General features: G+C 48.6%; 6 protein-coding genes across 13 annotated transcripts in view; 3 read left to right on the plus strand and 3 right to left on the minus strand.

Annotated features, from left to right (window-relative positions):
* The first annotated feature begins 4522 nt into the window (after positions 1-4522).
* LAMTOR4 (late endosomal/lysosomal adaptor, MAPK and MTOR activator 4) lies at positions 4523-7933 on the plus strand. The gene is made up of 4 exons (XM_060078452.1): positions 4523-4659; positions 5152-5232; positions 7118-7235; positions 7590-7933. Exons 1-4 carry the CDS (start codon positions 4657-4659, stop codon positions 7685-7687), a joined length of 300 nt encoding a protein of 99 aa, XP_059934435.1. The 5' UTR covers positions 4523-4656; the 3' UTR covers positions 7688-7933.
* A 230-nt stretch (positions 7934-8163) lies between these two features.
* TRAPPC14 (trafficking protein particle complex subunit 14) lies at positions 8164-12625 on the minus strand. Of its 2 annotated transcripts, XM_060078446.1 has the most exons (11): positions 11994-12624; positions 11686-11781; positions 11447-11576; positions 11194-11280; positions 10924-11044; positions 10671-10818; positions 10458-10540; positions 10188-10351; positions 9494-9648; positions 9069-9262; positions 8165-8957 (listed from the first exon to the last, which is right to left on the minus strand). In XM_060078446.1, exons 1-11 carry the CDS (start codon positions 12399-12401, stop codon positions 8804-8806), a joined length of 1740 nt encoding a protein of 579 aa, XP_059934429.1. In that variant the 5' UTR covers positions 12402-12624; the 3' UTR covers positions 8165-8803. The 2 variants fall into 2 exon arrangements, with proteins under 2 accessions (XP_059934430.1, XP_059934429.1); XM_060078447.1 differs by lacking the exon at positions 11194-11280 and having other exon boundaries at positions 8164-8957; positions 11994-12625.
* A 230-nt stretch (positions 12626-12855) lies between these two features.
* GAL3ST4 (galactose-3-O-sulfotransferase 4) lies at positions 12856-17217 on the minus strand. The gene is made up of 3 exons (XM_060078450.1): positions 17037-17217; positions 16551-16854; positions 12856-14303 (listed from the first exon to the last, which is right to left on the minus strand). The coding sequence occupies exons 1-3, from the start codon at positions 17132-17134 to the stop codon at positions 13281-13283; spliced, it is 1425 nt and encodes a 474-aa protein (XP_059934433.1). The 5' UTR covers positions 17135-17217; the 3' UTR covers positions 12856-13280.
* A 1934-nt stretch (positions 17218-19151) lies between these two features.
* GPC2 (glypican 2) lies at positions 19152-25609 on the minus strand. 2 transcript variants are annotated; one of them, XM_060078448.1, is made up of 11 exons: positions 25280-25609; positions 24465-24623; positions 23820-24142; positions 22914-22994; positions 22018-22180; positions 21657-21787; positions 21297-21446; positions 21068-21207; positions 20805-20980; positions 19738-20011; positions 19152-19278 (listed from the first exon to the last, which is right to left on the minus strand). In XM_060078448.1, exons 1-10 carry the CDS (start codon positions 25443-25445, stop codon positions 19767-19769), a joined length of 1734 nt encoding a protein of 577 aa, XP_059934431.1. In that variant the 5' UTR covers positions 25446-25609; the 3' UTR covers positions 19152-19278; positions 19738-19766. The 2 variants fall into 2 exon arrangements, with proteins under 2 accessions (XP_059934431.1, XP_059934432.1); XM_060078449.1 differs by lacking the exons at positions 20805-20980; positions 21068-21207.
* Positions 25610-25968: 359 nt separating this feature from the next.
* Positions 25969-51323, plus strand: STAG3 (STAG3 cohesin complex component). Of its 6 annotated transcripts, none has more exons than XM_060119874.1 (34): positions 25980-26066; positions 27181-27363; positions 28490-28592; positions 28981-29091; positions 30593-30689; positions 31415-31491; positions 31776-31980; positions 32410-32561; positions 35822-35895; positions 37093-37216; positions 37705-37803; positions 38011-38090; positions 38420-38527; positions 38795-38909; positions 39072-39177; positions 39355-39458; positions 39700-39792; positions 39902-39991; positions 40250-40450; positions 40568-40638; positions 40746-40833; positions 41311-41391; positions 41479-41571; positions 41733-41901; positions 41996-42132; positions 43115-43216; positions 43734-43882; positions 44141-44269; positions 44369-44526; positions 48618-48792; positions 49039-49140; positions 49441-49519; positions 50599-50658; positions 50939-51323. In XM_060119874.1, exons 2-34 carry the CDS (start codon positions 27191-27193, stop codon positions 50945-50947), a joined length of 3714 nt encoding a protein of 1237 aa, XP_059975857.1. In that variant the 5' UTR covers positions 25980-26066; positions 27181-27190; the 3' UTR covers positions 50948-51323. The 6 variants fall into 6 exon arrangements, with proteins under 6 accessions (XP_059975855.1, XP_059975857.1, XP_059975859.1 ...); XM_060119876.1 differs by having other exon boundaries at positions 50602-50658; XM_060119872.1 differs by having other exon boundaries at positions 25969-26052; positions 39072-39458.
* Positions 51324-65900: 14577 nt separating this feature from the next.
* The window catches only part of PVRIG (PVR related immunoglobulin domain containing), a 1263-nt gene continuing 191 nt past the window's right edge, over positions 65901-66972 (plus strand). The window contains exons 1-5 of the mRNA XM_060079087.1: positions 65901-65961; positions 66050-66400; positions 66492-66615; positions 66702-66762; positions 66867-66972. The exon at positions 66867-66972 is cut by the window's right edge and continues 191 nt beyond it. Coding sequence (XP_059935070.1) covers positions 65901-65961; positions 66050-66400; positions 66492-66615; positions 66702-66762; positions 66867-66972 — 703 coding nt within the window. The remainder of the gene's footprint in view (positions 65962-66049; positions 66401-66491; positions 66616-66701; positions 66763-66866) is intronic.

The raw sequence follows: 66972 nt of genomic DNA on the forward strand, positions 1-66972 counted from the left end.
CAAGTGCCCATCAATGGTTGGGTGGATAAATAAATTGTGTCACATGGGTACAATGAAACACTATAGAGCAATGAGAATGAATGAATGAAACCTCCACATGGCAACATGAATGAATCACACAACCTTGATGCTAAATAGAAGGAGTCAATCACACAAGAGTACATTCTGTGTGATTCCATTTATGTCAAGTACAGAAACAGGCAAAACTACTCGATGCTGTTAGAAGTCCCTTTCTCCATGGGAGAAAGGTTGAGACTGGACAAGAAGGGTGCTTTGGGAGCTGTAATGCTGTTTTTTTGATCTGGATGCTGGTGCATGTGCGTTCAGTTTGTGAAGAGGTACTGTGCTGTACATTTATGATATGTGAACTTTTCCTGTATGTATATTATGCTTGAATAAAGTTTTTTTTTTAACATCTTTATTGGAGTATAATTGCTTTACAATGGTGTGTTAGTTTCTGCTTTTGAATAAAGTTTAATAACAAAGTCGGGTGAGAGGATGTAGAAGGTCAGGGTGGTGGTGGGTGTGCGGTTTTCTATCAAGGGGACAGGATCAGCTTCTCGGATAAGGTGAAAACTGGACGGAGACCCTGAGGGAGTTCGCTGTGCAAGTATCTGTATACCTTGAGGAAGAATATTAAGAATATTCTGATGAAGATAATGGGCTCTAGAGACGATTAGATCAGTTGTGATAACCTGAATCCTGGAATGCTAAGTAGCCTTAGAGACTGGGAAATGTGACACTGACATGGGAGAAAACTGATGACTATGAACAGTACAAACTGGATGACACATAGCATTTGTAATAGCCACAATTTAATTTTTCGAGTATGTAAATACACATAAAATGAAAAGAAAGAAAAAAAAAAAGAATACACTGGTGAGTGTTCACTGAGCTTGTTTTAGACAATGAGTTCCTTGAAGATGAGGACCTGGTCCACCTTGAAATTCCAGTGTCTACCTCAGTACCTAGCACGTTGCTAACCTACAAATTGAATAATTTTTTTCTATATTATTCCAGCTGCTCCCAGGATTTCCTTCTGGTTTTTAGAGACTTTTTGTTTTGGCCTTGTGGTCTCTAACTTTGCTCTTTGCCCTTCCTTCTTTTGAAAAGGAGGGAACAAATCGTGAGGTGTGAAATAACATGTTTTCGTCCATCCCAGTGGCAGAGCTGGCCTCCTCCTTTCTGTCTAAGCTGTTTCCAAATGATCCCAGCACCCCGTCTCTCAGCCTAGCAGAGTCTCCCGACTGGAAACCACACATTTTTAAATTTACCCCCAACTCGACCCCTCCCAATGCACACACCTTGTCCCATGGGACCTAAGGGGCTCATTTCTAGTGTAGCACTTACTACACGTCACTGTGACGCTTTGTTTGCCTGCCTCGCTCACTTACAAGCTGAGCAGTTATGGGGTCAGAGCACATGACTCTGACTCTTACTCTATAGTCTTTTTAAAAATTAATTTTTAAAAATTTAATTGCACTGTAGTCTTTGAAAAGTGCTGGTTGAAGGGGTGGGTCAAGGTTAAGAGAATCAAGAAAGGCAGACTTGGGGTTGGGAAGTTTGTTGATGGCCATTTGATAGGGTAAGAATTGGTACTAGGAAAGTAAGAGGCAAGGACGTCTAGTTTCAAAGCAAACAACCACCACCCCAAAAAAATCAGAATCGAAGAGAAAAAGAATGCTAACCGAGGCAGCAAAGATGCCAGACCCACAGAAACCAGCCATAAGTTAACCACTGTATTAGTCAGGGTTCTCCAGAGAATAAGGCAAAGGGGGGGTGGAGGGAAAGAGAGAATATTTATTTTAAGGAATTAGCTCACAAAATTTGGGGACTGGCATGTCTCGAATCTGTAGGGTAGGTCAGCAGGCTGGAAATGCAGGCAAGAGCTGATATTGCAGTTTTGAGTGTGAAATCCACAGGGCAACAGGCCGGAACGCAGGAGGGTTTCTATGTTGTTAAAGTCTTGATGAGAATTCCTTCTTTTCCAGAGACCTCAGTCTTTTCCCTTAAGATCTTCAACCAGTTGGATGAAGCACATTATGGAGGCTAATGTGCTTTGTTCAAAATTAAATACTCATCCTACCTTAGAAGTACCTTCACAGTGTAGGGGAGGCAAATGTTTTTACCTCTACCCTCTTAGGGTTTTCAGCTGGGTCTGCGAATTGACTTGACATAAGACAGAGTAGCAGGAGAAAAGCATACAGACTTACTTAATACAAGTTTTACATGACGTGGGAGCCCTCACAAGAAAGTGAAGACCCAAAGAAATGGCCAGATCTATGTGCTTTTATACCAGATAGAACAAAAAGAGGTGATTGTAGAAAAGTAACTGAACTGTGGGGAGGCTAAGGAAAGAAAGGAATTATTTTAATAAGGTCTGTTTTACAGAATTCACTAGGTCTGGGTCTTGTGAGTGGAAACTTTGCTTCATTTTTCTTCATAGCACTTCTCACCACTTAATATATTTATTTATTATCTGACTCACCCTCTTCCTCACAACTTGAAAACAATAAAAAATATGTCTTATTTTTATTCACTGCTGTAACTTCAATTCCAAGAAGAGTGTCTGGTACATAGAAGGTGCTTAATAACACCGGTTGAATGAAAGAATGAGAAACTTTGCTCCCTACATGAGTAGTATGATTCAAGCTGTTTGTGAAAATGAAACAATTCTAACGATGGCTGATGAGCAATGTCCTGTAAAAGTTTCCTCTGTGTTAAGTAAAATGAGAACAGGGAATTTCTGAGGTAAAATTAAATGTAGCTTAAAAAAAAAAAAAAGCAGTTGGCCAATGGAGCAATGGAAAAAGCATCAGCCTCAGCATCAGCAGACTTAGACTGGAATCTGGCTCTGCCAGTTGCCAGCTGTGTGCCGTGAGCAAGGCTCAATCTCTCTTGTTTCCACTTCCTCATCTGTATAGTATCTGGGGATACTATTACAGGGTGGTTAATGAGTGGGTTAGGCCAGTGTACAGATGAAAACGCTCAGAACCAGTATGTGCAAAAAAAAAAAAAAAATTTGATACCACAAACTGTCATCAATATCTAAGGCCAGGGAAGGCTTTTCAAATCAAGCATCCCCACAGAACTTTCTCTACATCCTCCTCCAATTTAAATTTTATATTATAATCATACCTCATCTTTAAAAAAGGCGTCCATCTTCTCTAATTAATTTTCTCCTCAAGCAACAACACTTTGTTTTATGTTGTTGAAATATGGTTCACATACTGTAAAATTCACCCTTTTAAGCTTTACAACTCAGTGGTTTTCATTACATTCACAAGGTTGTGCAACCATCATCACTCTATAATTCCAGAACATTTTCATCACCCAAAAGGAATCTTCACACTCATTAGAGTCACTCCCCATTTCCCCCTCCACTCAGCTCCTGGCAACCACTAATCTGCTTTCTGTCTCTTTGGATTTGCCCAGTGTAGACATCTCACATAAATAGAACCAGACAATATGTGGCCTTGTGTGTCTGATTTCTTTCACTTAGCATAATGTTTTCAAGGTTTATCCATGTTGTAGCATAGATCAGTACTTGATTCCTTTTTATGGCTGGATAATATTCCACTGTATGGACATGCCACATTTCATTTATCCAGTCTTCAGTTTATGGATATTTAGATTGTTTCCATTTCGGGGCTATTATCAATAATGCTGTTATAAACATCTGTGTACAAGTTTTGTGTGAATGTATGTTTTCAATCCTCTTAGGTATGTATTTAGGAGTGGAATTTTTAGGTCATATTTAACTTTTCTACATCTAATTTTCATTTATAAATATAGTAACTCTATATTTAACTTTTAGAGGAAACTTGCCAATCTGTTTCCCACAGCAACTGCACCATTTTACATTCTTGCCAGCAATGTATGAGGGCTCCAATTTCTCCACATCCTCATCAAGTATTTACTGTTTTATTACGACTTATCATTTTCCCTCACCCACATTAACATTGCAGCAGGCCTAAAAACTATTTAAATAAAAACAAAAAATTTATATGACACTCATATATTTAAAAATGACTCCAAGGTCATTTTCTAATTATTCCTGACAGAGAATATTCAGTATTGCAGCTGCCTTGTCTAGCGAGGGATCAATGCACCATCACACCGTTTCTTACAGAATCCCGGGACAAAAAACCACTTTGGGAACAAATTCCTGTCTTAGAGAGCTGCCCGGAGTAGGCACAAGAGTAGCATTTGAATAGCTCTTCATCTGCATTTCATGTTTTTTTACCCTATTCTCTCACTGTCCCACTGCGGGCGGTCTAGCCCTAGGTGGAACCCGGGCCGCCTGTGTGCGCAGGCGCAAACCCTTAGCCCTACCTCCTCCCTCCGGCCCCGGCCCCCCAGGCCCGCCCCTCCGCCGACATGCCACCCTATCTCGGCGCTTTGGGACTGAGGGAAGAGGAGATGAATGTTAAAGAGGGTCTGCGGCCAATCCGCGTGCGCCTCCGGGAAGCGGCGCTCCACACTGGCAGAGTAAGTCTGATGACGTAGCCACTCTCCAATCCGCATTCTGGGGGCGGGACTCAAGTCGGGCGGTGCAAAGCAGGAGGAGGAGACCGCCGGGTGGAATCACGTCACCTGGGACTGGAGCCGGAAGCTACGTCTAGCAGTGAGCGCCCCCCAGCACCTAAGGCTGCGATGGTGAGTGAGGACGCATGCGCGGGACTACGCGCCGGGGGTTCGATGTCCCTGCCCCCCCATCTCTTTGGTCGCCCAGTCCTGAGCCTGCACTCCGCCCTCACCTCCTATCCGCCCCGGGACCGAGAGGGAATGGAGATGGAGGGGTGGCGACGTAGAGGGCTGAGCAGGGGTCGGTGGGAGGGTGTATAGAGGCTGGGGAGTAATCTGAGGGGGAGCGGCGGGCCACAGGTGGAATTGGAGACCGGGCTGAGGGGAGTTGTCTGTGGGGTAGCAAAGGTGGGGTGTGGAAGGCCGGTGGAGCCCAGGGGCAGAGAGTGAGGACTGACGGAGGCTCAGGAAGATCAGTGTTGAAGGCCATGTCGAGGGAAGAGGGTCTGGAAGGGCCCTGGCTGGGGAAAGAGGCCTGGGGGGCCATTGTCAAGAGAGAGACTTGGGTTTACCAAGGGCTGCTCTCTTAGCCTGCTGCTCACTGATTGCATCTTTACCCACTAGACTTCTGCACTGACCCAGGGGCTGGAGCGAATCCCAGACCAGCTCGGCTACCTGGTGCTGAGTGAAGGCGCAGTGCTGGCGGTGCGTTCTGGAAAAGGGAGGGGGGGGGGCTCCTGCAATACACATCGCCCGATGATGCCTTCTAACGTTGCCCAGTTTAGCCTGATTTGTCTCTGTTCTTGATCTTTATCTGGTATCATGCCTGGCATATAGGAATTAAATTCAGGAATTAAATCAATTAATCTATCTCTGGAATCTTAGTCCTGTAACTGTTTTGAGGTAAAAGAGGTTTACTGACTTTACCAAAGTCAGACTAGTTACAGGTTTGTTGATAACTGACATTACCTGAGTTATTCTTGAGTATGTCTTTATTTGGTATTTATTGAAGAGGCTTGGTATTTTGTTCTGCAGTACAATATAGTGTCAGTGCTCTAGAAGTTTTCAATCTAGCTAGAGAGACAAGGCTTAAGGTTAAAATTTCAGCTAGAGAGACAAGGCTTAAGGTTAAAATTTCAAAGTATTGCACACGGTAAAGATAACTGAAGAAGTCCAGAGAGTGAAGGATCCAGCCCTTCGTGTTATAACTTGTGTTTTGGCAAGGAAACTTTCTTGGAAGAGGCAAGAATTCAGCTGGCCTTAAAAGATGGATGGTTGTGAACAGGCAGAAAAGAAAGAGCATATTCAGGGCTGGGAGGTGGACATATTTGCAGGAGTGTGAAATCAGCCTGTCTGAATTGCTGGTGGGTTTATGTTGAAAAGATTTGGAAATGTTTGGGGGAAGAAGAGGATATGTTAAGGAAAGATCTGATTGTGGAGGACTTTCAAGGCTGGGTTAACACCTGTGGATTAATCTTGGGGGGTAATAGGAGCTTTGAAGGGTTTTTGAACAGAAACATGAGCTGATGAAGTGATTGAGAGGAATTGTTCTATTAGGTGTAAAGATGAGCCGGAAGGGGCGGGATTCAGAAGCAGGGATGCTGTTGCCAAAATCTAGGTATGCAACAGCTGGTGGCAATGAGAAGGAGCAAGGAGAGAAGAGATTTTTAAAGGAAGAATCGATATGTCTTCGTAATGACTAGAGATAGGTAATAGAGGAGATAACTTTTCCATGCTGTAAGACTTTGAACTCAAGCCTAGAATGATGGTGCCTTAACAAACAGGGACTTAAGAAAGGAAGTTGATTGGCGAGGGGGAGAGGTAAGGGGAATTTTGGTGGCTCAACTTTAAACACTGAGTTTGATATAGAATAATAGCAATTAAATATATAATGCTAGGAGTTATTCTAAGCATCTTGCTAATATGCTCTCGTAACCCTCACAAGCCCATAAGATAGGTATTGTTGTCCCCAATTTACAGATGAGGTAACTGAGGTACAGAATGTCCAAGAGAGCAAAGGGTGCTGAATTTGACTCAGTGGGAGGCCCATATTGAGGAGTTAGGAAGAGGAAGTTGAGATAATCACGAGAAAAGAGGAAGCCCAGGCCACTGTGACATCATTACGCAAGGGCTGGGTAGTAGGAAGGGGTTCAGGGACAAAGGGGATGTTTATGTTTCAGATTCTGCCGATAGGGCAACAAACGGGAAGACTGAGGAAAAGACGGCACCTGGAACAAGTCTGTGGTGGGTGGGCACTGATGTTTGAGAATGTGGTTTTATCAAATAAGTGGGAACAGGGAGAGAAATCAAGATTCAGCGATTAGGAAAACAGCGTCAGTAAAGAAATGGATGAGAGTCACTGCTTCCTGGGAGGAAGCCCGGTATTTTAAGGATGACAAACAGGATGGCATCAAGAGGGGCAACAACGTCACAGGGCAGTTTTTAGGTGGGTCTTTCCAAAACCGGGGGTGACCTTGGGGTATTGGAAAGTGGAGGCAGGTTACAAGTGCTAGAGCCAAAGTGTCCTTGGAGTTCTCTCCCAATTCTGTTCCCTAATTCCTGCCATCCTCCCTCCTCTGTCTGCATGCAGTCATCTGGGGATCTAGAGAATGACGAGCAGGCAGCCAGCGCCATCTCTGAGCTGGTCAGCACGGCCTGCGGTTTCCGGCTGCACCACAGCATGAACGTACCCTTCAAGCGCCTGTCGGGTGAGCCCCTGGCCCTGGTGACGGTGTTGGGGGGTGCTGCTCCCCGAGGCTTCTCTTCTCAGGGAAAAGCACCTGTCTCCTACCAGCCGCCCACCACCTCCCTGGGGTCCCTGGTTCTGGCCACTCTGTTCCCCTTGGTATTCACCCCTGCATCAGAATTATGAGAAAGCAAGAGAAGGAAGGGGATTTAATGGAGACCTCCCATCTTCAAATCTCTGAGCTTGGAAATGTCAAATTTCTTTGGCTTTGGAGCCCAGCCAGTTTGTGTGTGACTCCCAGGGAGGCCTTCGCACCCCACTAACTCTCTGCTCCCTTCCCTCTCCCGGGGCGGGGGAAGGTGTGTCTCCCCTCCAGTGGTCTTTGGAGAACACACGCTGCTGGTGACCGTGTCGGGACAGAGGGTGTTTGTGGTGAAGAGGCAGAACCGAGGCCGGGAGCCCCTTGACGTGTGAGCCTGCCAGAGGGCGAGGGGCAGAGGTGGATGGGGCCGTGAGCCTCTGTGATGAGGAAGACGCAAACCTCCCCCCGCCTCTCTCTTGATTGCCATTAGAACTAAGGCTGTCTGCTCACCCATTTCCCCTCCCCTACCAGGAAGGGCAGAGGCTTGGGGGCTCTGTACTATGTTAAGGAGAGTGAGGGCGAGGGGACCTCCCTCTCCTCACCTTCCCTCCTAATAAACGTGAGTCTGATGTTCCCAAGCCCAGGGATGTGTCGTGTGTATTGGGGGAGGAGGGTCACACCTCATGTGTCTTCCAGCTTCTAGGGCCTCAGCCCAGAGGAGTGGAGCAAGACCACATCTAGACATCTAAAACTGGGACTCAGAAGAAAAAAAATGGGGGGAAGGGAGCTGAGGGGAGCTATTTGGTGTACATGCTGAAGGGAATCTTTCTGAGCCCCCGGGTCTCTGCTCCTGCCACCAACACACACAGAACAGTCATTCTTCTCCTCCTGAACAGGTATTTAATAGTCTTATTTCAGTTGGAAGCAGTAGTTGGAGAATAAGTTACAGGAACAGACAAACCAAAAAAACCCCCCCAAAAAACCAAAAAACCCCACATAAAGTGCTTCAGACTGCAAACGTAAACATGAGGGCGAGGGGAGGCCGCCGAGCTCTCTCCCCTGACCTGAGACAGGAGGGTCATGTCATTGTCGGGTCCCTTTACCATCACCACCCTCTGATCTCAGCCCTGCGGGTGGGAGGGAGGGAGGGAGGGAATGTCAGAGGCAGGGAAGACAACTTAAAGGAACGAGGAAAACACTTTGTAAACTTAGAACCAGGGTGCAAGGCAGGGGGCAAGGGAGCTCCTGGAGCCCTTGCCTTGGCCGAGGGGTGGGGCCAGCCCCCCCCAGGAGGTCCGGGAAATACTGTTGGCTTCACGCCGCAGCCATCCCTGTCTGATTCACAGCTTCTTCCCTCGTCCCTCATCAGCAGACACAGACAGGCGGCCCTGCAGGGCCTCCTCACCCTCGGTGGGAGGCATCCCAGGGGAGGCACAGCCTGGAGGGAGCACCGCTCTGCGGGGGCTGTTGATTTCCAGGAGTGTGAGAGGGAGGAGAGCCGGACAGCGCTACTTGACGGGCTCCACTACCAGGACCTTGCACTCGCGCTTGGCGATCTTGTCCAGAGAGAGCACAGTCTTGTCCGGGGGCAGGTAGAGGGGGCGGCCGACAGGCGAGGCCACGGGGGGCGTGATGGCCCTGCGCTCCATCACGCTGCCCGACCTGGGGGAAGGCAGAGGCTATGAGCTCTGGTTGGACCCAGGGCCCCTCCCTGCTCCCTCTCCAACTCTGGCCTCTACCAAGTCCACTGGCACCCCTCCCGCGGTTCCGTACCTCATGAGGTGGCTGCGGGAGGGCTGTTGGTGGGAGAAGGACTGAGAGCGGCCCAGGCTCGCCTGGTGCCTCTCGACCAAGTCCCGGACGGCAGGGCTGCTGGGGCTGCTCTTGCGGGAGAGAGGCCGGGCCTCGGGCGGAGGGTGGGACACGCTGGCGGTGAACTGCAGCTTCAGTTTCATGTGCTGGCTCAGCTGGGGTAGGGAGACATGGATCAGCCACCCAGCTCGGCTTCCAGGCCCCCGACCTCCTTTCAGGTCATCTTCCCCACTTGACAGGCCGAAGTCGGATTTAAATTCCACCTTCCCTCCGCGCGGCTTTGTAGCACCGCCCATTATGCTTCAGCCACAGAAGCCAGCGGCCCTGACTCCTTCTACCTGACGCTCTGCCTCACCCAGCACACAGCCTGGCCCCCACCGGCCCACCTCGAAGAGCCCCGTCCTCAGAGCCTGGAAGGCGACACTGAAGGTGAGCGCGCTGCCCTTCCGGGAAAAGCCGAGGTTGTTGAGGGGTGTGTGGCAGACGATGGAGTCCAGGGCTGCCTGCATGGCCCGGCGCTCCTCCTCACACAGCTGCTTTCCTGGGGGGCAGAAACAGGGGCTGGAAAACACATCTGTATGGTGTTCCTCAGTTTGCAGAGGGCATTCACGAGCACAGTCTTGATTGATCCTCAGAGCCACTCTGTGGAGTAAACTGAGTATATGCTATTGTTTGCTGAATTTTATAAATGACGGTAGCTAATACTTACTGTGTACTGAGATCTATTCTAACCACTTCGCATAATATTAACTCACTAAGTCGCTGTAACAGCCCCACGAGGTATTATTTTCTCCATTTGAGAGATGTGAAATCTGAGGCTCAGAGAGGTTAAGTAACCTACCAAAGGTCACACAGCTAAGAAGTGGGAGAGGTACAAGTCAAACATACCAGGGAGCCCAGCTCCAGTGTCAAGGCCCTTAAAATCACTCTGCCCCGCAGCCTCTCTAAACTCTCCATTGTGACACCATGGAGACCACCCTGGTTCAGAGCCGAAGCAGCCTGCCACAGTCACCCATCTCTGTGACTGCTTCCCTTCCCCTCCCCTCCTTCGGGACAAGGTTAGGCCTGGCAGCCACCTACCAGCCTGGGCGTGCTCCGGGGTCCACACGAGCCTCACAGCAAGGAAGTCTTGGAGATTGTTGAGCAGCGTATAGGTGACAGTGAAACGCTCGTAGGTCCGAACAGGGGACTCACAAGAAGCAGTCATCACAAAGCATGGGCGGTCCAGGCGGATGCTGGGCAGGCTAGAAGCAGTGAGAGAGAGAGGGAAGCAGGGTGTGTGTGTTTTGAAACAAAGATGAACAGGGTGGTACCCAGGCGGGGCCGGGGTGGGGTGTCCCACAAACTCACCGGTAATGGGTATAGATGCTCTGGGTAAAGGGCAGCTTCGGCGTGGACCACTGAACCACAGCGATCAGGGGAACTTCTAGGCCCTGCCAGAGGGACGAAGGGAAACATCACATGTATCAGAGGTTCCCTCTCCCCTTAGTCAACCCCCTGGCCTCTTCCTCCCACTGCATTTTCTCACCCTTTCTCCTGAACACACCAGTCTCTTACACTCACCTCCTTGGCCCCTGGAGGGGGCTGCTCACCCCCTCTGAGCTGGAATAGGAAGTTGTGTTCCTCCAGAGCACTAAGCAAGCAGGGGAAGCAGCCGGAGGTACCAGGGAGCCGGCAGAAGGAGCCCATGGAGACTTCCCCAGATTGGTGACTAGTTCAGAAGAAAGGGACCAGAGCTGGATCTTTCCACACGAGAGCTCTCGGCCCTGCCCCCATCCCCACCACTGTGCGGCCCTGCCCCTCCCCAGGACCTCACCAGACATTGTCCACCAGCAGCACAGAGCCATCGGGCATGACAGGCAGATAACTGGCATTGAAGTTTGGGAGAATGCGGATATCCCAGATGGAAATTTCCTCCTGGGAGGAGCTGTTCAGCACTGTCGGAGGTAACCAGCTCAGCTCAGAGTATCTGGACCCCTTGGACCCCACCTTTTCCCCCCTAAAATGGATCTATCCCCACCAGAGTAACTGACACCCAGTCAGTGCCCTTGCTGCTGCCCAAGACCTGAGCCGCCAGTCTGCTCACCCTTGAGCACGGTCAAGTGTTTTCCAGCCACAGTGAACTGGCGACATTTCAGAACTGGAGGGGGCAGCAGAGTCAGCAGGGTGCTCACTGCAGGAGAGGGCAGAGGCAAGAGATGATGGGCTGGGTGAGCCTCATTCCAACCCACAGTTCTAATCTTGCTCTTCTCTCCAGCTTGGGCACTTGCCAGTATCACCCCTCCACTGTCCCCCAAACTCCAGACTCCAGCATTTCCTCTCTGCATTCTCCTCCCCACCTTGGGCCTTGAAAGCGCTCTGCTCGCCCCGGAAGGTCTCCCCAGGAGATCGGGTCTGCAGCAAGCGCAGGTAGCCTTGATCTCTGACCTCTGGTGCCTCAACCTCCCGCTTCCACACGGTCACTACAATCTGAGCACAGGGGACACGGGACCACAGTCGAGAGGAGAGACACACAGCCAGCCAGACTCAGAAAGGGCGTCTGAATTAGGACAACAGCTCCACCCCATGCCAGCCTTACCTTGGCCTTAGGTGTCCCTGGGGGCAGTCTATCCAGTGAAACGGTGAGTGGGAAGATAACCTCATCTGTGGACACAATTGGTTCCTCCACAGGCAGCTGGGTTGTGAAAAGGGTGAAGAGGTCAGAAGAGTCGAGGCCGCCCGCAGCGCCAGCGTTCCCTTTAAGATCTGCGGTACGTGGTTCTCGCCCTCCCCTCTCCTCACCCGTCATCGGCCTCCAGCTTCCCTCCAGCGTCCCTCTCCCCTCCCGTCTTTGGAGCCCAGCAGACCGCCCCTCCGCCCTGTGCCGTGTCGCCCCGAGCTCCTCACCGTGGTCGCTCCCCCTGAGGTAGCAGGGCCCGGGCCGTGGGTGAGGAGGGGGCTGCAGCCTCGAAACAACCCCCCACCACCAGGGTCCCCGCCCCCCGGGGGTTCGGAATCCTGGTCGCCGGAGCCACCGCCCACGGGCGCCCCTCCGGCGCTGACTGAGGCCAGGGCGGCCAGGGCGGTCGCCAGTTCTGCCCAGGCCCCTCGGGAGCCCAAGCCCGGGCCGCCTCCGGCGCCGGACCCCACGCCGCCCCGGCAGCGCAGCACCAGCAGGAAGCGGACAGTCTCCCCCAGGTAGAGGTGGTTGCGCCGGGGCAGCGCCCGGTACCGGCCCGGGTCCCCAGCCAGCTCCGCGCGTGGCGGCAGCGGCACGGCCGGGAAGTACATCGAGTAGTCGCACTGGGACTCCATGGGCGGCGAGGGTGGCGCGGGCCGGGGAGCGAAGTGGGCCGTGGCCGGCGGAGGGCGAGGGGGCCGCTGGGGGGGGTCCGGCGAGCCCCGAGCCCCGACCGGTGCTGCGCGCGGCCGGACCGGCCCGACAGACCAGCCGGGGCCGGGAACCGGGGCAACGAGCCCGGAACCGAGACCCCGTGGGCCCGGAACCGGGGTGCTGGGCCGAATGACTGGAGAGACACCGGAAGCGGAAGGGAAGGGGCGTGGCCTCGGAGGCGCCGGAATTTGTGGGCGACCGGATTTTGGACAAGAGGAGCGGTGTGTGCGTGTGGTTAACCTGCTGCACGAAGGGTTTAGGTGAGACTGCAGACAGACCCCTGCTTAGAGGAGTACTATGAAGAGAACCCCCTCCAACCCCGTTTCTCCCAGGAAGATGCTCCATCCCCTTCCCTTCCGCCCTATATAGAGCAGGTCAAAGTTTCAAATTATTTATTCATTCAACAAACATTTCATAGTGAAATGAGTATAGCCCAGTAACAAATATTTCATAGAGAGATGGACGCATTATTCCTATCCCTTGTGTCCCAAACAATCTCTTCCGTACTCCATGGTTTGCTCCTCCAGGGGTCTTTGAGAGTGCTGTTTGGACCTGGGTGGGGGGGGCGCGAGGTGCTGGAAAGGGAAAGGGGCAAGATGGGGGGAGGATGCTTCTAGGACTAGGATTCCTTGGCACAGGCTGGAGGACGTGGGGCCCACATCCGTGCCAAGTTCCACTTTTCCTTTGGGGAGCAGACATGGTCTCTGGGGGAAGCAGAAAGGGCATGTGGCTGCCTCACACTCATCACTGTGCCCCTGTGGCTCAGCTGCTTTTCAGCCTAAGACTTAGTGGTCTGATGCCTAGGGGGAGGGTAGCCTTGAAGTCTTGAGGGGCACAGAGACTGTTGGGGGGAACTGCTTGGCATCTAGTTTGTCCTTGTACTGTAGCTCAGGGGTAGCCAGGCGCTCACACTCCTCCTGGTCTTGGAGGCTCAGGCCACTCCGAAGCACGTAACCCAAAACCTTACCTGACCCAAACTGGAAAGGGCGGAACCGCCGGTCCGTGATGTACTTGGGGTCTAAAGCCTCACCCCCCACCAGACAGTGTTTAGCCAGGGCCTCTCGGCGAGCCCGGAGCTCCGCCACAGCACTGTCCAGCCGGCTCTGGCCGTATTGCTTTATCCGGGCCCACAGGCTGCGGTTGAAGTGAACATAGAGAGCCCAGTCCAGGTTGTTCCAGGCTCGGGCCCGTGCAGACAGCTGCCTGTCCTCAGCAGTCAGTCCACCATCGCCGACAGCACTTCCACCCTGCCCACCTCCAGCCTGAGCGTTGTGCATGAAGCCCACCACATCATCTAGACCCCAGCACAGGGCATCTGCTAGCAGGACCAATGACTCGTCAAAGTACTCGGCCACCAAGACCAGGTCAAAGACAGAGTCCAGCCAGGCCAGATTCCACTGGATGAAGGATGAAGACCCCAAATCTAAAGAGGCAGAGCTGGACGTCTGGCTGTGACCATCAGCAACAGTGGGAATGGGATGGAAGAGAGCATTGGAATCCAAGGTGGGGGCTCGCCGGCCAACACCAGAAGGCAGGTGTGGCAGGTTGGGATCTCTGGGGGGATGAGGATTCCCTCTCTTGGTCCTCATCTCTGGGGGAAAGGGGAGGCCAAAGTCAAACCATAGCAAGTTGCGTGCATAGTGGTCTCCACGGGCCCCGGGGTGGTAGAAGGCTCGGGGGTTGTCCAAGAAGGCAGCCAAGGATGGTGATTTGCGGAAAGCCGATGATGTGGATTTATAGTAGGAGAAGGCAGAGCGGGCCAGAGCTGCTGGGTCTCGGACAATGGAAAAGAAGAAGCTGTCAGAAGGCATGACCTGAAGTACCTGCAGAGAAGAGGAAACAGACATAGGGAGAGAGAACTAGGCCAGGAAGAAACTAAGAGCAAACCCAGTGCCCACTGATCCCCCAGCCTCCTCCAACCTCCTTCTGACAGCTCTGCTGGGAACCCCCAGCTTCCTTCACCAGCTACATAGATCTTGGGTAGGGCACTTAACATCTCTGAGACTCGATTTGCTTATCTGCAAAACGGGGATCCATCATACCTTCCTTCCCAAGTGATTATGGAGGTTACATGAGATAAGGGTAGGAAGGAACCTGGAACATGGGAAGCTCCTGGAGAACATTAACTTCCTTGGTCCTTTCTGTCTGCCTTGGTCAGTAACACTTCTAGCAATCAAGCTTTGTGTTCACTTCTCCAACAAAAACCTAAGTGCCTACTCTGGGACTCTTTGTCACAACTCCAAGAAAGGAGCTGGCCTCAGGCCTTCTCAGGGGGATCACTGGCAGCAAATAGGAAGGAGTCAGAGCAGTCGTAATGCTGTCTCAGGTATAGGCGTAAGGGCAGGCCAAGCCCAGGGTGGCCGGAGGACAGGGCACTCCTGGGGCTCCTTGGCATCTTGCAGAGCAAGAGGCGGTCCTGGAATGGGCACTGGGGAGCCATGGCCACTCGGTGGGGTCCTGCTCAGAGGCCTGGGAAGAAGGAAGGTGGGAATTGAGCTGAGCCACACCCTAGCCTGGTCCTGCAGGCAGATCCATGCCAGAACCCAGCTCGGGGACTCCTTGAAGGGTTTCCGCCTCTGAACGTGACCTCTGTCATTGAACCTGACTCCCTGACAAATCTTCCAGTCTGCCCTGCCGATGTGGGCATGCCTGCAGGGCGAGCCTGTGAGCTGTATGTCTTTTTGAGGGCATAGGGGAACAGTGCAGAGAACAGTCTGTGGCATCAGATGGACCTGGAATAAAATCCCAATTCAGCCATTTACCAACCATGTAACTTTGGGCAGGTTATCGAACTTCTCAGAGCCTTCTCAGAGCCTCCATCAGTAAATCTGGGTTAACACCTACCTTGAAGGATGTGGAAGTGTGGGGAACATGGGAGGTAGTGAGGGGTGGTGATGATCATCCTAAACTCCAGAGGAACCTGCCTCAGTGATTGCTGTCCTCGCCTCACTCCCAGCAGTGCCCCCTCGCTTCCCATTAGATCACATTCATGCTGCTCAGCTGCCTTCTCCAGCTCCAGCTCCAACAGGACTGCCTTTGCAGCCACCACTGAAGTTCTACCACCTACACACGTACACACACCAATGCCACCATATCTTTAAGATGTTTTGCTCTAAGAACACCTGATATTTTCCTCTAAGAACACCTGATATTTTCCTTACTACAAAGTCATGTCCACCCTTTCCTATAAAACCCACCTCTCCAGAAAGCCCCACCTCTTTGGATGAATATTCTCCCCACAGTTCCAAATACAAACACACATACACATGCACACAGCCCACAGAAGGCGCTTTGACTTCGGAGCAGCTGGGCCTGGGTTCAAATGCTAGCTCTGTGGCTTTCCGTTAACAGAGGCCTGTCACTTAGCCTCTCTGAGATTCAACCTCCTCATCTGTGTAGTGGAGACACTTATAATGCCTTCCTGGCAGGATGATGGTAAGATGACTACCCAGCACCCAAGAAGTATTCAGTGAAAGTTTGCTCTTTCCCTGTATGTGTTCATTTGTCCATTGATTTTCTTCCTCCAAGAGGTTTGTGTGTGTGTCTGTACGGATAACCTGTGAATGCGTGCACTCATCTCCCCCTTGAGAACTGAGGCTCCGGGGGTTGGGGTTGGGGCCGGGACTGGGGCTTGGCATGTAGCTGATCCTCAAAATCTGGCAGACGTGGTGAGGGGAGTGAGATGCAGACGGGACAGAAGGCAGTGACTGCGCAGGGCCCTGGTAGTGCCAGTGGAAGGGGCCAGGAAGGGCCAGGTAACTGGAGGGAGGGTTGGCGGGGTGGGGTCAGAGTTGGCGGGACACTGATGCCAGCAGGATAAATTGGTCAAGGAGAGAGACTGCAGTAAACTCTAGATGGGAGAGGGCAGAACTTCAGCTGCCAGAAAATTCTGAGGGAGGGACAGCTGAGGAGGGGGCAGCAGGACTCACCTTTGTGGCCCCCACGCCCAACTCTTGGGTGAAGGGATGCCTGGGGAGCCTCCAGGCCTGGGGTCTCCTCCCCTGGTGGTCTTGGCTACAGGCATGAGCCCATCTCTCGCCAGTCCTGTCCACCCCCTCGACACTCCTCACCTCTTTCAGGTTGAACCTCATGTGATGACAGAGGATGTGGAAGGGGGGCTGGGTGCCTCCACCCTGAGGGCGGTAGCCTTTGACCCGAGAGGCCTGGAAAAGCTTTGGGTAGCCAAACTGGTAGCGGGCGGGGAGGGCGAAGCGCAGCCCGTGTCGGTCCCCGTAGCGGTGAAGTAGACTGAGCACAGAGCTGCTCCCGGATTTATGCGTCTTCAGGAACACGAGTCGCTGCCTTGGCAGGCAGGATGGGACAGCTGGTTGAGGGGTTGAGGCCCAGGACTGTCGGAGTTGCAGCCCAGGTAGCCTGGGGGAGAGACGGGAGGGGAAGTGTCCTGTCCCTCAGCAGCAGGTGGATGAGTGTCTTGTGGAGCAAGGACGAGGGCGTGGAGCGTCCTCTGAGTCCCCAAGAGTCACAGCCCCAGGTGGGACGGGGAGGAGCAAGTGGGGGGGGCATCTGTGGGGCATTGGGACAAGATGGGAACTCACCTCCTCTGGAAGGGACCCCCCCAGAGCTGGAGGGCAAATACGATGGTCATGAAGACTCCCAGAGCCACCCCCAGGCTCCGAGGCCCCCAGAGGCGCATGGTCCCGGTAGGAGACAGAGGGCCTGTGTGGCACGGGGAAGGGTGACGCTAGAGAGGGACAGGGCAAGGGCCAGGCACAGAGGCAGAGACAGCTTGAGATAGCCGTGCAGCCGCGGAAGGCGCCGGTTCGAGTTTGGGGGTTCATTCCCCAGGTCTGCTCGCAGCCCCGGTTGAGTCTGCCCCCTGAGTTAGCAGATTTTTGCCTCTGTCAGCGTCTAGAAGGGAAATAAGGGGGAAGAAGGAGAGTCTAAGGAGCGGGTAGAGCCTTCTCTCCTGCTGCTGCAGCTGAGACCTCATTCCGGGCAGGGGGGCAGCGGAGGGGGGAGCCCTCTCTACACCCAGATCTTCTAGGTGCCCCACGACTGCTTCTCTGCTGCCAGCCTGCAGCTCCCTCCAACCCCCACTGACGGCTCCTCACTGAGCCCCAGGGATTTGGAAGGGAAGGGGCGAAAGATCAGACCGGTCCGCTCATACCAGTGAAACGGACATCACCAGGCCCCTGACCACCTCCTCTGCCCCTCTGTGACAAGCCGGGCTGAAGAGCCCCATTCTGAGGCTGAGAGGAGAAGCCATAAGGAGGGAATGAGGGCCAGACAGGGCACCAGCTTAGGAACCCAGGGAGGTGAAAGCACAGGAGCAACTTTGTAAAGAATAAGGGCCGACCAGCTCATCTAAGCTCAGGTATGCTTTCCCTCTCGGCGCCAGGCAGAGCCCAGTGTGTGAGAGGGCCTGGGGGGTGGTGGGTGTAGGGTTGTTTAGGAAGCCCAGATCCCAGATCCCACACACCCCTATTCCCACTTTCCAACCCCAGCAGTGCACCCAGAGGGGATTGAGAGGGTGGGGCTGGAGAGAGACTCTGCGACACAAAGAGACAAAACCCGAATGCCGAGCTTCAGAATTCCTTCCCAGGCCCCAGCTTCCCAGTCTACTGGGAGTCCACACCTGCCCCTTCAATTCCAACCCGCAGCCCCTCCACCAAGCCCCGACGGCCCCCTTTGAGGACGAGCCCGGAGCGACCCCAGGCAGAGAACCCATACCGGCCACCTAGAGACCCGCCCCCTCTGGCATCATCCCCCAATTTCCTCCCCTAACCCAGCGTCCAGGATCCAGCCCCGCACTGGACTCCTTCCTGTGTCCAGATATCTTCTATTCCTTCCATCCATCCCTGTCTCCTCCTATTACCCCCGATTCCAGCCCGGAGTTCCTTCCAGCTTTGGTGACTGCTCAGTCTGTTGCCAGCCCTGGGTCGGCTCCCTCTGGGGTTCTCTCTATGAAACCCCCCAAGTCTCCTCCCATAAACTCTAGAGTCCCTCCACCGGCCGAGGCCTCGGCTTCACATGCCCACTCACCAGGCCACCTGAGGAGCAGCAGGGAAATCGGGGTCTGGCCCTCCCGCCTGCTCCAGCCACCGCCCGGTTTCTCGCTCGGCTCAACTTTCCCCCTAAACTTTCTCAGCGCCCAGGCTCCTCCCCCTCCCTCCCTTTGTCCCGCCAGTCTCTGCAGCTGATTCGGCTTTGATCGCGTCTCTGGGTCTCTCCCGCCCTGCACCTTTCCCTCTCCTTCAGGGCACCCAGCCTGCCATTGGAAGACACCAGTCCTACCCTCCTTTGGCACTTAGGAATCAATTATATTTTTTCTTTCAGCTTTCTGCAGAACAAAAGACTCATTCAGGCGACCAAAAGAAAGAAGGAAAGAAGAAAGAATAACAGACAAGAGTTGAAAGCAGACATTGTCAAGGACATGACAAGGTAGCCAGAGGCTGACACAGAGAACTGGGGCCCCGACCCTGAAGGCAGGGTCAGTGGTGTGGTAATATTAACGGTGGCTTGGGTCCAAAAGAGTTTTGCAGTCCCCTCCCCGCAACTCTCCCCATTTTGTAGATGAAGGTGCTCAGACCCAGAGGGTGGACAGCTTGCCCAAACTCAATCCCAGGGGACAGGTTCCAAGATAAGCAGGTAGAAATGAACTGCTGGTCACAGAGGCTCTGGGCTAAAGGTACAGAAAGTCACACATAGGGTCCAATAAATTAGCCATTTATTTATAGAATAAACATCGAGTCGAACACTGAAATGTGAAATAGGGAAGCTTGTGAAGGATGTGGCAGATGGCAGAGGCCATGAGATATGTTTTCTTCTTTCTTTTTTCTAGTTTAAGAAAGTGATACTGAAAAAACTCGATAGAACCTAGACCCATAGATCCTGACATCCTAGTCCCCTGCCCTGCACCCCACAAGCACCAGCTTTGTCTGTTTCTGAGACTGGGTGCCCCCACCCATCCCCACCTTCAACTTCCTTCAAACCCCTCCCCCGGCAACTCTAAAACTCCTCCCTTTTTCTCTGTTGGGGCTCACCACCAGCCCAACCGTAGAGGCTGGGTTAGGGAGACCACACCTCCTTCCTAAATAAATACCCCCAGCCCCTCCTCCCCAGATACCAAATGAAAAAATAAATATTGTGAACACCCACCCCCAACCCACCAATGGAAATCTCCTGGATTTGGGGCCCCAGCCATTCACCCAAAAAGTCCCTTCTCTACCCTCTCTGCAGCCCCCTTCGACTCCTCCCCAGACCCAGCAGAGGGGGAGGAGCGGACGGGCCACTAACCCTTCTGATGCCAGGGCACCCCTCCCCAGTTATCGAGGTCCAAGCAGGGCCAGGGCTGAGAGGAAGAGGATGAGGAGGGGTTGGGTGTGAAAACTGACAGACGTCCCTCCAGTCCTGCTCCTGTCTTGGCTGTGGCGGATAATGACACCTCCTTTGCCCCCAGCACCATCCCTTCGAGGAGGGCGAGGAGGCCGGGCCGGGGGGGCCACAGCTGCTGCCCCAGCCATCCAGTCATCTGCATAGTGCTGTCCCTCTCCAGAGCCGCTAGCGTCCTCTGCAGGGATGGGGAGGATCGGAAACAGACAGGGATGGGAAAGAGAGGTAGCGGGAGACAGGGAGAGAGAAAGAGCCACAGGCAGCGAGGAAGAGAACTCGAGATAAAAACAGTGAAAGGTGGAGGGGTGGAGGAGCAGGCAGGGCGAGAAGAGGGAGAAAGCGAATGACAGGAAGGTGAGGAGAGAGATCAGACACATGAGAATGAGAGAAGGCAACGAGAGACAGGAAGAGACAACGAGACAGACAAAAAGGAGAGACAGATGGAGAGAGAGGATAAACAGGAAAAGAGAAGACAGACGTACACAGAAGCAGCGAGCAGACGGGAAGGGGGGGAGGAGAGACAAAGAGAGACAGAGACAGACAGTGGGAGAGAGAAAAAAAATGGATGTCAGTGCCTTGCTTCCCTGGCAAATTCTACTTTGGGGAGCCAGCCCCATGGCGCCCGCACCCCACTTCCCCACCTCCCGGGATTGCCCGCCCTCCCCAGTCTCCCCCAATACATTGCCCACTCTTAGGAGCTTCCCACCGTTCTGTAAGAGTGTTTTGGTGTCTCCCCCAGGGAACCATGAACTCATGGATAGAGACCCTGTCATTGGTGCTCTACCCCCTACCTTTGAGTAAAGCGCTCGCTCAATACGTGCGTGTAATACGTGTGAGTCAATGAATTGATGGTAACGGAGAGACGCCAGGGGAGGGACTACAGAAAGCAGGGGGCGGGGCTGCGGGTTGGCCCGGGGCCAATCGCGGAAAGCCGGGCGGAGCGAGGCCCCCGCTGCGGCCCGGGGCCTCACCCCAGTCCTCCAGCTCCAGGTCGCGTCCTAGGGCGGCCGCCTTCATCCTGGTCGTGGCCGCCCGGAGCTGCAGCCGCCGCCTCCGCGTCTGGAGGTCGGGGCTCGAGGCTTCCGCATCCAGCTCTGGGTTGTCGATCTGCCCGGCCTGGGGACCCCCGACCACGGGCGACAAGTACCTGCGAGCAGAGCAGCCCCGGAGGCTCCCGCCCCGCCCTGCCCACGGAGTCCGCCTCGCCCGCCCGCCGCCGCCGCCCGGCTCTCACCGGCCCCGCCCAGCTCCGGTCCAGCAGGGCGCCGCCTCCTGGGAGAGGTCCGCAGCCACGCGGGGGTCCCCGCACACTGTCAGGGGCAGCCCGGCCCAGAAGCCCCTCACCCGGCCCAGCCGCTCGCGGAGCTCCCACACCTGGACGCAAAGAGAGCCCGGGAGGAGCTGGTGCGCGCGCCCCCCGACCCCCGCCGAGCCTGCGCCCCATCCTGCCGCCCGCCACTCACCAGCCGGGGCAGGCTGGCGCCCGCAGCCGTCGTGGGCCGCTCCTCCTCCGCCGCCACCGCCGACCAGAGCCGGCCCACCTCCTCCCGGGGGGCTGGGGCACGGCGGGCGCGGGCCGGCGCCGGTTGGGGGCTTCCGCATTCCTGGAACACCTGCAGCACCGGGGAGAGACCCCACAGACAGTCGTCCCGCGGTAGAAACCACACTCCAATACTCCAATCGCCCCCGACACCCCAGTTTATCCAGAGGCCCTACAGTGTCTCCCTGACACCCCGCACTGTACCCCCAGCCCGGGGCCTCCCCCTCCACCCTTCTCTCTCCGGTCCTCCCGCCACCTCCCACTCTTCTCGTGGCCCCTGTACCTGGGCTGACAGCCGCACGCTGTTTTCCTGCAGATGCATCAAACCCTCAGCGATCTTCACCCCGATGGACTGTGCTGCTAGCTCAAAGGAAAAGGGGCCCTGGATCTTCTCTGCCAGGAACAGGAGACCGTCTTGAAAGAGGGAAAGAAAGAGAAAGGGTGAAATGAGGGGACATCCAGGGAGATACTGAAGTAGGATGTTCCCGCAAATCCTGACCCCGGCCTTGGAGGAAAGCAGCAGGTCTTAGATGGGGGAAACTGACATCATCCTCTCCCCTCAGAAGCGCTTAACACTCCCTCCCTGGTCCACCCTGCACACCCCCACACAGACAGCCCTCCCAGGCTTTCCTGAATCCCCTCACCCAGATAGGTCCCCCAGTCAGGATCCAGTCCCTGGCTGCCGATACAGCCGTGGGCCACGTTGAGGCAGAAGCCCCGGCAGGGTGGCAGCGAGGGGACCCCCCGACAAAGGGGGCAGCCTGTCAGACGCATCACAGCCCGTTTGCAGCCTTCAGACAGCGGCATCTGGGAGCAGAGAGCAGGCCTGTGTCATCCACGCTTGGCTGCCCTCAGCTAAGCCTGGTGCTGGGCAGAGAAAGAAGTCAAATACCCCACCCCACCTTTCCCAGGCTCTCAGTGTAGAGCAGGATATGAACATCTAGGACTGATGACCCCGTGTGGCAGGAGGAGTGACCCCAGGACTGCCACAGATCAGAGGAGGGAGGCCCCTAGGGGCCAGGTTGCAGATGCTGCTTCTTGGGAGAGATGGGGTAGTGAGGGATCTGAGAAAAGGTTCAAGGACAAGAGTGAGCCCATCGTGGTTGGGGAGAGAGGAGAATGAGGATGCAGGAAGTAAGGCTGGGAGGTCAGGGAGAGAATGAGCAGTCGAGAGAGGGCCTTGAAGGCCAAGCCAGGAACCTGGCCTCCAGTAGCAGGGAAGAGGGAGCCACTGAGTGGTCCTGGAGAAAACCAGGAGGGCCAGTACTCCAATCTCAGAGATGCTATGGAGATGAGCAGGCCCCTAGAGGCTGGCAGGGGGTAAGAGTCATCAGAGGGTCAGAGGTGGGAGGAGATCATGGGTCATGACACAAGGGAGACTCCAGCCTTCCTGATTTGCCCTGGGATGCCAAGGCTTCAAGGCTGATATGGGAAGGCCCCAGGCCTCTCCTGCCAGCTGGCACCGGACTCTTCTTCATGGGACCTCTCCTACTTCTTGTCTCCCTCCCTGGGCCCTGCCCATACTCAGGCTCCCTCTAACCTTAAGCGTTTCGCTGACCACATCTCTTCCGGTCTGCAGGCCCTGGATAAAGGCCCGGGCAGCCACCAGGGCCCGGGTTACCTGGGGGAGGGGAAAGAAGGTGAGAAAAACCACAGGACTGTTGAGGGTCAGTCAACACTGGGACCAAGAGACTGCACCAAGGGGATGAGCAGGGGGGGTGATGTTTGTAGGGTTATCTTGGGGTGATTAGGAGTGTCAGGTGGTCCCGGGAGGCAGGTTCAAGAGGATCAAAGGAATCACAGTCTAGAAGGACCCAGGGGAACTGGGCTTGGGAAGAGGTGGAGGGATTACATTTTACAGGGCTTGGAGATAGAGGGTCTTGTATCAGAACAAACACTGAACCCGAAGCCAGGAGACCTGGGTGTGAAACATAGCTCTACCACTTATTGGTTGTGAGACCTTAACCTCTGGGAAGTTCAGTTTCCTCATCTGTAAAATAGGAATGCTGATATCTACCTCCTAGAGTTATGATGATAATTAAATGAGAGACTATAAATGAAAATCCTTCTTAAATATTAAGTGTCTAATTCACAGTTAGTTGAAGCAGAGGAAGCCAAGGTATTGGGATTAGGGAGGAGTTGGCAGAAAGGTGGGGTGGGGGAAGGCAAGAGCAGGTGAGTGGGTCAGCAACTTGCGTAAACTAGGACACAGAAAGGGGGGCCATCCAATTAAAGGAGACCAAGGAGCACTGGGTCAGGCAGAGGTGACTGGGGCTCAAGATAGGGGTCACCAGGTCAGACGTGACTGCCATGCAGGATAGAGGGATCACCAGGTCAGGGGTGACTGGGGCATGGAAAGGGGGTCATTGGGCTGGAGGTGAGTAGTACATACTTCAGAGGTCACTAGGTCAAAGGTGGCTGAAGCTCAGGCCTTGGGGCCCCTCACCTGCAGGCGGAGGCGGCGGGGTGAGTCCCCAAAAGGCTTCAGAGAGTCATCAGCAGAAGAGGCCAGGCGCGTGAGGCAGAACAGGTAGTCAGGGGAGAAGATGTACTGTGGGTGCAGCAGGGGGAACATTTTCTCCAGGAGCTGAGCCCAGAAATCCACCAAGGCATCATCTAACCCCTCACTGGACCTCTCATAGTAGTCCCGTAGCCGAGAGAACAGGCCACTGAACAAGGGGGTGTGCTGGGCATACAGGCGGCCGAAGGAGCGGTGGAAGAGCAGGGACAGGGAGTGCTCGGCTGATGAGAGCACCTCCTGAAAAACCTCTGTGGCAAGTGCAGAGAAAGGGGTGTGAGGTGGGGTAAGGCCAGAGAAGGACGGAAAAGTGAAAGGGCAGAGGCAGGAAGAGATGGGCATGGGGAGAGAAAAGAAAAGTGAGTCAGAAATTAAGCAACTCTTAGAGGTCTGGGCAAATTGGGGCTGGGGGTGGAGGGCAGGACCTTGAGAGAGCCTAGGGTGGGTATGTGGGGGCTAAGCCAGGGCCAGAGTGCCTTAGGGATAGAGTCAGGAGCAGGGACGGGATGCTTGCTCGGGTCATGAGCACAGAGAGGAGGTGCGAGGCCAGGTTTGGGGACGCCAGGTCCTCACCATCAAACCTTCTGTGCCGGGCAGCCAGTGTGTGAACCAAGAAGGAGCCGCTCTCTTCCACCAGGCCTCGGAAGGTGGCCTCAGTCTCCCAGGTCAGCTTCTGCTCTATCTCACTGGAACAGCAAGTGTACTCCTGGGGACAGATCCGGAGGTGCTCACCTGGACAGAGGAGACACGAAGGAATGGTGGGAAGTCGTGTCGTGAAATTCCTTCCTCCTCCTGCTGATCTCTGGGGGCCATCCGTTCTCTTTGAACTGTCTGGTTTCTTTTCTATTGTCTGCCACCTCATTCCCACCTGGCTCTACCCCCTTCTTATTGTCCCCTCACCCATCCCAAGTCCACTGCCACTAGCCATAGGATCAAATAAGGATGGGCCGATTTAGTGATAGAGGGTCCTAGGTAGCCTGCCTAACATCGCACACCCCAGGCCTCTAAGGACTTACAGGATGGATTCAATGGGAAGAATGGGGTTTGGAGGGGTGGGATTACCTGGTAAGAAAGAAAGTATTGTCATAGAAGGGGCTCATGGAAATAGCGAGGGGAACAAATTGGGCTGTGAATAAAGAAACACAGAGGCGGGTGCTAATTACTAGAAAGGGATTCCTGGGGTGGGGGTGGAGTAGAGAGCTATTATGTGAACAGGAGTGTTATTGTGATCCTGGTAAAGTTCCGGAGGAGAAGAGACATTATTACTATGAGACGAAAAGATTATTATAACGGCCACTCTGAAAGGGAAGAGAGTTATTGTGAGATGGGGGACCGGCCCCCGCCCCCTCCCTCGCCCCCAATTCTCTAGTCTTCCTCTTTCTCCTCACCTGAGATCAGGGCGGGAGGGAGTAGGCTTAAGCTATATCCCCGGGCCCCCAGGATCTGCCGGGTCTCAGTGCAACTCCGGGTGACCTTTGCCTCGATACCGGGTCCAGGACCAGGACCGGGACACAGAGGCAACAGCAGAAGCAGAAGAGATCGCAGCGCGTACATAGCTGCTGCCACCTTGGGAGGGCAAAGTGGGTCCTAAGGAGGAAAGAAGAGCCGCCCGAACTCAGGAAGCCTGTTCTCTGCCGCGGGATCGCCCCGCCGGCCAGAGAAAGAGCGCGACCTCCGAAAACTGAACACGGAGCACGATCGCCGGACTAGGCGGCATCTGCCGAGACAATGGAAGCGGGAGCCGGACAGGAGGCGGGGCCCGGGGCGGGGCCCGGCCAATGATGGTAAGGAGCCGGCCTCAGGGGCGGGGTCAAGGGAGAAATTAAGCCAATGTACTGGGGAAGCTCGGCAGCGGGGCGGGACTCGGCAGGACTAAGGAGGCTGGGGGAAGGGCGTGGCCTTCCTCGGAGGCGTGGCTATTTGGTTCGCAAGGCGGGGCCTGGGTGGAACCCAGCCTGTGGCAGTTGAGAAGCCAGATTAAAGGAGCTCTTACTAGTGCAGTGTGAAGCCCGGCCAATGGAGGGAGAACTTGGGGGCAGAGGAGCGGGGCTGGGGCGGGGCCGGGAGGAGCCGAGTTAAAGCAGGTGGCCAGCGCGCCGGAGCCCACGTGACACGGCGGCACGCTGGAGAGCTCGAGGCCGCACGAGGCTGCCGGAGCGCCGTGAGTGGAACGTGGTGAGCACGAGCTCGCACACGCCCAAGCCTCGCGACAATTTGCCCGCCCTGAGACGAGCCGTTGGGCTCGCGCCTGCGCACCGCACGCCCCGCGCCTTCCCGCGTTTTTCTGGATTCTTCTGCCACCAGAAGGGAAGCGGCGGGCTCCCGTGCCGGACTGTGGGGCTGGCGGGAGGAGGGTGACCACAGAGACCCGAGGGACCCGCGGTGGTGACTTTTCCTCAACGCTGCTCGGTCAGAAGTCGCGGTTCCGGGTTCAGACAGTGAGGCTCCTCTTTGACCCAGGCGGTCGCCCTTCCCCGCACTCTGGCCCTGAGAGAGGACTCTCCCTTTTCCATATCCTCCTCCACAGAGGCCAGGAATCCCAGACCCAGAGGCTGATAGTCGCTCTCCTGAGCGGTTAGACGGCTCCTCCGCCCAAATAGCGTAGCCCAGCATTGAATAGAGATCCCCTCTTCTGGAAAAAAAAAAAAAAAAAAAGGAGAATGTGAGCTTTCCGTGACTCCTTCAGCGTTTCTGGCCTGGTTCTGATGGCGCCTCTAGCCCCAGATCGTTAAGCGCATCGCAGTCGGTTCCTTGAGGAGTAATGTTCTAGCCTTGTAGAAATGGAAGTCTAGGTGCTTCTGTGTGGGGGGGGGGAGTTGGGGGGAGTTCTTGTTTCTCGTTTTAAGCTGCCCTGGTGTGTGCCTTCCTCGGTGCTTGGGGAGTGACTCCAAACCGGAGGTTGGCGTTGGGGCCGTGGTGTCTTTAACGCCCTGATGCCTCAGGTTGGGACTGTCTCCGTCTTTTTTTTTTTCAGTTGAGGTAATAGGTGATTTACAGTGTTGTGCTAGTCTCTGCTGTACAGCAGAGTGACTCAGTTATACACACACAGACGTTTTAAAAAATATTCTTTTCTATTATGGTTTATCCCAGGAGAAACCATAAAAGCTGTGTTTTTCTTCTTTTTTAATTTGACGTGTAGTTGATCTACAGTGTGTTCTCCATCTTTTTTTTTGTGGGTCCCCCACTCCCCGAGTTCCAAAGCATTTCCCTTGGAAACAGGGGGGGTCGTCGGGGCTGCGGATGGAGACGTGGTGGGGCAGGAAGCCTTCCCCCTTTCTCTCTCCCGCAGTTGGACCACCATGGCCACCCTGTGGTCGTCGTCCTCCCAGCTCCATGGCTCCTCCTCCCCGAGCAGCGGGTCCTCCCCGCTGCGCAGAGCGATGGGGACTGGGCCGAGGAGCCTGTCTGCGTCTTCTAGTTCGTCTGTCGCTGTGCCCCGCGATGACAGGGACTCGGACCAGACATCGGAGGGGTGAGTGGGGTTGGTGAGACATGGTTGCATTGTCCGCAGCTTTTCCCGTTTTCATTTAACAGACGGGTAAAGTGGCAACACGTGTGTGACTATGAGAAGCCAGGAGATGCTATACTGGTTCAGAACAGGCTGGGTTTCGGCTGTCCTACGCGTTGGAGGCGTCAGGAATAATCCATCGTGTTCTGAATGCATCATCCAACTTGTCTGAACCTTTCTTGAACACTTTTGTATGTTCACAGACAGCCTCTGGTGGGGGCCCACAGATGGGGGAAAGGAAAAAGAGTTCTTTATTTGGTGCCTGAAAACTAGTGTATAATTTTTAGCTGGTGTCCTGTAGTTCTTTTGTTTGGGGTTTTATAAACAGGTCCTTATCTGTTAGCGTTTATGAGCTTATTCTGTGAAGATTGTATGAGTATGTCTTGGGTTTTAAAAAAACCTTTCCAGGAAAAAATTAATCAAGGTCTGATTTATCCCCTGGTAATTTTTTTGTGTGGTATAGTTGATATACAATATTATATAAGTTTCAGGTGTATCACATAATGATTCACAATTTTTAAAGGTTATACTTCAGTTATAAGAATATCCCATGGTAATTTTAATTGGTCTCTTCTGAATCATTTCTATTTGTCAGTGCTGCTGTTTGGCACCAGGTTATATCTATTTTGTAAATTTAACCCTAATCAACAAGACGTGAATTTGTTTTCAAGGGGTAAAATTTAACACCAGGCACACATTAATCTCTGGTTTGTGTATTAGTAATACATGACTTCCTGAGCCATTTTTCTCTACTCAGCAGTGATCCCCTCACTGCTTACGCGAATGTCTTTTTCTTTATGTGAATATCTTTTGATTCTCTTATTCAGAGAGGATATTAAGAAAGGGTTATCCTTCACCTACCTTAGTCCTTCATTTTTCATCTCCAATGCTTTATTAAAGTGAAAGGTTTCCCTTAAGACATTGTCCCTACTTCCTGGCAACAGTAAGCTCATCTCTTCTTAAAATCTGAATATATTTTTCTCATGGAGAGGGATGTAAAGTTAGAGACAAAAAGAAACTATAATTCATTTACCCTTTTATATATAGGGACTAGGGTGTTGTATCTAAGCAGAACCACACTTCCTCATAGGGATAGTGAATCTTTGTCAGCTGGTGAAGGCAGTGACTTCGAAGACAACTTGAGACGAAATGTAAAGAAGAGAGCAGCAAAACGACCACTCAAAACCACCCCAGTGAGTCAGTTTTGTTTTGTTTTTGAAGCTGGTCTGGGAAGCAGCAAAAGAAAACCTAGAAGAGGTCAGCTGATATGCTTGATGAAAAGACAAGGCTTACAAAGTGTTAAGGGACAGAAGTAGGAAGAAGGCAGATTTTGAAGAGCAAAGAATAAGAGAAGAGGGTATTAGGGAATAGAAGAACAGGAATGGGGCTTAGGGACTTTTAAAAGGACAAGAGGCTAGAAATAATAAAGTTTACAATATAAAAATCAGTTATTTCTAATCTGAGTCAGTAACTCAAACTCTGCTGTGGAATTGGCAGCTTAAGCCTACCTGTGTGATGAGACCGAGCGTTAATGTCACTTTCACTTTTTAAAGATATTCGTGATCTCTTTACGCTTACTAGGTGGCAAAACGTCCAAAGAAGGAGTCCCAAATGGTGCGTGCTCATGGTCAGAAAGAGCCACCAGCCAGTGATCTCTTTGCTGCTGTGAAAGCTGCCAAAAGTGACATGCAGGTAAAACAGAGTGTCTCACCTCTGTTTCTTGATACCATCTCACCCCTTGTTGGGTGGAAAGATAAGTACAAGTGCCTACAAACTTGATTTAATGTAGACATTTTAGTGAACATAACCTGTATCAGGAAAGGCAGATAAGACCACAGAGTGAATCCTTGGAGTGATTGATGTAAGGGGGATCTTACATGAGAGGGAATGTTCCTTTCCTAATAGTATCACAGAACAGGATAGATTTTGCCTTGATTGATTGATGGAGGAGACAAGGAAAGGCACTGGATAATGTAGAGAAGAAGCTTGGATTTTGGTGGCAACTTGTTCACCCTTGTCACTTTTTAGCTCCACTTTGACAGTTATACCTAATTTTTTTTCCTTCCCCACATATCTTTTTTGTATTCTTACATTTATTTTTCAATAATTTTATTGTAATTCTATTACCATCTAAAAACATGTAAGGCATATATGCAATTAAAAATTTTTTTCAGTGATCACCCAGGCCTCTAGCCCCAGCTCAAGAAATGAAACCTTAATGGTGCTGTAGAGACCCTTGTGTATCTTCCCTCCACCTTACTCCCCCAGTTCCCTCACCACCCAGAGATAACTAGTAGAATGAATTTTCTGTTAACCATTCCCTTGTCTTTCATTATAATTTTATCACCAATGAATGTGTTTTCCTTAATTTAAGTGAGTGAGTCGTTCTTTAGTTTTCTGTGACTTAAATTATTTCACTTGTTTGAGATTGACCCTTATTGATGTATAGTGTGGATTTTTATAGTTTTTAGAAAAATTAAAAATTTTCAAACATACGGAGTTTTTCTATTTTTGTTACTGGTTTCTATGTGTTGGAATTCTTTGGGGCCTGGGTTGAAGATGGGTTGTTAAGAGAGGAAACCTACGTTTGCTTCTGGTGGTTGAGTGAGGACACTCCAGAGTCACTTTAAATTAAATTATCTGATTGAGGTTATTTTGGTTGTAGAGGTAATGTGGATCTGGACTGTAAATCCAGATATGGGAACTGGCTTATGGTTTTGAATTCTCAAGGGACAATTCGTTTTTCCCTCTATCCCACACTAAGGTCATAACAAGCTAGTTTTCTTGCTGTCCCTATCTTACCTATAGGTTTATTTCTCATTCTTGCTTTCAAGAGGGTGTGACTCTTTGCAGGAGCCTCCTTTTGGACTACTCTTTTTGGAAGCCCTTTAGGCTCTATCTCCTATGCTCTACATTCCATGCAGCCATCTGGACAGAAAGTTAGTTTCCTAACTTTCTGTCTGTAGTCAAGAGGCCCCTCAGCAAAAGTCAGCTTGCTTATCTCTCAGAACTGCTACCTTCACTTCATTTTTGGCTTTTATGGAATTTTACCTTTCATTCTGTTTAGCAATACATTTTAAAAGATGTTTTAATATTTTAATCAGAAGTTTAGATGCTTCATTTAGAAAGCTTATACAGAATTTCTAGTCTGTCATGTTGCCAGAAATAGAAATCATCTACATTATTTTCCTAGTCTTTGGTAGATGAGTGGCTGGATAGCTACAAGCAAGACCAGGATGCAGGATTCCTGGAGCTTATTAACTTTTTCATCCGATCATGTGGATGTAAAGGTGAGGAAACTCCTACCCTTTTCTAATCCCCAGCCTTTGCTCCTATATTGTAAAACTTTTCCTCCTTTTATATGTGTAGGATTAGGCATTTCCTAAATAAATGGAGAGGGAAAAGCATAAGAAAAATTTCACTTATTTAACTAGTGCCGACTACATTGTTGATTGGTAAGTAGGGAAGAGATCCAGTAAGGAAATGTATTGGCTTGGAGACAAGACCCTTTGGAGAAAAATAAATAATCATGCTAATGTGATTGTATGATGTTTACAAATTTGGAAATGGACCATCAGACTTTTACTCTTCCTTTCTCTAAATGAAATAATCTTTTATTTTCTTATTCCTTATTTCTCAGCCACTTCATTGCATATTTCTCCACTGAAGCTGTGGGGCCCCAGGTCCCCAGAGGCCATGACCTAACTTTAGTCTTACAAGACTGCAGGTTGTATTATAAGAATCTGGCATAGTTTTCTTTGTTTTTTGATTGTTTGGAATATTATTTTTAACCATAGTTTTCCACTGTTTGATTCCCTTGGGTTTTCTAGAGAGGTTGCCTTATAACAGGTACTCAGTTAGATGGCAGCAGATTTATGACTAGGATTCAGGTCTTCTGATTCCCCACCTAAGCCCTTTTCAGTATATTTCCTAGCTCATCTTCAAATGTATATGTTAAATGGTCATGGTGTCCTGTTATTTGCCTTCTAAGTACCTCGTCTCCTCCATTCCTCAGGCACTGTGACCCCTGCGATGTTCAAGAAGATGTCCAACTCAGAGATCATCCAGCACCTAACAGAACAGTTTAATGAGGTGGAGGAAGACAGTCCAGGATCCTCTTGCCACTCTTTTTTCAAAATACAAGGCCCATTATCCTCTTCTTTCTGGTTCTGGGAAATAGGATAGCTTTTAGAAACAGGAGTTTAATCTCTTGAGAGCAAAAGGGACCTATACACGTTATCTGAATAGGCCTGTAGAGTTGAGAATGAGGTATAAGAGATACATTTTTACTATACTATTGGGTTTTGACATCCAGTTCCTGTGACTTCATAGACGTGGTAATAACTTTTCCATCCTTTTCATAAACTCTTTTATAGGACTCAGGAGACTATCCTCTGACAGCTCCAGGCCCATCCTGGAAGAAGTTCCAGGGCAGCTTCTGTGAATTTGTGAGGACGTTGGTCTATCGGTGCCAGTATAGCCTCCTCTATGATGGCTTCCCTATGGACAACCTCATCTCTCTGCTCACTGGCCTCTCAGACTCCCAAGTCCGTGCCTTCCGTCACACTAGCACCCTGGCTGGTAAGCAGTCACTTTTATTCTGTAAATGTTCTCTTGGGGGTTGGTAGAACTTTTCTCTGTTCTCCAATCCTGGATCTTCTTTCCTACCTGCATTCTAGCTCTTTACTAAAGGGTCATGCTTCTTTTATCCCAAACCTCCATCCAGTTTCTCATTAGTGGAATTGTAAAAAGGAGTGGATTACAGTGATAGTTTCCAGCCTTAACGTGTTTCTTATAGCTCACCACTGGGAATATGCTAAGCATTAAAGGAAGCCCAAAAGAGTTAGGGAGAGAAAAACTCCACTCCAGAACAGTGAGTCTTAGGATTTTAGGGTCACCCTGCTCTAGCTTTTCTTTTTCACTGACCTTTTTTTCCTTCTTTTTTGAACCTACCCTCCCTCCCTCTGACTTAAGTAATGATCTCGTTATCTTATTTGTACTGACTCAAAGCCATGAAGCTGATGACCTCCTTGGTAAGAGTTGCCCTCCAACTGAGTCTGCACAAGGACAACAATCAACGTCAGTATGAGGCTGAACGAAACAAGGGGCCAGGACAGAGAGCACCTGAGCGACTGGAGAGCCTGTTGGAGAAACGCAAAGAGGTGAGAAGTGTTCCCTGCCTCTTCCCTCCTCTCCTGGCTTCCATCACAGCTGCTGCAGCCCACCTTATCAGTCCCCAAGCTTCTCTCTGCTAAGGCGTAGTCCCCCAGGCAAGCTTTCAGATCATGAATGATGGAGTCTGGCAATAGTTTAATAGACCCCTCCGGTCAGAGGTTATCGCATGCTCACTTTGTTTCTGGGATGTGGGCTCAATAGAGCATTTCTAGTTTAGAGTAAATTTTAGAGTTCTCTATAATTCCACTTTTGCTCAGTTTCCATTGTCTGCATTCATTATCACAGGTGTTTAAATGTTGTGCCTGCATCTTGTGCAGGGGGTTAAGCATTGATTTCTTGTGAAGTGTGCAGTATGCAGGTTACCACAGGAGTACTGAAGGCCAACCACTGATGCGGGAGGCCAAGTTCTCAAGGAATGGATGGGACACAGGCCTTTCGATCACTCCTGCGTTTAAATTCTGTTCCAGTTAGCTACTGGCTCCATGGCCTTATGTAATCTCTAAGCTTCAGTTTCATTTCCTTTAAAAAGGGGATAATTCTTTTTGTGAAGATTAAATGAGATGAATAAATTGCCTAGTTGGGCACATAGTAGGTACTTGCTTTGTTTCCTGTTAAACTTGAAGAAGACCACTGGAGGACATAAACCCCAACAAAATCTTTTGCACTGATTAAACCTTCAAACAGCTGTGTCTGTCATGAGACTAACACTGATTTCCCCCTCATTCCCCCTAAGTATCTGAAACCTCCCCCAGCATGAGGTTGGCAGGACTCATCATGTGTAACTATGCCAGTTGACTGTTTTCCAGCTCTCACCAAAGATATCTTCCATGCTAAATCATTAGAGAAAGATCTATACTTTTCTGATTCTCTTTGTTCTTTTCACTGTCAGTATGTCTTAAACCTTATGTGTACTGAGTCTGTGTCAAATCTTAAATTATATACACTAGGGTGACTCCTATTATTTGGACTTCTCTGGGCTCTTGCTTCATCAGTTATCTTTCTGTCTTTAATCTCTCCCTCCCCACTCTTTTCCTCTCTCCACTTATAAATGTATATAAGCCCTTGAATCTTCTTTCATTCTCCTCTATGAGCTACTCCATTTCTATCCTTCCTTTTAGTATTTCCTTACTTCCTTAATACCCAGCTGAATCCTTTCACTACCTAGCTTCTATCCCCTTTTTCTTTCAAGTTATTTTCAACAAACCAGTGACTTCTTTTTTTTTTTTTTTTTGCTGTACGCGGGCCTCTCACTGCTGTGGCCTCTCCCGTTGCGGAACACAGGCTCCGGACACACAGGCTCTGCGGCCATGGCTCGCGGGCCCAGCCGCTCCGCGGCATGTGGGATCTTCCGGGATCGGGGCACGAACCCGTGTCCCCTGCATCGGCAGGCGGACTCTCAACCACTGCGCCACCAGGGAAGCCCCAAACCAGTGACTTCTTAATCCCTATAGCCAGTGACCTTTTTTCAGTCTCCCTTTTCGACTTACATAGAATTTGGTATTGATGACCCACTTTTCCTCCTTCCCTCCCTCTCTTTCCTTTTCCTTTAAGTATGAAAATTTTCAAACGTTCAGAAAAATAGATTACACTGGTAGAATGAACACCACATACAAATAATCTAGATTTAACTAGATTATTTAATTTAAATCTAGATTTAACTAGGTTTAAATCTAGTTTTAACTAATATTTCACTATATTTGCTTCATCTATTTTTTTTTTTTACTATTTTGTACTAAATTATGGGCATATTGGTATTTCAACCTAAAGACTTAAGTATGTTGTCTAAAAAACATGTTACTACATAATCCCAATACCATTTTCATACCCCAAAATATTAACAATGATTCCCTAATATTTTTTAATCCCAATTCGTATTTAAAATTTTCCACTTATCCCCAAAATACCTTTTTTTTTTTTTTTTTTTGTGGTACGTGGGCCTCTCACTGTTGTTGCCTTTCCCATTGCGGAGCACAGGCTCCGGACACACAGGCTCAGCAGCCATGGCTCACAGACCCAGCCGCTGCGCGGCATGTGGGATCCTCCCGGACCGGGGCACGAACCCGTGTCCCCTGCATCGGCAGGCGGACTCTCAACCACTGCGCCACCAGGGAAGCCCCCCAGAATACCTTTTATATCTGGTTAATTCCAACCAGGATTTAATTAAGGACTATGCATTACATTTGATTGTTGTGTTTCTTAAGTCTCTTTTACAGAACCTCTGCTCCCCCCCCATTTTCCCCCAATATATTGATTTATTGAAGAGTTGGGGCAGGTGTCTTAAAGAATGTTCCCTTGCAATTCTGCTTCCTTGTTATCTGTTATTCATGTAATCTAGGTTTTCTCAACAATGGCATTTAGGGAGCTGTCCTGGCATTACAGGAAGTTTAGCAGCATCTCTGGCCTCTATCCACTAGATGGCAGTAGTACCTTCCCAGGTTATGACAACCAAAAATGTCTACAGACATTGCTGAATGTCCCCTGGGAGCCACCAGTTGAGAACCACTGATATACTCTCTTCCTTCTCTTTTTTTGTTAGTTCCGCTTCTTTTTTCAAACAAACTGCACTTATTAAAAATTTTTTCCCAATTGTTGTTAGTCAAAAACATGTATAACTACCAGCTAGGGCCTCTAAATAGCCAAAGATAGTCAAAATAATGAGACACAGAAGGGATATTATTTTTTCCAAACACAAATCTCTGAGGCATTAGTTTGACTATACGGCTTCTTCCAGAATTAGAAGGTTTAACCTTTTTCTATTCTGATAACTTATTGGCTACATTTTCTTTTTCGCTGCTTTTGACTGATGAGTTTAATTACTTTCGTTTGCAAACTCCACCCTTCTCATCAACTTTGTATTTTAGATGTATCTATTGACTGCCTGATTTCACCGACCTATCCACTGTCACAAGTGGATGAGTAGGTGATATTCTTTTCCAAGGTATCTAATCCATAGAAAGAGAAAGTTGGAGGCCTGTAACTTTCATACCTTACTATAGATGTATATTTCTCATGTGGGGGAAAAAATGATTTTGGGGAGATCAAAGTATTATGAACGTGTGGGAAATAAAGCCAAATGTCCTGAAAATTTTTTAAAAAAATTAGAAGGTTTAAAAGGGAACAAAGGATACCAGAGGTTCAGACTGTGTCCTCTTATTAATAGGAAATAGGTGGATGTCATGCTTAGATTTTTGTGGCCTTATATTATTGGGGGACATGAGAGATTGACCTGTTACTCCCTGTCCTCCAGCTCCAAGAGCATCAAGAGGAGATTGAGGGAATGATGAATGCCCTCTTCAGGGGTGTCTTTGTACATCGGTACAGGTGAGTTACTGGGATCCTCTCATTGAAGTGGCTGGTCCTCAGTTATAGAGTCTGTAGAAGTGACAAGGTCTCCTCCTAACCCTGAGTTATCTGGTTAGTCCCACAGCTAGTGCAGCTGGGGCAGAAACTCTAACAACAAATGTTCCAAATTAGGTTTAGTTTATCCCTGCCTACAAAGGATCATGTAAACTCTTCTGGGAGAGATGATAAGAAGGTAAGGCATTGCTGAGTATTCTGCTCCAGCTTTGCCTGAGACCTCCCCTCCCCCATCTTCCTGGGGCTTGAGCCTTGAGAGGACAAGAGCAGAGAGCCAAAAGGCAGGGCCTTTCTGAGGGTGTACAGCTCGTCAAGCCTTTTCATAGCCCACTTCACTGTGCCTTACACTGTGCTAAAGGCAGGGGAGTTTTATACTGGGTAAAGAACTTTTTCCTCAGTATTTGTGTCTTACTCTTTTTTTTTTTTTTCGGTATGCGGGCCTCTCACTGTTGTGGCCTCCCCCGTTGCGGAGCACAGGCTCCGGACGCGCAGGCTCCGGACGCGCAGGCTCAGCGGCCATGGCTCAAGGGCCCAGCCGCTCCGCGGCATATGGGATCCTCCCAGACCGGGGCACGAACCCGTATCCCCTGCATCGGCAGGCGGACTCTCAACCACTTGCGCCACCAGGGAGGCCCTGTGTCTTACTCTTACCTAGATTTCAACCTCTGCCTTTCCAGAACCCTTCAGCTGATGTAATCTTTTCTTGAAGTGGAAGCAAAACAGACATGTGGATATATTGTACAACACAGGGAATATAGCTTATATTTTATAATAACTCTAAATATAACCTTTAAAAATTGTGAATCACTGTGTTGTACCTGAAACTTATATTATATATCAACTGTACCTCAGTTAGACACACACACACACACACACACACACACACACACACACGCACACGCAGTTTGGGCGACAGCTAAATTAAATTCCAAAATTGGTTTTTAAAAGGGGCATGGAGGATAAGTTCAACTATTTTATAGGTTGGTTACAGAAAGAAAGTGTTTACTTTTTTAAATATTCACATTGGGAGGAGGAAATGAAAGGCCTAGTACCTGGTGTTTAGTCAAGAAAATAGATTCTTCTGTGACAAAGAGATACCTGCTGGGATGGAAAGTGAGTTTGGAGAGAAGGTAATAAGGGTCAGTTTCTCTCTGTGCCTAGGGATGTCCTTCCTGAGATCCGTGCTATCTGCATTGAGGAGATTGGGTCTTGGATGCAAAGCTACAGTACCTCTTTCCTCACTGACAGCTATTTAAAATATATTGGCTGGACCCTGCATGATAAGGTGAGAGTTGAGTCAGTCCTCTTCCCTTCCCTAGGATGCTTCAGCTTTTCCTGGTACTGCCACTTAGGTGTTTCTCTAGTGGTCAGTGATCAACTCATCAAGACACTGAACCTCGAAACTCCCCCAGTATTTGGGAGGGTAGGATAAGTTAAGAGAGAGAAAGATATATATAGGAGATTAAATGCCTCAAAACCACAGTCGAGTGGAGAAACACTTTCCCTATGGAAAGGCAAGAAAGTTATTGACAGGGTGGTAATGCAAATGCTAGGGTGGTAGCCAAAAGATCCTTTTAATCATGATTGCTAAATTCTGCTGTGATCCTTTTGGATTTTAGGTGAGAAGACAGCTGTTCATTGTCTCTGAGACATCTCAGAGTCCTCGATGCAGAGGACACCCAGGCCCAGAATGAGTAATCTGAGAGGGAAGTATGGAGGCCCAGTGGGGGTGAGTAGAGAAAGAGTCAGCCACATTTCCCTTCTCCTCAGTAGCATCGAGAAGTCCGTCTGAAGTGCTTGAAGGCTCTAAAAGGGCTGTACGGCAACCGAGACTGGACTGCACGCCTGGAGCTCTTTACCAGCCGCTTTAAGGTAAAATCAGGACAGTGTTCCTGTGCTTGGCTCTGTCTGTGGTTCCCATTTCCCCACCTCATTTATCCATGTCTATTATTTTTATATATCCATAGATATCCCAGTGTCTGCTTCTACACCCTGTCTTTAGGAATCCCTCAGATTCTAAGAAAGCGGTGTTTTGGGATGGATACAATGAGCTATTGAGCAATGTTCTCCTTTTTACAGGACCGGTTGGTTTCCATGGTCATGGACCGAGAGTATGACGTGGCAGTGGAGGCCGTCAGGTTACTAACACTTATCCTTAAGTGAGTCCTGGGAAGTTGGGAGGCAAGCATCTCAGACTTACCTTTTCAGCATCAGACAGGCCCTTCCAGAGTCCTATCCCTCCACGGATCGTAGGTTGACTCTTGTTCATATACAGGTTGAAAGACAGAGGTCACTCCCGAGTTACAGGATATTCAGGGGGCAAATTTCCTATCTTCTCTAACTCTTCATATCCCTCTGTTTTCCACTCTTCCATTTGGAAGTTCTTTGTGAGTTAATCCTTGTTGGTTTTCCCTTTTTGTTTCTAGCCTTAGTTGTGCTAGAGGATGACATTCATATCCACCTGCTTGTTCTGCTTTTCTCCTGGCAGGAACATGGAAGGGGTGCTGACAGAGGCAGACTGTGAGAGCATCTACCCTGTTGTGTATGCCTCTAACAGAGCCCTGGCCTCTGCTGTAGGGGAGTTTCTGTACTGGAAGTGAGTGGGCCTCTTTTCGTTTGTTCCTTTAACACCATCATCTGTTGTTTTCTCTCCATCATCTGCTGGTGCTCTTTCTAAGGGCTCCTCATACCTATAAAGTCTCCCTTGGTGTCTCCTTCCCTTCTCAACGCCTTGGGGCTTTCCTTAGCTCTGCGCCTCTTTTTCCTTTAATCCTCTCCTTGGACTGTTTCTTCCTTCCATGGTAACTGTTGCACTGCTTACTTCCTTCCGTGCTATGCCCTTTCCCTGTGTCCCCTCTACCAGGCTCTTCTACCCTGAGTGTGAGACAAGAACGGTGGGTGAGAGAGAGCGACACCGAAGTCCACGCTCCCAGAGGACTTTCTTCCACCTTCTGCTGTCCTTTTTTGTGGAAAGTGAGGTGACGTATGGAAAGGAGCTGTTGGGCTCTCATGCGTAAGACCTTCAGGTAGAGAAGGATGGAAGCTGGCACTGCAGGAAGGAGAGAAATGGTTCATTAGTAGCCAATTCCTAGAGTTTTAACATGTGGCTTCAGTAACTTAACATCTGTCTTCTTCCACAGCTCCATTACCACGCTGCATACTTAGTAGACAGCCTGTGGGACTGTGCGGGGCCTCAGCTGAAGGACTGGGAGAGTCTAACAAGCCTGCTGCTGGAGAAGGACCAGAGTGTGTGCCACCTGGTAGCCAGGGGAGGGGAGCTCTCATCTTCTAGTAGGAAACCAGGAGAGATTTCTATCCTGACTTGTGAAAGGCATAGGTGTCATGGGTGGTGGGGCGGTGGGGTCCTTGGAGATGGAGGGTGGCCACCCTGTGATTCTGTTTTCCATCCTCCCGCCACCTCAGACCTGGGCGATGTACAGGAGAGCACACTGACAGAAATCCTTGTGTCCAGTGTCCGGCAAGCTTCTGAGGGTCACCCGCCTGTGGGGCGGGTCACGGTGAGGAAGGTACGGCACGAGGGGCAGGGTAGGTTGGTTAGCAATGTTAAATGCAGGCAGGTATTGTCCGTCCTAATCCTCGAGTCTTAGGTTCAGGTGCTCCTTCCTCTGCCCCTCAAAGAATTCCATTTCCAGAGAAAGAAACTGAAGGGAGCTGCTGAGTTTTCCTTCCTGGGAAGATAAGATTATTAGGCAGAGGAATACATGTACACACACTTTTACCCCCACCCCCAAATGATTGTAATTCCAGGGCTTAACCCCCAAAGAACGTAAGATCCAAGCCGACGACAAGGTGAAGCTGACTGAGCACCTCATCCCCCTGCTCCCCCAGCTCCTGGCCAAGGTAGAGGGGCCCCACTGCTCAGCCTCTGGGAATGAGCGGGTGGAAGGAACTGGCCTCCAGATTAGCAGTATAGCAGGTAATAAGTAGGCTTCCCTCTCAATCACAACAGTTCTCAGCTGATGCAGAGAAGGTTGCTCCCCTGCTGCAGCTTCTCAACTACTTTGACCTCAACATCTACTGCACCAGGCGCTTGGAGAAAGTGAGGAGAGAGGAGGACACATTCCCTATACTTTGCTACTTTCGTCCTAGGGCCAAAGGTTCTACTGCCAGTATCCGTTTTTTCTCAAGAACCTGGATTCTAGAAAAACCAATAAACCTTCCGTTTCTGAGGCATCTTATCCTTGAAGTTTAAAGCTTTCGACCCTGTTTCTTTTCTCCCCACCTCTAGACCCCTCTGGAGGAGTTGTCCTCCCCCCCACCCCACAGCACGGTCTTCTCCCACCTTTTTCTCTCTCAGCACCTGGAGCTGCTCCTGCAGCAGCTCCAAGAGGTGGTGGTGAAGCATGCGGAACCAGCGGTGCTTGAGGCTGGTGCTCATGCCCTCTATCTGCTCTGTAATCCGGAGTTCACGTTCTTCAGCCGGGTGGACTTTGCCCGCAGCCAACTTGTGGATCTGCTAACTGACCGTTTCCTGCAGGAGCTTGAAGAGCAGCTGCAGGTTGGAAGTGGGGCTGCATGACGGGACACCCCAGACTTGTGTGGGAGAGGCCCCAAGCCGGGGGTGTGGATCTGAGTTCTTGGGAAAATCCCACTGTGGACCTTCTTTCTTCCTCAGTCGTCCTTCCTAGATGAGGATGAGGTGTACAGTCTGGCAGCCACCCTGAAGCGCCTCTCTGCCTTCTACAAGTGAGCAGCTCCCCTCCTGCTCCCTCTTCTGTTTCTACCGCTGTCTGGGGGGTTGATTCCTCTCATTCTCTTCCAGTGTAACGTTTTTCTCTCCCCGCCCCCCAAAGTGCCCATGACCTAACCCGCTGGGAGCTCTATGAGCCCTGCTACCGACTCCTCCAGAAGGCTGTGGACACAGGAGAGGTTCCTCACCAGGCAAGTAGACAAGTTGGAGACGTGGAGGCAGGAGAGGAGTTTTAAGGGCCGTGTTCTAGGTGGCCACCTCACACGCAGTTCGAGTCCCAGGGCTGTGGAGCAGATGAGAGAGAGAGATCTTGATCATGTGTGTCCTTCCCTGCATCCCAATCTTGGAAGTTGAATGTACTTTCCAGCACCTGAAAACAGCCATTCTCTCTTGTTTCTGGGGAGTCAAGGATAATATTGAGGGGGTCTAGGAGACTTTAAATAAATTATGGGGAGGTGGCATTCCTACTCAGGATAGAATCCTCTGAAGACTTCCAGAATCAGTTTTTTTCTACAGGAAAAGGAACTGGGTCTCTCCTAATCTCATTTTCTCTCTTCTTGTCTGCTTTTTTCTTTTTTCCCCCCTTTGTGTGTATCTGCCTGTCTGTCTCTCTCTCCCTACCTGCCCCTTATTCCTGACCCTCATTTTGTAACATTTGGTTGTTACAGGTGATCCTACCAGCCTTGACTCTTGTCTATTTTTCCATTCTCTGGACACTAACCCACGTTTCTGAATCAGGTGCTTCCCAGGTGAATATGGGTCTGAGTAGGGGGAACGGGAATGGAGGAGTCCATGTCTTCCTTCATTTCTCCCCGCTGAAGCCATTGTCTCCACAGAAGCAGCTGTTGGGTTTGAAGGGCAGGATGGTGGCCTTCTGTGAACTCTGCCAGAACTGCCTCTCAGATGTGAATCCTGAGATTCAGGAACAGGTGAGCGATTTCTCCAGTGAGCGTATGTCAGAACGCGAGTCATCCCCCCCACCCCGACCCTGTGGTCTGAGGAAACCCCGTTCTCAGGGGAAATTGGCAAAGTAATTTCTGTCTTGCTCAATATTCTGTCCTTTTTAAGCATTCTTTTTTTTCCCTGACAGGCTTTTGTATTGTTAAGTGATCTGCTGCTCATCTTCGGCCCTCAGATGATTGTCGGGGGACGAGAGTTCCTTAGGCCCCTTGTCTTTATTCCTGAAGCCACTCTCCAGTCTGAGCTGGCCAGCTTCCTCATGGACCACGTCTTCATCCAGCCTGGAGGACTGGGCAGTGGTACAGGGGCTCTATACCTGGGGCTCAGGCATATAGGGCAGGAGGTCTGAATCTGTGATTCTGATGTTTCCATTCTGCACTTGATGTGAACCAGGTCATTCCCAGGAGGATCATTTACAGATAGAGCAGCTGCACCAGCGGCGCCGCCTCCTGGCTGGGTTCTGCAAGCTGGTGCTTTATGGGGTGCTGGAGATGGACGCAGCCTCGGATGTTTTCAAACACTACAACAAGGTACAGCAGGGCGCCAAGCTGAGCACGGCCATGGCTGCAGATGCTGTAGCACTACAGAAAGGAAGGTTGGGGAGATGATGGTATCAGGCTTAAAAGGAGAAGCAGGGGGAAAGGCCAACAGTTAAGAATAAAGGGACAAAGAAAAGAGACTTAGTAGTAAATAGTGGAGAAAAAACTGTTAGGAGGAAGAAATTCATTGGAGGGAAAGCATCTTATTCTTCTTGTCCAGACCTTTTTTTTTTTTTTTTTTGCGGTACGTGGGCCTCTCACTGTTGTGGCCTCTCCCGCTGCGGAGCACAGGCTACGGACACGCAGGCTCAGCGGCCATGGCTCAGGGGCCCAGCCGCTCCGCGGCATGTGGGATCCTCCCGGACCGGGGCACAAACCCGCGTCCCCTGCATCGTCAGGCGGACTCTCAACCACTGCGCCACCAGGGAAGCCCCAAGACTTTTTTTTTTTAATGTGAATCTAGTCTATGGAATGGGGTAATGTAGGAAAGGGAAATAAGAATGGAAGAGGGTTCAATCCTCACAAGGTACCTAGATATATACCTCATTTCCTCAATCCACCATTGTGTTGATTTCTCTTTATTGAGTACGTACTATCCCAGGCACTAAGGACACCTCAGTGAACAAAATAGTCAACGGCTCCTCCTTCCTGGAGCTTCTCTTCTAGTGGGGAGAGACAAATAGCAAAGGCTTCGGTGCTGGATGACACTGGGCCCTGGAAGGCTTACTATCCTTCTTCAAGAAATGGGCTCAGGGCAGACTTTCTTCCCTTATTTGCCTAAACTGATTTATTTGGGGCTTTGTACCTGTTGGTTAGAGGTGTGGTCTAGTTTGAGTTGCTTTATGCTTAGGTTCACATTTCCCTACCTAAGGCTGTTTCGGAAGGAGATACGGTTAGGGCTGTGAAGAAAGAAACTAAACAAATAGTTTTTTCCTGTGGTCAAACAGTATCTTCTCCACTTCTTTTCCATCAGTTCTACAGTGACTATGGTGACATTATCAAGGAAACGTTAACTAGAGCAAGGCAGATTGACCGAAGTCACTGTTCCCGCATCCTGCTGCTGAGCCTCAAGCAGGTACACCCTTCTGCCTCCAGTGCCTCAGACCTGACGTGCCCTCCCTGCAGCCCACCCACAGCCGTCTAGAACATGAGATCCTTCAGAGCAGGAAGTTTCTGATTTACTTCGGCTTTTATTCCACATGGCAGTCACCTTCACAGTTAGTAGAGCCATAAAAAGTATTTTTTTAACTGTGGGCAGTTTCCACCCCAACCCCATAGAAACTCCACGTCAGTTAGGACATGGGAGCACCAACAATAAAGTGATAGGGAATTCCTAATTCTTTTTCTAGTCTCTTCTCTCTCAACCCCTTCAGTTACTACAGACATTTTTATTGTTACAGAGCAGGGTGAAGCCTCTCTCTGTTGCAAGGGGGTCAGGAATAGGGTCAGTGTCCTCGGAGGAAAGAAAGAGTAAAAATAGCAGATGGTGTCCCAAGCCCTTTCGGATTTCTGGGCAGAGAAGGGAATGCTATACTTCCTTGTTTCTATCTTGTTCCTCCCTTTCCCAAATGTGCCATGTCTCCTGGACACAGTTATACACAGAACTGCTGCAGGAACAGGGGCCCCAGGGCCTGAATGAGCTTCCAGCCTTCATCGAGATGAGGGACCTGGCCAGGAGGTTTGCCTTGAGCTTTGGACCCCAGCAGCTACAGAACCGTGACCTTGTGGTCATGCTACACAAGTAAGGAAGTACTGGTTGGAAAGCAAGGTACTTGAATCTTCCTAAGAGGGCTGAGCCAGAGGCTGGGTACAGGGAGGGCTGGGAGTGAGGTCTCAGAGGGGGAGGGTAAGCATGCCGAGGAGTCGCAGTAGAGTTGGTGAGCGGGTATCCTTTGGAGACAGGCTGGGTCCAGGGGAAGAAGCACTTGGACAGGATGCCTCAGCCCTGGGAGGGAAGTGGGAAGGGACTATCTTCCTAAAATGATTTTGCTCAATCAAGGGAAGGCATCAGGTTCTCCTTGTCTGAGCTTCCTCCAGCTGGCTCCTCCAGGCAGCCCCCAAATCTGGCATTCCTGGAGCTCCTTTCAGAGTTCTCCCCCCGACTCTTCCATCAGGACAAGCAGCTGCTGTAAGTTAGGGCGTGGGTGGATAAAGATGGGGGTTAGAGAAGAAGGGTGTGGCGAGGGCCTGTGACCACTTCAGCCTCTCCATCCCACCCCTTTCTTAGACTGTCCTACCTGGAAAAGTGTCTGCAGCGTGTCTCCCAGGCACCTGGCCATCCCTGGGGTCCAGTCACCACCTACTGCCAGTCCCTCAGCCCTGTAGAGAGTACAGCAGAGGCCAACCCTCAGGGCTACCCCCGCTCCAAGAAGAGGCGCATTGAAGGTAAAGTGCTGTGAGTGCAGGTATCAGGGTGCCCAGTGCTACTTCCTTGATCGCCACTACCTAGATAAGCAGCATATTGGCTTTTGCCTCCTTCAAACTCTTGTGTTTGGTCAAATAAGTATTTCATTGATCACCTACTATCATTAAGGGTACTCATTTTCTTCAAGGTTTATCTAGCCAACTAAAAACAGCAAACTTCTGTGAAAAATTACATAGAAACTAATCATAAAACCAGAGATTGAACTAAGAAATCTGTACATTTAGGATTCTTCTCTGTGACATCTTGTTATTTTCCAATTTTTAAAGCTTTTTGTATAACCTTCATGATTTTTTAATCTTCAGATCACTACCTGTCTTATAATTTACCTGTTTTTTCTTTAAACCGATTTTCTTTTTTTTATATAAATATAGTCTCATCTTCAGTGGTAATATCCTAGAAATCACAAGTTTGAGGTGTGTGTTTGTGCTTTTTAGGGTACATTTTATGATTATTTTATTATTATTATTATTTTTTTTTTGCGGTACGCGGGCCTCTCACTGTTGTGGCCTCTCCCGTTGCGGAGCACAGGCTCCGGACACGCAGGCTCAGTGGCCATGGCTCACGGGCCCAGCCGCTCCACGGCATGTGGGATCTTCCCAGACCGGGCCACGAACCCGTGTCCCCTGCATCGGCAGGCGGACTCTCAACCACTGCACCACCAGGGAAGCCCTAGTGTACATTTTAAAATATTAGTAGTCATTCGCCATTCTCCCCATTCCCCCAGCCTAGGCAGTATAACTAATCTACTTCCTGTCTCTGGGTTTGCCTATTCTTAGACATTTTGTATAAATGGAATCATATGGTATGTGGCCTTGTGTGCTTCTTTTACTAAGCATCATGTTTTCAAGGTTCATCCATGCTTAGCATTTATCAGTACCTCATAACTTTTCATGACCAAATAACATTCCATTTGAGTGGATATGCCATATTTTATTTATCCATTCATCAGTTAATTGACATTTAGGTTGTTTCCACTTTCTGATTGTTAGGCATAATGCTGCTGTGAACATTCATGTGTAGGTTTTTGTGTGGATGTAGGTTTTCACTTCTCTTGAGATATACCTAAGAACTGAAATTGCTGGATCATACGGTAACTCTATGTGTAACTTTATGAGGAACTACCAAATTGTTTTCCAAAGTGCCTACATCATTTTACAATCCCAACAGCAATGTACAAGGGCCCCAGTTTCTCTACATTCATGCCAACACTTGTTATTGTCTTTTTTATTTTATCCATCTCCTAGTGGCTGTGAATTGGTATCTCATTCATTGTAGTTTAAATTTGCATTTCCCTAAGGACTAATGCTGTTGAGCACCTTTTCACATGCTTATTGGCTATTTGTATATCTTCTTCAAAGAAATGTCTGTTCAAATCCTTTGCTCATTTAAAAATTGGGTTGTCCTTTTCTTGTTGCGTTCTTTACATATTCTAGACAAAAGTCTCTTAACAGATGTATGGTACAGAAAAATTTCTTCCATTCTGTGGGTTGTGTTTTAATTTTCTTGATGGTGTCCTTTGAAATACAGAAGTTCTTAATTTTGGTGAAATTCAACTTATCTATTTTTTTTGTTGCTTGTGCTTTTGATGTCTTAAGCTATTGCCTAAAGTCACAAAGATTTATTCCTGTGTTTTCTTCTAAGAGTTTTCTAGTTACAGCTAATACCTTTAGGTCTGTGATCCATTTTGAGTTAATTTTTGTGTGTGTTGTGAGGTAGGTTATGAATTCCTTTTAATGTCTTTTGTATACCACCTAAGGACATACTATATGCAAGATACTGTGTTAGGTGTTTTAGAGGCCATGAGGGATTCTCAAGTGGCTTACCATCTAATAGAAAAGAAAGAAAATACATTTATAGAAAATCTAAGTTATGAAGTCACCAGTAAGTAATAAATTCCCAGGGATTTGACAGATGAATGCTATAGAGTTCAGGGAAGGAAGGAATCATTTTAAGTTTAGTTGATCTATGAAGGCTTTATCAAGAAGATGGGATTTATGCTGGATCTTGAAAAATGGGTAAGATTTACATAAGTTGAACAGAGGAGGAGTGAGTATCATGGGCTAGCAGAAGAGCACAAGCAGAACATAGAAAGGTAAGAGTTTGCCAAAGCACATAGATGTGTAGATTGGTTTGCCTAAAACAGAGTTTGTAAAGGTAGGAGAAAACTGAAAAGATCGGTTCCATTGTTCATTCAGCAGACACTTACTGAGCACCTTGTGCTCAGTTGTGCTGAGAATAATGCAGTGAACTTTCTTTCGAACAATGTCAGATAGTGATGCATGCTGTGGAAGAGGATGGGGAAATACTGGTGAGGTGGGGATTGCAGTCTTACAAAGAGTGATCGGGGAAGGCCTTGGAGAGAACATGAATGCAGGGGAGAAAACTGAAGGAAGTGAAAGAGGGGGTGCCTTGTGTATATCAGAATAGCAGACTAGAGGGTGCAGCCAGTCCAGAGGCCATGGTGGGAATGTCTCTGGCACGTTCAAGGAACAGCAGAGAAGGCCGGTATAGCTGAGTGGAGACTGTGTAGGATATGAGACCAAAGAGGTCATAGGAGTCCAGAGCATACAAGCCAGAATAAAGACTCCAGCTTTTACTCAGAGTGAGATGGGTAAACATTGGAGGATTTGAGCACAGGAGTGACAGGATTTGCCTTAAATTTTAAGGGGTTCCTTCTGGCTGCTGTGTTGAGAACTGACCAAAGGAGAGGCAGGGGTTGAAGCCAAGGAACTGGTAAGGAGGCTGCTGTGGGGGCCCAGACAGGAGATGAGAGTGCGTGAGCCAGGGGAGCAGTGGACATGGTGAGAAGCAGCCAGATTCTGGGCATACTTCCAAGATATCACTAATAGGACTTCATAATAAGAAAGAATGTAAGATGTAAGAAAGAAAGGAGTTGAGGATGACTCCAAGGATTTTGGCCTAATAATTGGAAGGATGGAGTTGATAGCAACTGAGATGGGGAAGGCTGTGAGTGAGAAATGAGACCAGGGCTTTGGTATGAGCCATGTTACTACAGGTGGAGATGTTGGACAGACAGGAATCTGGAGTGAGGCGGGCAGGCAGACTTGAAATAGATGTGGGAGTTGGTACTTAAAGTCATGAACCTGAATGGCTAAGGAAGCCAGTGAAGATGAAGATAGAGAGAGGTCCCAGGGCTTAATCCGTGGACATTACACCAGTGATAATAGGTTGGAGAGATTAGGAGTCACGTGGGGACCCAAGGTTTATTCTCTGGGAACACAGCTCACGGACGTGTCTCTTCCCTGTTTCGGTAGCCCTCTGCTTAAACCAGAAGCAGCTCACTCTCCGGTTGCCGGTTTCAGTGTACAAACAAGGCTGTGGGGAGAGAGGATAATGGGGGTATGAACATTTACAGTTGACAAATACTAATATGGATTTGACTTATGTTTTAAAAATAACATTACCTAGGTTTTCTAAGACATTTTGGGGTTCTTTCTCCTCCTCTGCCTTTCTAGAGCTCTGCAGGAGAGAGTTCTTAATATTTTGAGCTCCAGGTCTTCCATTTACCGTTCATATTAGAACTGTGCTGACATTGCAGTTATCTCATTTTTTTCTGGCTTCTAAAAAATCCAGTCTCCCATTTTTCTGTTTCTCCTTAACCCTCATGTTTCCTCCCTCATTTCAGGCCATACTAAGCTTTTTCTCACTACAGAAATCTTGAATGAATAGGATTTCAGATGTCTTCACTGATTAACTGAGACCTCTCAATCTTAAGGACTCCAACCCTCTCTCACATTCATGTTTGTATGTTACTGTTTATCTGTGGAATGTATGTCTCTTTCCTTCTTGTTTTCTAAGCTGTGTAATGAGCTTTTCTTGGACAAGTCCTTGGTACAACTCTGTAAACCCTACTTTTTATAGTACATAGGGCTGTACTTGTTTTTAGTCGTGTCATAATGAGACCATCTAGATTTTCCATTCCCTTCTTTTATAACTTTTCCTTACCAAATTCTGAGCAGGTCTTGAAAAACTAAAAGTGTCTGTGGTGGTACCTGGTCTACAGTTAACATGTGCCTCTGCTGCTTTGCAGGCCCCTCCAGGCGGCACAGAGAGGACATCTCTGCATCACAGGAGGAAAGCCTACAGCTGAACAGTATCCCACCCACACCCACCCTCACCTCAACGGCTGTGAAAAGTAGGCAGCCCCTGGGGGGATTGGAAGAGATGGAAGAAGGCAGCGGCTCAGAATTGGCATTTACCCAAAGGTGCGCCCCCAGGAGAGCCCGGCTGTGATGTCCCAGTTTGGTCTCGTCATTTCTGTTGTGTTGTTCCCTCCCACAGCGCCCCTCATTCTCGGGTTCTTCTCCGGTCCTTTCCCCTTTCTTTAGCTTTACATTTTCTCTTTTTCCCTCCACTCTGAGCTTTTTACTGGCTTTCATGCTGGCCACTTTACCTCCTCTTTTTACCTTTATTTTTAATCCTTGTCACTGATCCACCTTCATTCCCAACAGCCAGCCCCTTTTAGGTGCCCAGAGGTTAAGGTCCTCGAGTCCACAGCATTTCCAGACTCCACTCAACTCTTTGGGTCCTGGTCTGGGCAACCGGCTGACCCGGTGAGTTTTTCTCATCATCTTCTGTCTTCACTTCAGATGTCATCCATTGTGAGGGGATTCTTTCCTTCTCGTTGCTTCTATGCTTGTGCTTTGTGGACTTGTTTTAACCACAGAACACTTCCTTCCAGTGTAACGTGGAACCCTAGTGTATAAAACAGATATAAGTAGAGCTGCTTTGATTGAAGCTGGTGTGGGACTCTGGAGCCCTGGTCTGCTTACTGCCCACCCTGTTCCCCTGGGGTGCCTCTGAGAAACTCTCAGCGGTCCTTGAAAACCTCTACTCTTTGCCACTGTTTCCAGGCTCAGCCTGATGGAAGAGGATGAAGAAGAGTTAGAAATTCAGAATGACTCAAGTGAAGAGTGGCAAGGTACAGGCAAGGTGAGTGGATCCAACAGTCCCTTGTCCCTCTAGAACTGGAAGCAGATGTGAGGGAGAGAAACTATTGTGATTCTCCTCTCTCCTGATGATGTCTTGTCCTTGGAAGCTGCCCAAGACGTTTTGAAAGAATCATAGAGTAAAGGAGGAAGGGTTTGTAAGTTGCTGTTGACTTTGCTTGGACTTTAAGGAAATAGGGGGAAAAAATTTTAAATACCAAAAAGGACTGGAATAGTACTCCCACACTCTCAATCCCCTTATAGGTATTTTGCCTCTTAATCTCCTAAGAATTAAAGGGAGTCCTAGGGCTAGATAGAGATGGAAGGTCACCCAGTCCAACCTTGCAGCCCGTTCAGCAAGTCTCTTCGTAACACACGCACACAGGCACAGCCGACCTTCCTTCCTCTCTCCTTAGAGGGCTGCCCCAGTCCCTCTTCCTCCAGTCACTCCATTTGCTACCCTTGCCCGCTTGCTTCCTCAGGAGGATATGCTGCCAGTTCAGTAGGAAAAGCATGGAATTCGAGTGAGGAGACCTAAAAGTCTTCCGTTTACCACTTTATCAAGTTAGCTCCTTAACCCCTCTCAACCCCATCATGTTTAAAATGGACCTTTTACACAAAATACGAAGTGAAGGAGCCTTATAAACAAAAAAGGATTGTGTGTCTGCTGCTGTTCTGCTCCCTTCTCTGCTCTTTGAAGGTGGAGAAAGGACACAGTAGAAGAGGGGAGTGGAGGTCTTGTGCTCAAAGGGAAAAGCAGATAACATGTTCAACCCAGAGACTAGACAGCAAGGCCTCTATTAGTCTTTCCTAAAGTCCCCTCGGGAAAAACCCCATATTCTCTCGTTCCAAAGCTGAACAAATTTAAGGGTCTCAGTTGGCAGACCGGGAGAAGAAGCACTTCTCTGATGACTCTGACGCTGCTGCCCACTCTGACTGCTCCTCTTCCCTCCCGGGCTGCTTCAGGGACCTACCCCAGCCTTCAAGCTTGTCACAAGAGACTGGAAAGGGACCTTTTGTTGTTATTTGCAGGTGATGGGAGTGGGGAGGGACCTTTCTGATTTTTGATCCCATTCTCTCTAGCAGTCTTCCCCCAGTGAGCACGGGCTGGACCTCTTAGATTCTGCAGAGCTGAACACTGAGGTGAGCATCCCCAAAACAGACTGTGGAAGGCAGGGTAAGAGGAGTTGTGCATCCTTGGGAGATGCTGGCAGGTAGCACATGTGCCTGTCAAGTAGGTGGAAAGAAAGGCCACAGCCCCTGGCCTGCTGTCTCAGCTGCCTTGGGGCTTTAGGAGTATCCTGGGGGAGGGGTGGTACAGGAGGAGAATGAAAGTTGTCCTCTGGAGGACCTTGCAGTCTTCTCTTTGCCCTTTGGTCTGTTGTTAGGTCTCTGTATCTTACTTTCATCTTTCTCATTGTAGGACTTCTGACATGACCCTACGTCCCTCCCCATCTCCACTCCCCACCTCTACGACATGACCACTTGGAAAAGGCCAATGAGAAACGGAGCGAAAGGAATCATTATTTCCCCACCCCTGGTCTCTGAGGGGAAGGAGAGGTGGGCTGTGCCTTTCTAACCTGACCTTTCTCTGGTGCTGCTAGGATAGAGCAGTCATAAGCCCCCTGTCCTTCCTGGTGCACCATGGCTCTGTCCCTCTGTTTGAGCAGAGTGCCTATTTTCTGCTGTTTGCAGGGGTGGGAGCTTCACCTCAGTATTGGAGAGGGGCACTGCCTGTGTTGAATGGAAGGAGCCCATTAGTTTTTCTGTATTTTAGGAATGTCTTTCCTAGCCTCTTTTGTGCCTTGCTGATTTAGCTCAATAAACATGTTTGAGTCAATTCCAGGTTGTGGCTTGAGAGACTGTTAAACTGATGGAGGTCAGGTTCTTTCCTGGAGTCCTACGCAGCTCTGCCTAGCCCTGTGGTCCCATGTACAGGTGCACTGCACCCCTACACACACACACGTGCGTGCACGCAAACACACACACACACACCCCACCCCACCTCCACTAGGTGCTTTGTACGCTGGCTTTTAGGGATGTATTGCTTAGTAAGTGGGAGACTGGCTGCCTTTGAGTAGTTTATCTAGTGGAGACAGTTTAGGCTGAAGAGGGAAGGTAAGAGTAGCATCCTGATCGCCTGAAGGGTGGACCTACCCGTCTCACCTCCACTGAGACCAGGCCAGTCCACATATCTTGGCAGCCTTCACTCAAGGGTTCTTTCCAGGGATAATTTCATGCCCTCATCCCAGAGACACCTGTCATAGTTTGAACTTTTATAGAACCTCAGTATCTGAGAGTTGGGAAGAAACTTAGAAGTTATTCTGAATGACTAGCCCCAAATCCTCAACACCACCGTCTCCTTCATCCTTTCCTTCCCTAGCTAGTTCCTCACCAAGTCCTGGCAGGTTGTTCTCCAGAATGTCTCTGATCTCTCTCTTCTCTCAGTGCTTGCTATCATCTCTCACCCAGACTGCCACAAAATAGCCTCTGGATGCTGGACTCCTTGAAACTCTGACTTGTTCTTGTTCTGCTTCCTGGAACAGCACAGCGCCTCTTTTCTCTCCTTTCCCTCTGACAAGCAATCAAATACATGAAAACACTGTCGTCTCTTTCTGCTTTCACTGTTTGCTTCTGTGGTTTAAGGAACTCTTCAGGCTCTCCTTTTTTTTTTTTTTTTTTTTTTTGCGGTACGCGGGCCTCTCACTGCTGTGGCCTCTTGCGTGGCGGAGCACAGGCTCCGGACGCGCAAGGCTCAGCGGCTGTGGCTCAGGGGCTGAGCCGCTCCGCGGCATGTGGGATCTTCCCGGACCGGGGCGCGAATCCGTGTCCCCCGCATCGGCAGGCGGACTCTCAACCACTGCGCCAGCAGGGAAGCCCCAGGCTCTCCTTTTAAATACGACTTCGAGTTCTTCCCTATCCTGGGCATCTGCTGTAATTTCAAGTTCTCACTGTGTGGTGTCCCAGGCTGGACACAGTCATCCAGCTAGTCTAGGGGTTTCTGCAGGAGGATCCATGATTTCCTGTGATTAGGTCACTCAGCCAAACAAGCTCATTTCTTCCTCCTTCACCCTCCCTCCCTGCCAAATAAAAGCTAGAAGTTGGGTTTGAGAGTCTCATTTTAGAAAGGTAGCCTACCAGTGCCCTGGGGATCTTTAGCCTGTATTCAGTGGAACAGTTCCAGAGAGCGGAGCTTTTCTGTGGGGTCTGGGAGCAGAGTGGGAAAACTAAGGTAAAGATATAGAGATAGAGGTCACTAGGGATCCAGGAGGGGGAAGAGGAGTCCCAAGTTATTTAAATGCCTGCCAAGCTGGTACTTCACAAGATCAGAAGAGAAAGTTGGAAGCTCTGTAAATGTGGAGATCTTTATGCAGCTGACCAGCGTGGTAGATTGATCCCCAGCCTTAGAATCTGTGCAAGTTTTATAACGTGTTCCCCAAATTCTTTGCCACTCTTAATATATTGAGAGTTTGGGTCTAAGTCCTTTCCCCTTGAATATGGGCTCTGTAAGTGCTAGATTAACAGAATATGGTGGAGTGATGCTGGGCCAGTTTCCAAGCCCAGACCTTGAAGAAACTGGCAGCTTCCACGTCCTGTTTCTTAAGACGTTTACTCTTGGCACCCAAGAACCATGCTGTGAGAAAGCCCAAGCAGCCACATGGAAAGGCAACATGTAGGTGTCCCTCCAGCAGACCTAGCTGAGCTCCCAGCCTATGTTGAGCATCAGCCACAAGACGTGGTTCAGATGTGAATCAGATGATTCCAACCCCCAGCTTTTGAGTCTTCCAGCTGAGGTCCCAGGCATCAGAGAGCAGAGACAAGCCATCTTTCTTGTACCTTTTCCAGATTCCTGACCCATAGAATCCATGAGCATGATAAAACAATGGTGTTTACACCACTAGTTTTGTGTGGTTTGTTATGTAGCACTAGTAACTGAAACAGAACCTTAGAGTCATAAGGTGCCAGAATTTTGGACATATTTATCAGTTTAAAAATTATTTATATATTAAATAAAAATTTACCACTTATTATACACATTAAGATGTAATGGATGAATTTATGGTGAAATAAATGTTTTTAAATACTTTATTGGTTAACAGTACAAAAAGCACTTTTTTGCTCTAAAAGAAACGTACTGAGCAAAGTGAGAAATATTTTTATCGTGATTGCACCCTTCCTACCATCTTGTTGTGGCTTCTTCTTTGTCTTTGGATGTAGGATATCTTTTTTGGTAGGTTCCAGCATTTTTTTTTGTCAGTGGTTGTTTAGCAGTTAGTTGTGATTTTGGTGTTTTCGTAAGAAGAGGTGAGCTCACGACTTTCTACTCCGCCTATTTTGAGAAACAATTTTAAAATCATGGCTTAACATTTTCTGAAGTTCTAGTTGAAAGTTCATTAAAAACTCTCAAAATAAACTGACCTTCATAACTGAAAAGAGTATGTCTCAAACATATGTAAATCCAAGTGGAATAGGTGCTTCTTTGGCTGCATTTATTACTTTTTAAATAAATGAGTCAAAACCCACTGAGATTCTTCATTTGGAAGACTTGTCAACAGGTCAGAAAATGATTTCCAAGTTCAAATAACAGCATTCTTAAAGGGGGTACATACTGTTTGGGACCACAAAACCACTACATCCTGTAGCACATAAGTTGCAGTTGGTCATAATCTTGAATTTGCCTCTATGACCTTAGGATACTGATCTTGTTAGAGGTGAACCATGGCATGAGGATCCCAGCGAGGGTACCAGTGTCACTTAAAAATACAATGAAGTTAACTTTTTATTACTGTTATCTTTAAAAATTAGAAATATTAATTTTTCCTGCATGATGCCAGTGGATATTTTGTACCACATGTGGTGCAAATGCCCCACCTTGACAACTATAGCTCTGAAGCGTTTTGTGCTAGTAAGCCCTGTGCTGGCAGAGGCAGGGCTGTGGGCTTCATGAGCAGCAACTCCAACTGGTCAGGCCCAGGCCAGGATGGAACAATAGCTGAGGCCAGTTCCGGCAGGAGAGGTGGAGGCCTCTGCACAGGCTGAACCTTCCCCATGTTGATAAGTGACAGCAAGGAATGCTTTTCAGGGAACTGGCATTGCTGTGCATGGCCTGTTAATCTTACTGTTGAATCATTGCTTTTAAATCATTTAAAATATTTTTCAGTAAGACTTTTTCTTCCCTTGTGACCATGAGCTCTGCCAAAAGGTGAGTTGTTGTTCTCTCCTAAATTATAAAGTGAACAGGGTTTTTCCAGATTGCTGAGAAAAGTCTTCAGCTAAGTGACACTTAAAGTCTTCACTTTGTCCTTTGAACTCCAGTCAACACTGACCCTGGGGGTTACAGGATGAAAGAAGAATTTGTGCTTGGATGACATGAGAGGTTGCGGGGGTGAGGTATTTTCACATGAAAACATTTTGAAGTCTTACTTGAGCTCTATAGTTCCTTCCCAGGCGATAGGGTGGAACATTGCGATCCTGGAAAGGGTCCACAGAACAAGTCACTCTTTAGCACAGATTCACTGAAAACCCTGTGTGTTTAGTTGGGATGGCTGAGAAATAGGCACTGAAGAGTGTGGTCAGGAAGAAGCAGAGAAATAGAAAACCAGCAAACTCACCAAAGATGAACCTATGAACCTCAGGAAACTAGAGAACAGGAGCCCAGAATCCTGGGGAAACCTGAAGGAAAATATATTTAATTCAGCAGATTAGACCCAGTGATGGGGCTGAGTGTGCAGTAGAAGCTGAAAAGTAAAGCATCTTGTGTTGGTGCTGTAGCCGCTCACATCAGGAGGGGGAGGCATCCCGAGCTGGGGACTCGGCACAGGTTCTCTGCTGATGTGGCAGGGGCTGCTGCTTTTGTGACAAAAACCTTGTAATTCAATTTAAATTTTCCACTGGGAGAAGCAGCTCAGCATGGTTGTTAATAGTGTGGGTTCTGGAGCTACAATTTTTGTTCACTATGTACTACTAGCCTTGTGATGCTGGACAAAGTGTTTCCTCTTAAGGTGATTGTTGTGAGTGATTCACATATATTAGCTTCATAGTTACAAATTTAGCATGTAGTGTATACTCAGATATTATCTTTTATTTATATTGTTTTGATGCAGGAACTTAAGTGGCTTATTACACACATTTAAAATAGATGTAAAAATAAATGAGTCTCATGCTACAAACTCAAATGAGGAATGTCTCATATAAAAGAATGGACACCAGGATTCACTGAGAGAGGGCTTGAGCCAGTCATGAGCAGAGCGCTGCACCTATGCTAAAATCCTCTCAGTTACACTCAAGCAGAGTGTGGTCCCCTGTTGGGCTATTCCTGCTTTACCTAATCTTGAAGAGCTGTGAAATTCTGGCACCAGTTCAAAGCCTCAAGGGCCTAATTCTAGAGACTGACCACAAGGCCCGTTTTCTCTGCAGCAGGACTTGGGCTGTGGCTGCAGGGATTTCACCAAGAAATGTTAGAGCAGGAAGTGGCCATTAACTAGAGCTGTGTTGTCTAACCGTACCTCCAGGCAAAAGAGGAAAGAGGCCAACAACGATGAATACAGGGCTCGTGTAGTTAGATTTAATGACCTTTTGTGTCTCTAGAGCTCAAAATTCTGGATACTGTTCAGGAATAGCCAAGAAAATTCTGAGAAAGGATGAGTACCTTCAATATCAAAATGTAAAAGCATTCTACTTAGGACCATTTGATAGTGACACAGGAATAATCAAATAAATCAATGGATAGATTAGGAAGGAGAATCCAGAAGTAGACCCATTTGTGAGAATTTATGATTAGGACACCAAGAGACTGAGGGAATTTGACCAAGATGGAGTAGGAAGACGCTGAATTCACCTCCTCTCATGGGCACACCAAAATTACAACTATTTACAGAACAATTGTTGGTGAAAAAGACTGGAATCTAGCAGAAAAGATCTTCTACAACTAAAGATATTTAAAAGGAACCACAAGATGGGTAAGGGGGCAGAGTTGAGGTATAGTCAAGACTTATACGCCAGAGCAGGCAACCCTCAAACACGAAAGTAATTACAGTTGCAGAGGTTGTCCCCAAGGAGCAAGGGCTCGGAGGCCCACATCAGGCTCCCCAGCCATTGGGAAAATGAGCCCCCCAGAATGGCTTGGAAGGCTGGCAGGGCTTACTTTGGGAAGAGCCAGAGAGCTGTGGGAAAGAGAGACTCCACTCTTAGGGGGTACACCCAAAATCCACACGCTCAGGGACTCAGGGCAGAAGCAGTAATTTAAAAGGAGCCCAAGTCAGAGCCACCTGCGATCTTGGAGAGTCTCCCGGAGAGGCAGGAAGCAACGCAACTGGAGCTCACCCTGGGGACATAGACGCTGGCAGCAGCCATTCTGGGGAGCTTGTTCTGCCACAAGGACCCTGGTGCTGGTAAGTACCATTTTGGAATCCTCCCTCCAGTTCGTTAGCCTTGGGACCTAGCCCCACCACTGCTCCTCACACCCAAGAGCCTGTAGGCACCAGTTCGGGGGTGTCTCAGGCCAAGCAACTAGCCAGGGCTCAGGGGGTCCTGGGGCTGGTACCCATCTGCTGCTGGTATGTTGGCTGGGTCCTGACGTAGCAAACTGCAGGGCTGTGGTGGTCCTGGGGTTGGTGTCTGTCCACTGGTGGGCCGGATTGGGGTCCAGGGCAGCCCCACCCACCAGCAGGCAGGCTGCCTTAAGACCCTCTGAGCTCACAGCCAGTGTCCACTGGAGGGCACAGGACCTGACTTCACCTCACACACTATACTCAGGACCTAGCTCCACCCACCAGTTGGCAAGCACCAGTCCCAAGACACCCTAGGCCCTGAGTCCACGTACTAGTGAGCTGGCACTAGGCTGAGGACCAACCTCACACCAGTGAGCATTCACTAGCCCCACCCACCAGCAGGTAGATATTAGCCGCAGACCACAGCATGCCATGGCAGGACCTAGGCCACCCATCAGCAGGCAGGTAGGCACCAGCCCTAGCATCCCCCAGGCCTTGGCCCTGCCGACAAGCAGGTCAACTTCAGCTCTGGGACACCTTGGGCCTCTTAGCCAGAGAACCCAGGATCTAGCACCACCCAGCTAGCCGGCTGACACCAACATCAGGATTCCTGGGGCCCCCTGGGGTTCTGCAACCAGCTGCCTTGTGACCCAGCCCCAACTAGTTGATGGTGGGCTCTGTGCAAGGCAGGGTCTAGAAGCCAACTGGACTGGGGGCCGGCTCTGCCTACCAGACTGCCCATGGTAATTAGCTAGCCACAACAGCCCACATAGGGGGCACCCCTAGAGCATGTAGCCCTGGTGACCAGAGGGGAGTGCACTGCTGGGATGTATAGGACGTCTCCTACAAAACGCCACTTTTCCAAGGTCAGGAAATGTAACCAGTCTAGCAGTTACATAGAAATAAAAACAGCAAATCAGGCAGAATGAGGTGACAGAGGAACATGTTTTAAATGAAGGAAAAAGATAAAGCCCCAGAAGAAGAACTAAGTGAAGTGGAGGTGATAGGCAATTTATTCAATAAAAAGTTGAAGGTAACAATTGTAAAGATGATCAAAGAAATTCAGAGAAGAATGGATGAACACAGTGAGGAGTTAGAAGTTTTTAAGAAAGAATATACAAAGAGGAATGAAATAGAGATGAAGAATTTAATAACTGAAATGAAAGATACACCAGAAAGAACAGTAGATTAAAGTGATACAGAGGAACAGTAGATTAAAGTGATACAGAGGAATGAATCAGTGAGCTGGAAGACAGTAGTGGCAATTGCTGCAGAAGAATAAAAAGAGGTGAGGACAGTACATCTGGAGCACACTAACACTGTATAGAGGTCCCAGAACAGAAGGAGAAGAGAGAAAGGGGCAGGAAACATTTGAAGAGATAATGGTGGAAAACTTGCATAATCTGGGAAAGAAAACAGACATTCGGGTCCAGGAAGCACAGAGTCCCAAACAGGATGAACACAAAGAGGATTACACCAAGACACATTGTAATTAAAATGGCAAAAATTAGAGAATGTTAAAAGCAGTGAGGGAAAAGGAACAAGGTACATACAAGGGAACTCCCATAAGGCTATCAGCTGACTTTTCAGCAGAAACTGCAGGCCAGAAGGGAGTGGCATGATATGGTGATGAAAGGGAAAAACCTACAACTAAGAATACTCTACTCAGCAAGGTTTTCATTCAGATTTGATGGAGAGATCAAAAGTTTTATAGACAAGCAAAAGCTGAAAGAGTTCAGCACCACCAAACCAGCATTACAAGAAATGTTAAAGGGACTTGCCTAAGCAAAAAAAAAAAGAAAAAAAAACCACTACTAGAGACATGAAAATTACAAAAAGAAAAAGCTCGTTGGTAAAGGCAAATACACAGGAAAGGTAGTAAGTTAACCACATACAAGCTATTAGGAAGGTTAAAAGGCAAAAGTAGTACAATCATGTATGCTCACGATAAGTAGTTAAAGGGAACACAACAAAAAGATATTAAAATGCATTTGAAATCAAGAGATCAGCAACTTAATCACATATATAGATTGCTATATGTAAACCTCATGGTAATAACAAACCAAAAATCTGTAATAGATACACAAAAAATAGAAAGGAATTCAAACGTAACACTAAAGATAGTCATCAATTCACAAAGGAATAGGACAAAAGAAGAAGAAAGGAACAAAAGAACTACAAAAACAACCAGAAGACGATTAAGAAAGTGGCAATAAGTGCATACCTATCAGTAATTACTTTAAATGTAAATGGACTAAATGCTCTAATCAAATGACATACAGTGGCTGAATGGATACAAAAATAATACCCGTATATATGCTGCCTATAGGAGACTCACTTCAGATCTAAATACACACAAAGTGAGGGAATGGAAAAAAAGTATTGCATGTAAATGAAAATCAGAAGAAAGCTGGGGTAGCAATACTTGTATCAGACAAAACAGGCTTTACAACAAAGGCTGAACAAGAGACAAGAACATTACATAATGATCAAGGGATCAATACAATAACAATGAATAAAAATATATATGCACACAACATAGAACACCTAAATACATAAAGCAAATATTAACAGACATAAAGGGGAAAATTGACAGTAACAGTAATAGTATGGGACTTTAACACTCCCCTTATATCAATGGACAGATCATCTAGAGAGAAAATCAAGGAATCACTGGACCAAATGGACTTTATATATATATATTACATTCCATCCAAAAGCAGGAGAATACACATTCTTTTCAAGTGCACATGGAACATTCACCTGTTTAGATCACATGGTAGGCCACAAGACAAGTCTACGCAAATTTTTGAAAATTGAAGTCATATCAAGTATTTTTTCCAACCACAATGCTATGAGACTAGAAATCAACTACAGCAAAAAAAAAAAAAAAAAAAACCCTGCAAAAAGCACAAACACATGGAGGCTAAACAAATGCTACTAAATAACCAATAGGTCAATGAAAAAAAATCAAAGAGAAAAAAAGTACCTGGAGACAAATGGAAATGAAAACACAACAATCCAAAATCTATGGGACATGGCAAAAGCAGTTCTTAGCAGGAAGTTTATAGTGATGTAAGCCTACCTCAGGAAACAAATATCAAACAACCTGACCTAACACCTAAAACTACAAAAAGAAGAATAAAACCCAAAGTTGGTATAAGGAAAGAAATCAGAAAGAGCAGAAATAAATGAAATAGAGATTTAAAAAGCAATAGAAAAGATCAGTGAAGTTAAAACCTGGTTCTCTGAAAAGACAAAATTGATAAACCTTTAGCCTGACTCATCAAGGAAAAAAGAGGGCTCAAATCAATAAAATCAGAAACAAAAATGGAAAAGTTACAACCAACACCACAGAAGTATAAAGGATTATAAAAAGTTACTAGACAGCTATATGCCAATAAAATGGACAACCTAAAAGAAATGGACAAGTTCCTAGAAATGTACAATCTCTCAAGACTGAACCAGGAAGAAATAAAAAATATGAACAGACCAATAATCACTAATGAAATTGAATCAGTAATTTAAAAAACTACCAACAAACAAAAGACCAGGACCAGGTGACTTCACAGGTGACTTCTACCAAACATATAGAGAAGAGTTAACACCTATCCTTCTCAAACTATTCCAAAAAAATTGCAGAGAAAGCAATGCTTCTGAACTCATTCTATCAAGCCAGCATCACCCTGATACCAAAAGCAAAGATATCACAAAAAAAGAAAGAGAATTATAGGCCAATATCACTGATGAACATAGATGCAAAGATCCTCAACAAAATGCTAGCAAATCAAATCCAACAATACATTAAAAGGAGTATACACCATGATCAAATGGGGTTTATCCCAGGGATGCAAGGATGGGTCAGTATCTACAAACCAATGTGTTATACCACATTAACAAATTAAAGCATAAACATCATATAATCATCTTAATAGATGCAGAAAAATCTTTTGACAAAATTCAACGTCTATTTATGATAAAAACTCTCCACAATGGGTATAAGAATATACTTTGATATAATACTATATATGATAAGCCCACAAATAACATCATAGTCAACAGTGAAAAGCTGAAAGCACTTCCTCTAAGATCAGAAACAAGACAAGGATGCCCACTGTCACCACTTTTATTCAACAATAGTATCGGAAGTCCTTGCCACAATAATCAGAAAAGAAAAATAAATAAAAACACCAAAATTGGAAAAGAAGAAGTAAAATTGTCACCGTTTGCAGATGGCATGATCACTGATTTTCTATATGTAGAAAATCCTACAGATGCCACCAAAAAACTACTAGAACTCATAAAATTCAGTAAAATTGCAGGATACAAAATTAAAATACAGAAATCTGCTGCATTTCTCTACACTAACAGCAAACTATCAGAAAGAGAAATTAAGGAAATAATCCCATTTGTAGTCTTATCAAAAGAATAAAATTCCTAGGAATAAATCTACCTAAGGAGATAAAAAACCTGTACTTGGAAAGCTAAGACACTGCTGAAAGAAATTCATTGAAGACGACACAAACAGATGGAAAGATATACCGTGTTCATGGGTTGGAAGAATACTATTAAAATGATCGTACTACCCAAGGCAATCTATAAGGTCAGTGCAATCCCAATCAAAATACTAATGGCATTTTTTTCACAGAACTAGAACAAATAATTCTAAAATCTGTGTGGAAACACAAAGACCCCAAACAGCAAAAACAATCTTGAGAAAGAAGAACAAAGCTGGACGTATCACGCTCTGTGACTTCAGACTATACTGCAAAGCTACAGTAATCAAAATGGTATGGTACTGGCACAAAAACATTCACATTGATCAATAGAAAAGAAGAGAGAGCTCAGAAATAGACCCATACATTTACAGTCAATTAATCTATGACAAAGGAGGGAAGAATATACAGTGGGGAAAAAACAGTCTCTTCAATAAGTGGTTCTGGGAAAACTGGACAGCTATATGTAAAAGAATGAAATTAGACCACTTTCTCACACCATAGAAAAATAAAATGGATTAAAGATCTAAATGTAAGATCGGAAGCCATAAAGCTCCTAGAAGGAAACATAGAACACTCTTTGATATAAATCATAGCAATGTAATTTTTAAATCTTTTGCCAAGGGCCAAGGAAATAAAAGTAAAAACAAACAAGTGGGAATTATTTAAATTTAAAAGCTTTTGCACAGCAAAAAATACCATTGACAAAACAGAAAAACAACTTACTGAATGGGAGAAAATATTTGCACATGATATGATTGATAAGGGGTTAATATCCAAAATTTATAAACAGCTTGTATAACTCAATACTGTTTTTAAAATATTTATTTATTTATTTGGCTGTGCCAGGTCTCAGTTGCAGCACGTGGGATCTTCATTGCCACGTGCAAGATCTTTGTTGTGGCATGCGGGATCTTTCAGTTGCGGCATCCGGGATCTAGTTCCCTAACCAGGGAACGAACCCAGGCCCCCTGCGTTGGGAGCACAGAGTCTTAACCACTGGACCACTAGGGAAGTCCCATTACTCAATATTTTTAAAAAAACAATTAAAAAATTAGCAGAAGACCTGAATAGACATTTTTCCAAAGAAGACAGATATTGGCTAACAGGCACATGAAGAGATGCTAATCATCAGAGAAATTCAAATAAAAACCACGATGAGTTATCACCTCACACTTTTCAGAATGGCTAGCATCAACAAGACCACAAATAACAAATGTTGGTGAGGAGGTGGAGAAAAGGGAACCATTGTACGCTGTTGTTGGGAAAGTAAATTAGTGCAGCCAACTGGTGGAAACAGTGTGGAGGTTCCTCAAAAAACTGAAAATAAAACCACCATATGATCCACCGTTTCCACTCCTGGGCATATATCCAAAGAAAACGAAACACTAATTTGAAAAGATGCAAGCGCCCCAATGTTCATAGCAGCATTATTTACAATAGCCAAGATATGGAAGCAACCTAAGTGTCCATCAACAGATGAATGGATAAAGAAGTGTGGTGTACATGTATACAATGGAAAACTACTCAGCCATAAAAAAGAATGAAATTTTGCCATTTGCAACAGCGTGGATGAACCTGGAGGGTACTATGTTTAGTGAAATAAGTCAGACGGACGTCCCTGCTGGCACAGTGGTTAAGAATCCGCCTCCCAGTACATGGGTTTGAGCCCTGGTCCGGGAAGATCCCAGATGCTGTGGAGCAACTAAGCCCATGCGCCACAACTACTGAGCCTGCACTTTGGACCCCGCAAACCACAACTACTGAGCCCACACGCCACAACTACTGAAGCCCATGCACCTAGAGCCCATGCTCCCAACAAGAGGAGCCACTGCAATGAGAAACCCGCAAACCCCAACAAAGAGTAGCCCCCGCTCACTGCAACTAGAGAAAGCCCGTGTGCAACAACGAAGACGCAACACAGCCAAAAATAAACAAAGAGAAAGACAAATACTCTATGTTATTACTTATATGTGGAGTCTAAAAAATACAACTAGTGAATATAATAGAAAAGAAGCACTCACAGATATAGAGAACAAGCTAGTGGTTCCAAATGGGAGAGGGAAGTGTGGAGGGGCAAGATAGGGGTGGGGGATTAAGAGGTACAAACTACCATGTATAAAATAAATAAGCTACAACAATCTAGTGTGTAATACAGGGAATATAGCCAATATTTTATAATAATTATAAATGGAATATAACCTGTAAAATTGTGAATCACTGTGTTGTACATCTGAAACTTGTATAATTTTGTACCTTAATTATACCTCAGTTTAAAAAAAGAAGAATAAGCCTACAAGGATTGTACAGCACAGGGAATATAGCCAATATTTTATAATTTTAAGTGGAGTATAATCTACTTAAAAATTTGAATCACTGTGTTGTACACCTGAAACTAGTAACTCAACTATACATCAATAATAATAATAAATTAAACAGATGGCAAGTGACTATTCAAAAAGTGGTTTGAAGGCATCTGGCTGTCCACCTAAATTGTAAAATAACACCACCTCCAAATTAAAATTATTCATGGGCTAAAAATAAACCCTCATAAGAGTTAAGCATAAAAAGAAAACTATAAAATTATTTTTATAATTTGTCCCTCCTAAGCAATATACAAAATCCAGAAACAAAAAAAGATTGATAATTTTAGCCTTATTGAAAATTAAAATGAGGAGGGAAAAGGGAATGGGCAGGCTGGTGAAGAACAGTAATGTTTTCTACTCTGTTTTTTGAATCTTATACAATGAGAACTTACTGGGGACAACGTGGCTTACAAAACTAAAAAAAATGGAAATTTTTGTGAGCAGTTAACTTCGTGCCATGGTTTTTCATTGATCCATTGATCACCCAGTATCGAGCTCCTCTATGTGTACTTGGATTGTGTGGAGGTTAATAAAAGAGCCACCACCTAGGGCCCACTATCTGTGTAATGGTTGTCCAAGAAGGAAAAGCTCACTCAGTTCAGCTTCCTGGAGTGGGTGGGACTTGATCTGGCCCTTGCAAAATGGGGAGAAGATAAGGGTCTTCCAGGCTAGGGAGACTGAGGTCAGCAGCCCCACGTGCCCAGCTGCTCGGCACCCACGCTGGGCTGGGCCTCCTTGAAGTGGGTGAGTTTTGCACAGGCCTCTCCTGTGTCAGGAACAGTAGTGGAGGAAGTGGTGAGAGTGGGTCAGAGTCAGGTTTGGAGGTTGGCACACCGAGCCTGAGAGAAGTTCAAAGGGTTGAGAGAATGAGTGCTACCTGGGCTGGGAGCAGTGAAGTGACTGGCCTGGAGGCCCTGCTTATCCAGCCTCTCAGGTGTGGATGGGGTGGTAGAGTTTACTTAAGAGGCCGACTGGCTAACACCACAGGATTAGAAGAGATGCTGAGTCAGGGGCATGTGTGCAGGGCAGGCCTCAGGGGACCACAGCCCTGAGGTGGGGCCACCTCTCAGTTCTCACCACACCCTGGACAGGAGTCCTCAACACAGACCCGTGGCTCTAAGCTTGAGCTCAACCAAGCTACTCTCACTCCAGATGCAAGCTCAGCACAGGATAAGACAGGACACAAAGGCTTCTGATCACTTGTCACTGCTTACAGCAGCATGCTTGTCAATTTTCATTCTGTAAACGAACATACACAGGAAAGCAATTTACAGCAACACTTTGTGGGGAAAGACTCTTGTGTCCGAGAGGTGGGAGTGGTAAGAAGAGGTCAGGTGGTCAGGATGGGAAGCCTTCAGAATTTCCTGATGGGCTGGAGATGCGTGAAGAGTCACAGGTGACTATGCGCCTTTGGCCTTCGCAGCTGGAAACCAGTTGCCTTCAGCTGTGGGGAGGAAGGCTGCAGATGGGGCAGAGTTCCGTAGGCAAGCCACCGGTCAGGCTGTGCCTGCCTCTTAGGTAGCTCCCCTGCTGGTTCTCCTGCTTACAGGTCTTCCTCTTCCCAAGTTCCACCACCTCCCTACCCCTTAGCTGGGGGTGAGGGGGGCTGTCAGAGCCTTCTTCCTAAGGAGAAACCAGGGGGGGCCCCTCCCTCCCACGGGAAGGACATCTCAGGTCCCCCTGTGGCATCTCTTCCCTTACCCCTCCCGCCCTTCCCCAGAGCCTGCCCAGGGTTGGTACCCACAGGCAGGGCTGGGAAGGGAACCTGAGCCACCGTCCTGCTCACACTAAAGCACAGCCTGGGGACAGGGAAAACCTTGTCACTGTCACTTTAAGTCTCTTGAGGGAGGGGGTCCTCGACCCTGGATTCACCACCCTGAGGAAGACAGAGAAGGAAGTGGGGCAGGTTTGCGGAGAGCACCAAGCAGCGCTCCTAGGGCCTGCTCACACGTAAAAACTTCCTGCGATGAGACCGGAAACACAGGTGCTGTCCCCACCACGGCAGCCCCCAGAGCCTGGGCCAGAGGGGAGCCATGGACAGGCCCCGGGCCCTGAGCCTGCTCTTGGTGCTGCTGACTCTCTGCATCACTGCTGGTGAGTGGGGGCCAGAGAGGTGCAGAAGCCATGGGGATGGGGCAGAGACCCAGGCCCGGGTCCTAGCTCCTGTGCCCATATCCCACAGGGACTCCTGAGGTGTGGGTGCAGGTTCAGATGGAGGCCACCGAGTCCCCGTCCTTCACTGTCCGCTGTGGATTCCTGGGATCTGGCTCTATCTCCCTGGTGACTGTGAGCTACGGGGGCCCCGATGGTGCTGGAGAGACCACGCTGGCTGTGTTGCACCCAAAGCTCGGCACCCAGCACTGGAACCCTGCCTGCCGGGCCCACTGGGAAACCAGAACCAGCATCTCCCTCACCTTGGAAGGGTCCGAGGCGAGAAGCTCCAGTCCCAACACCACCTTCTGCTGCAAGTTTACTTCCTTCCCCGAGGGCTCCCAGGAGGCCTGTGGGAACATCTCCCTCAGCCCAGACCAAGGTGGGGCTGATGAGGAGAGGGGGCCCCAGGAGGACAGGGAGGGACTCGAGGGTGCCAGGCACCTAACCAGTATGTCTCTCTCTGTGCACAGGGCTCCCTGCTCCTACTCCAGCCACCATGCTGCGAGCTGACCTGGCTGGGATCTTGGGGGTTTCGGGGGTCCTCCTCTTTGGCTGCGTCTACCTCCTCTACCTCCTGTGTCAGCAAAGGCACTGGTGAGACCCAGCCCCTGCTGATCCAAGTGCCCACGACACTGGGCCAGCCACATGCTTTGCCTCTGACCCTCCTAACTCTCTCCCAGGTCTGTCATGAAGCTTCAGCCACCCAGCAACAGCAACCCCCAGACACAGAGGAGAGCAAGTGTGAGGATCGGGGGATGGCTTTGGAGAGGGGAATGGAGGGGGCTGGAGGCGGGGGACCACAAGGTGGAGCCTCACTTGAGCCTCCTTCCCTGTCTCCCCTGCAGGCAGCCGGCCAAGCCTCCCTGACCTCTCTCCACATCCCCTATGCCACCATCAACACTAGCTACTTCAGCCCGGCAACTCTGCACCGGGTCCTCCCACCTCAGCCCC

Source organism: Mesoplodon densirostris, chromosome 16 (assembly GCF_025265405.1).
Source record: "Mesoplodon densirostris isolate mMesDen1 chromosome 16, mMesDen1 primary haplotype, whole genome shotgun sequence".
Lineage (NCBI taxonomy): Eukaryota > Metazoa > Chordata > Mammalia > Artiodactyla > Ziphiidae > Mesoplodon > Mesoplodon densirostris.

What these genes read in the sequence shown, in the direction of transcription:
- TRAPPC14 (XM_060078446.1), bottom strand. Translation starts at nt 12,401, where the DNA reads ATGGAGTCCCAGTGCGACTACTCGATGTACTTCCCGGCCGTGCCGCTG. An exon ending in CCCCTCCAGGGGCCAAGGAG is followed by an intron (nt 10,541 to 10,670) that starts GTGAGTGTAAGA and finishes TCCCTCTGGCAG; the next exon opens with GGCCTAGAAGTTCCCCTGAT. An exon ending in CCCGGAGCACGCCCAGGCTG is followed by an intron (nt 9,649 to 10,187) that starts GTAGGTGGCTGC and finishes TCTGCCCCCCAG; the next exon opens with GAAAGCAGCTGTGTGAGGAG.
- LAMTOR4 (XM_060078452.1), top strand. An exon ending in GTGAAGGCGCAGTGCTGGCG is followed by an intron (nt 5,233 to 7,117) that starts GTGCGTTCTGGA and finishes GTCTGCATGCAG; the next exon opens with TCATCTGGGGATCTAGAGAA. An exon ending in ACCCTTCAAGCGCCTGTCGG is followed by an intron (nt 7,236 to 7,589) that starts GTGAGCCCCTGG and finishes TCTCCCCTCCAG; the next exon opens with TGGTCTTTGGAGAACACACG.
- GPC2 (XM_060078448.1), bottom strand. Translation starts at nt 25,445, where the DNA reads ATGTACGCGCTGCGATCTCTTCTGCTTCTGCTGTTGCCTCTGTGTCCC. An exon ending in CCCGCCGCCTCCGCCTGCAG is followed by an intron (nt 22,995 to 23,819) that starts GTGAGGGGCCCC and finishes CCCCTCCCCCAG; the next exon opens with GTAACCCGGGCCCTGGTGGC. An exon ending in TGACTGGGGGACCTATCTGG is followed by an intron (nt 21,788 to 22,017) that starts GTGAGGGGATTC and finishes CCCTCTTTCAAG; the next exon opens with ACGGTCTCCTGTTCCTGGCA.
- GAL3ST4 (XM_060078450.1), bottom strand. Translation starts at nt 17,134, where the DNA reads ATGCGCCTCTGGGGGCCTCGGAGCCTGGGGGTGGCTCTGGGAGTCTTC. An exon ending in GGGGGTCCCTTCCAGAGGAG is followed by an intron (nt 16,855 to 17,036) that starts GTGAGTTCCCAT and finishes TCTCTCCCCCAG; the next exon opens with GCTACCTGGGCTGCAACTCC. An exon ending in TGAGGTTCAACCTGAAAGAG is followed by an intron (nt 14,304 to 16,550) that starts GTGAGGAGTGTC and finishes TCTTCTCTGCAG; the next exon opens with GTACTTCAGGTCATGCCTTC.
- STAG3 (XM_060119872.1), top strand. Translation starts at nt 27,191, where the DNA reads ATGGCCACCCTGTGGTCGTCGTCCTCCCAGCTCCATGGCTCCTCCTCC. An exon ending in TCGGACCAGACATCGGAGGG is followed by an intron (nt 27,364 to 28,489) that starts GTGAGTGGGGTT and finishes ACTTCCTCATAG; the next exon opens with GGATAGTGAATCTTTGTCAG. An exon ending in GCTGGACCCTGCATGATAAG is followed by an intron (nt 37,217 to 37,704) that starts GTGAGAGTTGAG and finishes TCTCCTCAGTAG; the next exon opens with CATCGAGAAGTCCGTCTGAA.